The following is a 72,089-nucleotide window of genomic DNA, read 5'->3' as shown; positions in this document are numbered from 1 at the left end:
CATTGTTTATTAGTATTCACAGTGATGAAGAAGAGAGGAAGCTCTCGAATTTTGATTCGCAGGAGTAATAGATAAACTCGGACAATCTAATAAATTATAAATGCAAAGGAAACAACTAAAGTAAATAAAGAGATTTATTTTAAATATATCAAATTCAAGAATTATTGCAAACAAACCTATTAACTTATCCATTAAATACAACTAGCCTAAATTCTTTCGAAATTTCGGCAGCATCTTTCCTAAAAATGAAACTATCAACTTGTTTAAATATCCCAATAACACTAAGTATTATTCAATCAATACATACAATCCATCCATCAGGCAATCAAACAAATTTATTTTCATTCCTCCATCCAAAATAATCACATCAACATTTAATCGTCAATGTCAAACTTTAACTTACAATATAACATTAAGTAAATAAATGAATAAGCAAATAAGTGAAAATAGCTATTTGCTTAACCTCCACATATTACTAGTTAAACTATTTAATATAGACCCTTAACAATCATATAAAACCATAGCTTATGTATCCAATAATTGTTAACTAAAATCTCGTATTACAACTTAACAAAATTTGGAGTTTTTCGATACCAAAATTACATATTACACATTAACTAATCAATTTCTAGCAAGAATTAAATTTACAACTTCATTGGACCATGATATCAAACAACAATTTATTTTAAATAATGTCTTTGATTAGTCCTTGAATACACGGATACATATATACGCATAAGTGCATAATTAGCTTTCATGGTTGATTCTTTTCCATATTCTTTAATTTGTACCTGTACATACAAAACTTCAAGCTCAACCATTGCACACACACTTATATAAATATATCCCATAAATCATTTATAAATTTATACATGTCTTTCTTTCTCCATACTAATACTAGAACCGAATTTTTAATCAAACTCATAGCTTACATGCTGACAAATTTGCCCTTCGACAAAGAATTCGTATATCACGTCACTTCTCACCTCATCATTCTCAAGGATTAAGTAATGGAATAATATGGAAGCAGTCGGCAATAAAATTACGAGAATAATAACACAGCGGAAAAAATAGAAATATGACACACAGATATTTACGTGGTTCACCCTTAACTGTTTAGGACTACGTCCAGAGGACAAATACCGAATATTTCTTTCACTGTTAAAAATAGTAGGCTCACACAAGCAGAGTAAAAGAAAAGAAAAGAGAAAGTTTTAGTTTTAGAAAGGGTTCTAAAACTAGGGTAGAGAAAATAGTAAAGGTAATTTGGGGTGTTTTTGGGAAACACTTTTTGAGTACCACTATTTCTGTATTACTTTCTTTGTAAGCCTACTATTTTTAATAGTGGAAGAAATATTCGCTATTTATCCCGTGGACGTAGCCCTAAACAATTAAGGGTGAACCACGTAAATATCTGTGTGTCATATTTCTATTTTTTCCGCTGTGTTATTATTCTCGTAATTTTATTGGCAGGGCCGTAACAGTTATAACCACAAAAATTCAAATTTATATTTAAAACCCATATTCCTCTCACTCTCTTGTTTCTTTCCTTTTTTTTTCCTCAAGAATTTAATATATGATATCATTTCCTGCTTTATTAAGCAAAACTCAACGAAAATAGCTAAGGTTTTACTAAGCAAAACTCAACGAAAATAGCTAAGCTAGCTGCTGTATCAAGAGAAACTTAGATTTTTGAGTAATTTCAATGCTACTTAACACATTTCCCCATTTAAGAGCTTGGTTGCGACCTCCTATACTCATGTTAAAAGCTAGAGTTCAAGTGATTAACAAAAAAACATATGTGCTGCCATTTAAGAATTATTCTCAATTCTCATCAGACTCGATCATTAGAACATCTACTTTCGCAACAAATTATGAAAAGCAAATTCATACCACCAAAATAATCTTATTTCAAGCAAAACCATGACTTTCTCTGGTTAGAGACTGTCACCCTTAATTCATACATACTTCTAAGCTAGAACCACCTTAATCACACTAAAACACTTGTCAAACTATGTTTTAACTATAATGAGTAAGCAAATAAATTCCTTTTTTTTTTTTATCTCAATTTTTGCATACAATAGTAGCTAGGGATTTCATTGCTACATTGACTTAATTCATGAATCAAATCCTTTCGTATTATTATTTTTTTTATCAAAGAATTCATAAATTATACTGAAGAGGTTCGGAAATTGGCTTAAGCAATAGTAAATCGCGTCGAAAATCAGAATTTCCGGTTAAAACAATTGGCAACTAGATCAATTCTCTAAACCGGTTACTGTTGCTGCTAGTTCGATCGGAAGTGAAGGAGATAGTGGTCGGAGAAGCTGCAAGTGAGAAGATCAGATCACAAACGCCGGCTAAGGACAAGTGTTGCCGGAAAAACAAAAGAACAGGGCTGGTTACGCTACTGTCCCGATTGGAACAAAACCGCAGTTCCTTGCGTTTGCTGTGCCATCAGGTGAACGACGATGGAGAGGGAGAGTGCGGAGCTACGCCGTTGTTGAGACCGCCTGGCGGCGCCGGAGAGCCGAGGAGGAGACTGCGACGCGGTTCCGATCGAGGCAAGGTCGCAGTTCTTCCTACGACTGTTGCTTTCGCTAGAAACGAACGGAGAGAGGGAAGGAGAGGCCGGAGCTGCAGCGGCGAGGAGGCAACGGCGAGGAGGTGGGACGCGGAGGCACTGATCCTGGTGGTCGGAAAAACGAGAGGAGGAGAGGGGGAGGGTGAGGTCGGCGCGGAAAATGGGATGAGGGAGTTTCTTGAATTTGTTTTGGGTTAGGTTTTTAGGCTTTGGTTTGGTTTGACTCGGGTTTGGTTCGATCAAAATCATGGTTTTTGTGATTTTCATTTCTTTCGATTTTTCATTTGGTTCTCTACTGGTTTTCATTTAGTTACAGGTTTGGTTAACTATAAAAATATATTTGCATTTAATTTTTCTAAATAAATTCGCAGGATATAAAATTTATTTAATTTTCAATAATATAGTATCCTACAATGTCATTGGTTTAGAATTACTAATTAAAATTTTAAATGAAAAATTTTTGAAAACAAAATTCCGGGTTGTTTCAATATCGTTATATTTTATGTCATGTTCTAGATAATCTGCTCATACTTAATGAATATAAATAAACAAAAAGATGGTTGCGATATATGATTTTACATTTTAAAATGACCTTTAATCTTACATTTCCAATAAATATGGAAAATAATAAGAAGTCATAAGAAATATAACCGTAGGCCATAAGCTAATGTAGATGTGAACTACAGGATAACAGACAAATTTCAGGACTAAAGAAAGAAATTTTGAGCAAAAAGGGGGCTAAAGGATCTATAGTTAATGCTTTAGAAATATGTCCTTGTGGTAGTATGAAAATTGTGCATCTGTAACTATTAATAAGCTTTTAAAAGAAAAAGAAAAATTCTTTTCTAGAGGCTATTTTATTAAATTTTGAGAAAAAAACTTGATGAGGAAGTCTTTTCTATCTTGTGGCATATCAGAATTTGGACTATGGGTTTAACATTTATCGCTTCTTCTTTAATTAGAATAAGAGGCAAGGTTTTGTCCAGAATTAGAAAATCCAAAAATATAGATGACCTGATAAAGTATCATATAATAATCAATGAGATTGGATGATTGTATTAGAAAAAATAATGAATACAGTTAATATAATCCCTGAATTGAGATACATGAGAAGTAATAAGTATTATCTCAACTTGGAGATATACGAAAATAAAAAAAAAAAAATTATACTTAAATAAAAAGCAACGCAAACATCTAGATGGAAGACTTATAATTTCAAGTACTTCTAGTTTTGCTCCACCTATAAATGGACTGTTATTTTAGTAGAAATTTTATACCTAATTCTCCATTACCAAACAGCTTTTAGTCCAATTTAGAATTTGCAATCTTTTTATAAGGCAATAGTTAGTTCTTCTTCTTTTCTTATTTTTGGAGCTTCTCAAAAGAAGGTGAACCCTGGAAAATTATGTTTGGAAAATTAACTTGGAAAATTAGGCCGTATGGTAGTGGAGTTTTCCCTCTACTGTTGAGCTATTTTCCTTCCTTAATGACTTAGAAAATTACGTCTCTTGTGTGAGGTCTCCTGGAATCATATTATTCACTCTCTTATGGAGAAATGAGCTATTAAAAACTGTAGAAAGAAAAAGTCCACTGATCAACTCCGGGATTAGTCTACACATTAGTATCATTTATTTTATACATGTTATAAGCTATATTTGTAGTATCTTCATACCTAGAAGTGTGAGCCTAAGAACGAAGTGGTTGAATGGAAAATGATGCCGACAACTTTGATAGGTGAGGTAATGAAATGATTTTTGAGGAATAAGCCATATGAACTTAATGGGTCCAATAGAGATATAATCCTAGGGAATAACACTTAGCTTGCTCTCTTCGAACCTGAACTTTTTATTCTCCCACCCAAAGTCGATAGAACTCGGTCTCTATACCATATATGTCGTAAGTATAAATCTCGAGAAAAAAAAAAGACATTTTTGGCATCATAAGAGCATTCGAATGGATGCCCTTGCCTTGAGTATAGATGGCATGAAAGGTGAAAATGAGTAGATAATGAGGGCTACTAAACTTTTAATCCCTGAAAAGGAACATCAGTAGCCTCACGTTCTATAGTATATACATAAAATGTAATAACAAAACTTGTTTCCAAGCATAGTTGAAATTTCCTCATAAGCTTCTTTTCTTCATCCTTGTCTGTTTGCTAAATTTGTGATTCCTGATATGTAAGTATTTCATGATGTCAGGAATGAATCTACCTATCATATCACAAAACTAATTTAACCACCCCTAAATTTTTAGATGATTCGACTATGCAAAGCTTAGGGTTTTAGCGGATAACTTCCTAATAATTATATCAGTGGGCATCGAAATTTTTAACCTAATGGTCAAATTATAATCAATATTTACATTTTTTTTACTCCTTAGCTAGCTTATTTACTCTTGGCATGCTAAAGTTAAAGGTCATTCTTTAGAACAGAACCTCTGATTTTCTTATAAACCCTGATTCCCTTTAAAACTAAATGGAAAGACAAACTAAGGTTAAAGCAGTTAAGAAATTAGACTTTGAATTAAATGAAATTTCTATTGCTAGTACCCCATGATGGATGCCTTTCTGACAAAAAGGGGAGAAATTCAAGTAGTGATTTAAGTGCAGAAGCAATGATTGCACCTTTCTTTTGAATTTTGTCTGCATCTTCAATAAATATATTTCTATTTCTCTTTCCTTCATAAATTTTCAATTGGAGGACGAATTGTTCTGAAGAAGGGAGATTGAAATAATTCGAAAATAAAATTTCATAGGTTTTCAAATTAAAAATTTTTTAATTTCAACCAATGGAATTATACAACGAAGTTTAAAAGGAAATATTTTATTATTGTTAAACCATGTCCATAAATCAGTTGGAATCCTCAAACCGGAATAAAAATCGAATGAAAACCAGATTAAATCGCTGAGTTGGACCAAATTGGTTCAAATCGAACCGGAATTACCCAATGCACTAGAAGTTTCTTTTTTTCTTCCTTTTCTTTCTTTCTTTTCTTCTTCTTCCTTCTTCCTCTTGTTTTAGCGGCAGACCGCCTCTCTCTCTTTTCAATTTTCCCGGCCATCACTTTAGCCAGCAGGCGTCGACCTTCCTTCATCGCTGCCTTTCTTTCGTTTCCGATGGACGCAGCAGTCAAGCGAGCTGCAGTCTCTCCTTTCTGCGAACGGCTCAGCAACTCTTCTATTCATTTTCGATAGTACTAGGAGATTCTGGCGACTTGAGGCTTTGAAGTGGATCTTGATCGACTCAACTCCTCAACGCGAACACTTCCCCTCCATTAATTCCGGTGTTGGGCTCAGTCTCGCGACTCCGCCATGAAACACGGCGTTGAAGTGACCATCAGCCTTATTTGCGGCTAAAAAGCTCGTTTATTTTGCAAACTGAGGCCCGATATGGACTCCTGGTGAAAATCTAATTAGCACGGTGGCTTCATCCGTCGAAGTCGATTTTCTAGCCACCGTGAACAGTGGTCGGCGGCGGCGTTCCGTCGATCTCCGGCGAGACCCCCTGAGAGACAGAAACTTGAGAATTTGACATTGAACTTAAATTCGAAATTCGATTTTTAATTGGTATAATTTAAGATTCAGTTTATTAAATTTAATGTAAATTTCAAATTTAGAAATTATGATGTTGAATTAATTTTGATTAACGTAATTAAGAATTAAGTATGAGATATGGACTTTATTAAATTGGAGCAAATTATAATTACTACCATAAATAAGTTGAGGATTTTGATAAATATAGAATTATAGTATGAATTTTAGATCAAAATAAGTAAAGCATATAAATTAAATACCTGGTTGTAAGAAATATGATTATATAAAAAGGAAAAGAGTTAGAAATATAATTAAATTACAATAGTTCCTTAATTTAAATTGAGTTAAGGACGGTTAAGAATTATAAGTTAAATAAGGAAATAAGTTAGATATTTAGTGTTATATGAATCGTTCGGAAGATAGAAAGTAATTTGAGTAAAATGAAATTTATTGTTGGATACACATCAGTAATTTCGAAATTACAACCATATGAACTAAGATGGTGATGAATTAAATTACTTAGAAGGTTAATCAAATGAAGAATTATTTATATTTATATATATACACGAGATTTATTGTTTGGTGACTGGTTAAGGAAATAACTCATATTGGGATTAAGCAGAAATATATAAGGGTTTATTGAAATTAGATTGAAGGTCATTTTAATTTATTAATTGAGAATTGATTATGAAATTTACTATTAGATGTGGGAATCATTGATTGCTCAATGGATGAGCTGTGCGAGTAGTGGACGTTAGGTATATTAAATAATTAATACTCGAATAGGTGGAAAGTCCTATTTTAGAGGAAATGTTGTAAAAAATATCAATAAGATTTAGATTGATTATGTAATTTCTTACTTAAAGAAATTCATCTGTTTAATGTAGTTTTTCCATTATATTTGTGTTTTATCTAGATCGTTCGAGTTTGTCTACCGTTTCTGCTAGTCAAAATTCAAATGAAGGCTTGCTCCTTTTTTATCACTGTGAGTAATAATAAATGATGCATTACATGCATCTACTATTTCGCATCTTATAAATATATATACGAATGACACTCTTTTAATACTATATTATAAAAAAATAACATTATTTATGTATGATCTATCACATAAATTATAATATTATAAACATATGAGAATTATATATTTATATACATTCCAAAATTATATTCATATGTGCTTAATAATCTCTTGTGCAATTTATTATATCATGTGAGTTGATTGGATTACTTGCAATGTGATAATGTTTTGCATTTCGGAGTGGAATAGGGATAAATTGAGTCACCATGGGATTATGATGACGGTTCGGGACCGTTGGCCATCTATCAGAGAGCGGTGCCCCTGTGTGCACTTGATGAAATATGATATGAATGGTATTATAAAACCATAGGGTGACCTCCTGTTGGTAATGGAAAAGAAAGAGAGAATGAAAACACAATGTGAGGACAGGTCGAGTGTGGAATAGACCAATTGGCCATGTATGGAGATCGGCTTCCTGGTGGACACGTATGAGAGGACAGACCATGTGTAAAGACGACTTGTTGAGGGTTTTATGACGCCACTGACCAATCTCCATTTGATGTGATTATTTGAAGGTGATATTATTTATGGATGCTAATGTTGTGACATGTGCTTGACTGGACGAGTGTTCATCATAATAAATGTGGAAAGCATCCTGTGTGATCGTTTGAGTTATGCATTGTTTATTATTATTTATTGAGTCTTTGAAACTCACCCTTCTTCCATAAAATTTTCTCAGGATGTAAACATCTTACTGGTTCAGATAGGCTCTGCTTCTTATGAAATCACAAGTTTATTATGCTTCAAGAAAATTCAGCTTCCTCACGTTTTAGTGCCAGTCCAACTCATACTATTAAGTCAGAATGTCTATACGGAAACAAAATACTCCTGAGTAAATATTTACAAAGGTAATAAGTAGGTAAAATTTCTATGATAAAAATACATGATTTATTCGGTCGAAAATATTGAAAGAATAGTAATAACCAGCCAAATAGTGTGTGCAATATCTAGGCATGGCCGGTTCAATGAACCGCCGGTTTCGGTTCATTGAACCGCCGGTTCGAGATGTTTAAAATTTTGAACCGGAACCGACCCTTGAACCTCCGGTTCCGGTCCGGTTCCGGTTCCGGTTCCGGCACGGTTCAGCACGGTTCCGGCGAACCGACGGTTCAAATTACGGTTCCGATTCGGTTCCGACATTACGCAAATTTAAAAAAAAATAATAAAATTTTGATTTCGAATTCATGAATAAATAATAGTTTTAAAATGTTTAAATTTTATTAACTAAATAAATTATTATAAAATTTTAAAACAAAAACTTCTATTAACTTAGAAATATTATTACATTAAATTTACAAATTTTGCTAACTCAATAATATAGAAAATTATAATTTTTTTTTATTTTGGGCTTGAATTAAATTAAAATTGAAAAATTTTAATTTAATTACCTACGTATCCTCTTGAAAATTATAGAAAATCAAAGCTCACGTAGTTCTTTTTTTTTTATTTCATTGGAAAATAACCTCCCAATTATTACAATTAATTTTAGTCATCGGCGCCACTAGTCCCCGTTAATGAGTCGGAATCATCATCATCGCTTGAATTTTGCTGGTCTTGAGTTCTCAACGCCGTTCTAGTCCAATCGTCAACACACTCTTACATTTCCACATTATTGAGAGTCGGAATCATCATCATCGCATATTCTTTTTTACAATAATTACATCGAACCGCATTGATTTCTCTATTATCTTGAACAATTTTTGCAAAGTGCTTCTTAAACATATCTGATTTTGGTGGTTTACCATTTACCTATTGAAATATTAGGAAACATTGCTTCTTGTGGTGAAAAATCAATCAATGGATCGTTTGAATCAATTTATTCTACGTTTTGAGCAACTCGCTTTCCCTTGGAGCTTTGTGAATTGTGTGCCATAATTTTAAATGGAATTATGGAAAAAAATGAATAAATGGAATATGAAATTAATGGAATTTAGAATTGGATTTATGAAAATAAAGCAATATTAAGAAGAGGAGAGATAGGATATAATTGGTTGTGAAAAAAAATAATCAACTCATCATATTTATACATATTTTTCATTTATATAGTTTTCCAAATTGTCCCTTATAACAGAAAAAAAACAATTATATTTTTGAATAATTTAGTAAATTATAATAAATGAATAAAATTTATTTACCAAAACTAAAAAAATTAAATGTTATTGACAATGACACCTGCTAGCCGTTTGAACCTTGAAAAAAATTGTGTAAAACAAAAGGTTCAACGGCTAGTGAAGATATTTTTTCATAAATGATAATATTTTATAAAAGGTTCAATGACGATGTTTTTTTATAAATGATGATGTTTTATAAAAGGTTTAATGATGATGTTTTTTTCACTACTTTTTATAAATTAAGTATTATTACATCAAATAATTTTGTTTGTGAATCCGGTTCGAACATGATCGAAACCGCCAGTTAACCGCCGGTTCCGGGCCGGTTCAAGTTCATTTTTTAACATTCACATGAACCTTAACCGGCCCTTGAACCGCCGGTTTCGGTTCAAAATTTTAAACCGCCGGTTTCAGTCCGGTTTCGGTCCGTCTACAGTACGGTTCGGTTCCGGTTCGGTTCTGGTTAGAACCGAACCGGTGGCCATGCCTAGCAATATCACAATCTAGGTTTCATTTGGACCTTAGGCGTGTTTGGTATTCAACGGATTAGGATGACGTTAACATATTGAAAGCTATTTAAACCACACCCAATATGAACTCAGATCACAAATGCCTAAAAGTATTTGTAACTTAGTAATTAATACATAAGTCTGTCTTTTATGTAGGCTTGATCATGGATTAAGTTCAAGTTGAATTTATAATATCTTCCAAGAAAATTTAATATTCATAAGATACCTGTTTCCTAAATAATGGATCAATATTTAATTGGATTTAAGTTAAAAAATAAATATAATAATTAAAAAGATTTTACTTTAACAAAAGAAAAAAAATAATTGTATTAGATTCATATATATTCATATCCGATCAATATTTAATTGGATATAATTTTTTCAATTTATTTTTAAGATAGAAAATTCCAATTATAATATTTTCACATGTAGATATTTCACATTTTATAATAGTTGTGTCATAGGTATAAGAATTTTACAATAATGCAGAAATTGAAAATTCTGTATAGATTTTCTCAAAAAAAAAAAAAATTCTGTATAAATACATAAACTGTCTTTGCATGCTATTTGGACATGCTAACTTATTAAACAAATAATATGATTATATGTTTTTTTCTTTTTTAATTTTCTTTTTTTTAAACCTTTAGCTAAACTTTTTTTTCCCTATAATGCAATGGACTTTTCTAATATCTATTTTGATTATCATTTAAAATATTTTATTTAGGAGATAGATTAAAAAAGAATATATTTTTTATTAATAGTATTTTCCTCTTTATGTTTGATTAGATATATTTTTTTAAAAAATAAAATTTTGAATAGAATATATATAATATTTTATTTAGGAGAGATAAAAAAAAAAGAAGAAAAAAATATTCTATTTACTAGTATTTTTTTTATATATTTGTAAGATTTGATTGATATATTTTTTGAAAATTAAATTTTTAAATATAATTTACATAATTAAATTTAAGGAGGTAAACAGTTGAAAATTTTAATTTTAAAACTATATATAATATGTTATTGAGTTTTTTTTTTTTTTTAATGAAACAAGAGGGAATTATACCCAAAGGGAAAGCTAGCTAGCTAGCACGAGGCCATGCAACCCTTGCAGAATTAGCAACAAGCAAAGCCCCAACTGAAAAACAAGGGAAGTGGAGAACCTGTAACCTTCTAGGACCGTGAATGGCCTCATTGGCCAACACATCTGCCACAAAGTTTGCTTCCCTAAAAATTTTTTCCAAATGCACATCCCATTGTCGATCTAGGAAGCAACACACCCATTAACCGCATTTTTAAATCGATGAGCAGAAGTGCCTCAATGAGAAAGAATATCCACCACCATTGTCGATCTAGGTACGCTGCTCTGCTGTTATTGTAACGTCCCATTTTTCTATTGAATCGAGTCGTTGCTTAGAGTCGATTCGGGCTGATCCAAAATCCGGTTCGAGCCATTGGAGTCTAGAGTGGGCTAGAATGGGATGTAACTGAAAGAAAGAAAAGAAGTGGACCTATTTGAAGGAAACAAAAAAATTAAAGTATAAGGATTATGACTTGCTTGCACTAAAATATAAAGCCTAGGTATTAAGTTCTACCATTTTGACACTTGAGGTACCATTTGGTAATTTTCACATAAAAATCATTGATCTTCTAGAGCCTACCCGTGAGTTCCATTTCATTTTCATTTCTTCATCCTTATCTTCATCTTCTTCCTCTACTTTCCTCTTCCACTTTCCTTTCTCCATCACTTTTAATGGTAGTGAAGATTTTCATGGGATTCAAGCATTATATTCAACTTCTATTCCATCCAAGTAAGTAAACCTTCTTGAATTTCATACTTGAATCATTTGGTGATATTTTTAGATGATTCATAAGAATTCTTATTCGTAGATGAAGTAAGCTCAAAGGGACAAGGAGGCTAAGAAGAAGATTCCAAGCTTGTTAAGTGAAGGTGTGCTATCTCTTTTAGTTTAATTCATTTCCTTACATGATAATTTGTGTGATGTGTTGAAAATGAGATGATATGTTGCTTAATGTTGAGTGAGAAGACTGGAAATGGTGAAAAAGCATGAGATGAAATGAATAAATGAAGTAGATATTGAGCTTATGCTGAAACAGGTTTTGCTGGATAAGTAACCAGTAACTTCACCATGATTTTGACCCTATTTAATGATGGAATTAGGAAGTGTCATAGAAGAGTTATTTGTTCCTCTATGTGTTAGCTTTCCATGGGTTTTTGAATCACCCAAATCGGAGTTGTAAATTGAGAGATATGACCAAAATAGTACAGACTGTGCAGACTGGAAAACACGATGCGCGCTCGCGAATTTCATGTCGAGCTCGCAAATTTGGCCTGTGAACTCTCTGACTCTCATTTTGCACTTCTCGCGCTCGCGACTTTCATTGCGCGCTCGCGAATTTCACCTGTAAACTCACTGACCCTCATATGTGCTTCTCGCACTCGCGACTTTTCAAGGCGCGCTCGCGAATTGTGTTTTTATACTCTTTTGGACCTCTTTTTCTATGCAATTGAATTCCTTTGCTCAACTTGTATGCCTCCAATCATTTAAAACAAAAAGACAACATGAGAACATGCATCAAACCAATATGCAAGCATGCAAATGATGTGAAATGAGGTAAACACTATGGTGTATGAAGTTATGAATTCCATGCAATTGTATTTCTTTGCTCAACTTGTATTCAATCATTGTAAAACAAAAAGACAACATGAACACATGTATAAACACAAAATGCAAGCATGCAAATGGTGTGAAACTAACATGACACAAGTTGCCCGCTCGGCGAGGCTATCAGCATACAGGTAAGCAGTAAGGTTTATGAAATTATGAAGCAGTTAATTTTATGACACAAGCATGTGAAAATAACATGACACAAGCATGCAAATTATGACACAGTTACTATGCTTTTGTTTTATCTATTGACATACCATTAAAATGCTCCATTGAGGTTAGGTAGAAACCATGTAGATAAGGCTATGTCGCGACATAGAATAGCAGATCTGCGCCCCATACAGTTTGGTACTCCGGCTACAGGCCGTTGAGTGGATATGATTATATATCGGCCATAGCAGCCAAGCATACAGTTTCATCCAGTTTCATACGGTTTTTCTTATCACTTCGGTTTCACTATAACCTTATGGAGCCATACAGATATCTTGATTTAACATGAATCATACAGTATAATAAACAGCAAAAAAGATCATCAAAGTAAAATGAAAGTATCATGATATGTGTGCTTACATTCCATATGTGAGTACATATTTATTTCTACATATATATGTGCTTATATGTTTCTTTATTCGTTGCGATATGCACTGAGTTTTAATAAAAGTTGCAGAATTCATACAGCATAAAGAACATCAGGTAAGATCACGAAAGTATAATGCTATATATGCTTACAAGTTTATTTATTTAATTCTTAAGGAGCCATACAGTTATGAGATGTTATTAATCATAACTTATATGATGTGACTAAAAGTGCATAAGTCATACAACAGAATGAACAGCAAGTAAGACAATGAAAATATAATGTTATGTATTCTTAAATGTTTATTGATTTCATTCATACAGCATAATGAATAGCAGGTAAGATCATGATAGTATCATGATATGTGTGACCAAAGGTTCATGTAAAGGAGTTATGAGATAATTAGAACTCAATTATTATGTTAGAATTAGAAGTTTATTCTTCACTATAAAGATACATTTATGTTGAAATTCAATGATTCTAAGATTTTCAATGCTTTTATGAAATTTGTATTTTAAGTAAGGTGACATCACACTTTGTTAAGTATGTGAATTATGAGCACCACTGAGTTTTATACTCAGCGCGTCGATTTTTATCACGCGTAGGTTGAAGATTGTGGTTGCTACTTGAAGACTTGAAGAGTACTATCAAAGCAGAGGTGACTAATTTGGGAGTAGTAGATTGAGAGTTATATTATTAAGATTTATGGCATGTATAATTATTACATTTGTCAGAGCTTATGTGATTGGAAATATAATTGAAGCATGTAATTATTTTGGTGTAAGTATTTAGAGGAAATGATTGAATATGAAATATTTTATTCTAGTTGGTATGATTAGGTCATGAAGCCTTGATATATATAATGAATGCAATTAATTGCTGGATATTAAATGCTATTGAGGATTTATACAATTATGAAAAGATATAGAAAGTGTTATTGTGTTATGATGATTATTTGGAGATGTTGGAAGTTTAGAGTTTTAATTGGGAGTGTTTTATATTCCTATTTAGCATACAGTATGATATCTGCATGACAGGACACAAGTTCAACCAGATTGTAGCGTCTCGGCTCGGTTCATTCGGTTAACGGGTGGACCGAGAAGGGATGTTACAGTTACTCTTTGCTGAACAGTATTCATGCTCTACTGGTACTCTTTGCTGAACAGCATTCCACCATGTGTATGCCTCGTCTATCAACAATGACGTGCACAAATCAAACGGTTCTCTTGTGTACACGGTAATTGCTCTAGGACTCTCAAAGTACCATCTAACCAATACTCAGCTGTCTCTAGACTGTCATCCTTGCTAGCTCTGAATTCTTTCGCACCGTATTTTCTAATCTTTTCTAGTGGCAGCTTTCTTTCGCTGTCTACTACCACTACTGCCTGAGGTACCACCCCTGCAATCTGTCTAAAGGTATCCGCAAGGGAATAATACTTTGCTTGCTCTATTCAAACCTGAACTTTTTATTCTCCCACCCAGATTCGATAGAACTCGGTCTCTATACCATATATGTCGTAAGTATAAATCTCGAGAAAAAAAGACATTTTTAGCATTGTAAGAGCATTCGAATGGATGCCCCTGTCTTGAATACAAATGGCATGAAAGGTGAAAATGAGTCAGATAATGAAGGCTGCTAAATTTTTTTAATCCCTGAAAAGGAAAATCAATAGCCTCAAGTTCTATAGGATATACATAAAATGTAATAACTAAACTTGTTTCCAAGCATAGTTGAAATTTTCTCATAAGCTTCTTTTCTTCCTCCTTGTCTGTTTGCTAAATTTGTGATTCCTGATTTGTAAGTATTTCATGATGTAAGGAGTGAATCTACCTATCATATCACAAAACTAATTTAACCACCCCTAAATTTTTAGATAATTTGACTATGCAAAGCTTAGGGTTTTAGCGGATAACTTCCTAATAATTATATCAGTGGGCATCAAAATTTTGAACCTAATGGTCGAAGTATAATGAATATTTACGTTCTGTTACTCCTTAGCTAGCTTATTTAGTTTTGGCATGCTAAAGTTAAAGGTCATTCTTTAGAACAGAACCTTTGATTTTCTTATAAACCCTGATTCCCTTTAAAACTAAATGGGAAAGACCAACTGAGGTTGAAGCAGTTAAGAAATTAGACTTTGAATTAAATGAAATTTCTATTGCTAATACCCCATGATGGATGCCTTTTTGACACAAAAGGGGAGAAATCGAAGTAGTGATTTAAGTGCAGAAGCAATGATTGCACCTTTCTTTTGAATTTTATCTACATCTTCAATAAATATATTTCTATTCTCTTTCCTTCATAAATTTTCAATTCAAGGACGAATTGTTCTAAAGAGGGGAGATTGAAATAACCCGAAAATAAAATTTCATAGGTTTTCCATTTAAAAAATTTAATTTTTAATTTCAACCAATGGAATTATACAATGAAGTTTAAAAGGAAATATTTTATTATTGTTAAACCAGATCCATAAATCAGTTCGAATCCTCAAATCGGAATATAAATCGAATGAAAACAGACTAAATCGCTGAATTGGACCAAATTGGTTCAAATCGAACCGGAATTACCCAACATGCACTAGAAGTTTCTTTTTTTCTTCCTTTTCTTTCTTTCTTTTCTTCTTCTTCTTCCTTCTTTCGCTCGTTTTAGCGGCAGACCGCCTCTCTCTCTCTCTCTCTCTTCAATTTTCCCAGCCATCACTTTGGCCAGCAGGCTTCGACCTACCTTCATTGTCGCCTTTCTTTCATTTTTGGTGGACGCAGTAGTCAAGCGAGCTGCAGTCTCTCCTCTCTGTGAATGACGCAGTAGCGCTTCCATTCATTTTCGATAGTACTCGGTGATTCCGGCGACTTGAGGCTTTGAAGTGAGTCTCGATCGACTCAGCTTCTCAACGCGAACACTTCCCCTCCATTAATTCCGGTGTTGGGCTCAGTCTCGCGAATCCGCCATGAAACACGGCGTTGAAGTGACCATCAGCATTATTTGCAGCTAAAGAGCTCGTTTATTTTGCAAACTGAAGCTGGATATGGACTCCTGGTGAAAATCCGATTAGCACGGTGGCTTCATCCGTCGAAGTTGATGTTCCAGCCACCGTGAATGGTGGTCGGCGGCGGCATACCGGCGACCGTTCAGTGATCTCCAGCGAGACCCCGGGGAGGCAGAAACTTGAGAATTTCACGCTAAACTTAAATCTGAAATCCGATTTTTAATTGATATAATTTAAGATTCAATTTATTAAATTTAATGTAAATTTCAAATTTAGAAATTATTATTATTGCATTGAATGAATTTTGATTAAAGTAAGTAAGAATGAAGTATGAGATATGGACTTCATTAACTTGGAGCAAATTGTAATTACTACCATGTAAATAAGTTGAGGATTTTGATACATATAGAATTATAGTATGAATTTTAGATAAAATAAGTAAAGCATATAAATTAAATACCTGGTCGTAAGAAATAGACATGGCTAAATTATAGTTCCCAGAACTGGAACTGATGGTTCAAAATCAGTCTGAACCAGAACCGAAATTAGTGGGAACCGGAACCGGAACCGGTGGCCTACGGTTCGGTTCCGGTTCCACCATTTTTGAAACCGCGAACCGTCGGTTCCAAGAACGGCCAGAACTGGATGGAACCGTCGGTTTTTTCAGCCAGTTCTCAGAATATTTGAATTATTATTTTAACGGCTAGAATTGGCGGTTCCAGCAGGCAGTAGCTTTTTTTTTCAAATTTTTTTTGTGAAATCCCCAAATTATCCCTCCTAACAACTATAAACGGCTACATAACAGCTAGTTTTAAGGGTATTTATGGAAAAATAATTTTTTAGATTTATTATAAATATCTCATTCCATTTACAATCTCCTCACACAAAATTATCTCTACTCTATATTGTTATTCTCTATTCTACAATCTCTCTAATTTTCATTCACAAATTATTATCCAAAATATTGCAAGATAATTTCTTCAAAGTCCAATCTCCAATTATATGTTTAAATTATTGTGAATTAATTTCTTCAAATTCCAATCTCTAATTATTCTGTCTAATTTTTTTTATTCGATTTTCCAAATAACATATTATTTTCATATAATGGCAAGTAGAGGAAACTCAAGTTCCGCTAAGGGCAAGGGAAAGATTGGAGAAACACAATATTCATCTATCCCTACAAACGACATCTTTGATTTCACTCCCAACCAATATAATCATGAGGGATATCCAAATGAAAATTTGAAAATTCCAACTCAAGAATCTGAATTTAATGATGAGCAATTACAACAAGAGGAAGAGGAAGAGCGAGAGCAAGGTACACACCTTCGAAGAGCAAGACAAAGTTCCGACATATTTGCCATTCATTTCACGAAGAAATTCAAAGGTGACAAAATTTTCGATATAATTTGTAATTATTGTGGAAAATCTTATAAATTCAAACAATCGAGCGGTTATGGATCTTTTGGAAGTATTTGGAGGCAAAACATCCAACAAAAATAGGAGTTGATCGGCCTCAAACACAAATTTTCGGGTATGCATCTTCTAACATTTCTTTATTTCAATATTTTGAAAAACAACAAAAAGAAGAATTAGCTAAAATGATTTCTATGGAACATTTATCTTTTAGTTTTGGTGAAAAAGTAGGTTTTAATCAATATTGTCAAAAAGCTTTAAATCCTAAGAGTGCCAAGAAATACTGTAAAACGAACTATTATTATTTTATATAAAAAAAGAAAAAAAGAGTTAGAACTTTTATTTTCTGAAATGAAAATTTGTGTTTCAATTTGTTGTGATATTTGGAATGATCATTGGCAAATGCATTCTTATATGGGCATTACATGTCATTGGGTTGATGATGATTGGAAAATTCAAAAAAGAATTATTTCATTTCGTGCTTCTGATGATAAACATACTGTAAATAATATTTATAGAATAACTGTTTCAATTTTAGAAGAATATAAATTGACAAAAAAATTTTTTCAATTTCATTTGATAATACTTCTGCTAACCAAATATTGGTGGAAAATTTTTTCATATAAAATGTGCTTGCCATGTTTTAAATTTATGTGTACAAGATGATTTAAAAGTTCTTGAATCTTATATTTCTCCAATTAGAAAAGTTATTTCATATTTATGGGGACATCCCCAAGTGATGAAAAGTTGGGTTAAATTTTGTAAGGAAAATAATAAAAGACCAAAATATTTTCCAAGGGATGTTTCAACTCGTTGGAATTCAACATATGAATTATTAAACGAGTCTTTTTCATATAAAGAATTATTGTGCAATTTTGTTACTAACAATATTGAAGAAATTAATTTATATCCACAAAATTGGGATATTTGTGCAAAAATTTTAGATATTTAAAAATTTTTTAATGATGCTACCTATAAATTTAGTGGGGTTTATTATCCCACATCTTATTTATTTTTGCCTATATGCATTAATATTGTTAGTGCACTTCAAGAATTTGAAAATGATTTTATATTACAAAATTGAGTTTTATCAATGAAAAAAATGGTTATCTTATTTTAAAAATATACCACCCCTTTATCTCGTTGCTTGTGTATTTGATCCTAGATGTAAAATTGAAGTTTTATCTGAATATTTGACTCTTTATTATGAATTATTAAATCTTAATATAGAAGATAGTGTTAATATAAATGTAATATTGCATGAAGTTAGACAAAATATTGTAGAATTATAAAGTGAATTTGTTCAATTTTCTAGTTTATTTACTTCTTCTAATTCTTCTCAATTCAATAATCAATCATTTCCAACTGAAAGGGTAAGTGTTGGTGTTGTTAAACGTATTTTACTACAAAGACAAAAAAGAACCAGGGAATCCGGTTCTTTTTCTGAATTTGATAATTATCTTACCATTTCTTTCGAGTTTAGTGATAATTATGCAGATAATAAATTTCCAATTTTAGATTGGTGGAGTCGTCACATCAATACATTTACAATACTTTCTCTAATTGCAAAATAAGTTTTAGCAGCTCCAGTCTCCATTGTTATGATTGAACAAGTTTTTAGTCAATGAGAAAACATATTTGATGAAACACGATCTCATATGACACCTGATTCACTAGAAGCACAATCATGCTTGGATGATTGGAGCAAGGCCGAAATAAGAGCACAAGAAAATCTTAAAGAAAATGAAGATTTATATGATCTTTACGATGGGTCCTCAATGGAAACATCTTATTTTACCGGTGGTGAAAATAGCGACTAAGGTAAAAGGGGTGAAATTGGCACAAGGTAAGTAAGAACTACGTGGACTTTGATTCCTCTAAACCCCAAGAGGATACGCAACTTTTTTAAACAAAAAATAAATTTAGTTGAAGAATTTTTTTTTTCAAAAAATAAATTAAGTTTCAAGTCTTTTTAAAAAAATTAAATTTAATTCAAGCATTTTTTTAATTTTTTAAGTGTATTTTTTTAGAAATTTTAAATTTTAAATTTTAAAATTTAAAAACCGGTCTTCAAAAATTTAAAATTTAAAATTATGCGATTCGCCTGAAAATGGGCCGGAACCGTCGGTTTTGGAATTGTTAAGGAACTAGAACCGAAACCGTTCGGTTTCAAACCAGAACTGGAATTTAAAATTTTCGGTTCAATTCCAGAACCGGAACCAGCGGTTCCGGAACCGTGGCCAAGCCTGGTAAGAAAATATGATTATATAAAAAGGAAAAGAGTTAGAAATATAATTAAATTATATTGGTTCCTTAATTTAAATTGAGCTAAGGACTGTTAAGGATTATAAGTCAAATAAGGAAATAAGTTGGATATTTAGTTTTATATGAATCGTTCCGAAGACAGAAAGTAATTTGAGTAAAATGAAATTTATTTTTGGATAGGTACCAGTAATTTTGAAATTAGAACCATATGAACTAAGATGGTGATGAATTAGGTTACTTAGAAGGTTAATCAAATGAAGAATTATTTATATTTGTATATATAAGAGACTTATTGTTTGGTGATTGGTTAAGGAAGTAAATCATATTGGGTTTAAGCAAAAATATATAAGGGTTTATTGGAATTAAATTGAAGGTCTTTTTAATTTATTAATTGAGAATTGATTATGAAATTTACTATTGGATGTGGGAATCATTGATTGCTCAATGGATGAGCTATGCGAGCAGTAGACGATAGGTATATTAAATGATTAATACTCGAATAGGTGGAAAGTCCTATTTTAGGGGAAATGCTGTCAAAAATATCGATAAAATTTAGATTAATTATATAATTTCTTATTTAAGGAAATTCATCTGTTTGATATAGTCTTTCCATTTTGTGTTTTATCTAGATCGTTCAAGTTTATTTACTGCTCCTGCTAGTCAAAATTCAAATGAAGGCTTGCTCCTTTTTTATCACTGTGAGTAATAATAAATGATGCATTACATGCATCCACCATTTCGCATCTTATAAATATATATGCGAATGATACTCAACATTCACTCTTTTAATACTATATTATAAAAAAATAACATTATTTATATTATGATCTATCATATAAATTATAATATTATAAACAAATGAGAATTATATATTCATATACATTCCATAAGTTATTCATATGTGCTTAATGATCACCTATGCAATTTATTATATTATGTGAGTTGATTGGATTACTTGTAATGTGATAATGTTATGCCTTTCCGAGTGGAATTGGGATAAAGTGGGTCACCGTGGGACTATGATTACGGTCCGGGACCGTTGGCCATATATGGGAGAGCGGTACCCCCTGTGTGCACCTGATGAAATATGATATGAATGAATGGTAAAACCATAAGGTGGCCTCCTATTGATAATGGAAAAGAAAGAGAGAAAGGAAAAATAATATGAGGACTGGTTAAGTAAGGACTAGACCAGTTGGCCATGTATGGGGATCGGCTCCCTGGTGCACACGTATGAGAGGACAACCCATGTGTAAGGACGGCTTGTTGAGGGTTTTGTGACGCCACTGGCAAATCTCCATTTTATGTGATTATTTGAAAATGATATTATTTATGGATGTTGATGTTGTGACATGTGCTTGACTATACGAGTGTTCATCATAATAAATGTGGAAAGCATCCTGTGTGATCGTTTGAATTATGCATTGTTTATTATTATTCAATGAGTCTTTGAACTCACCCTTCTTCCATAAATTTTTGTCAGGATGTAAACATCTTGCTGGTTCAGATAGGCTCTGCTTCTTTCTCCGCAGAGTTACAATAGTAATTTTGAGTTTTTGACAATATTTAAAACTACAATATTGTATATAAAAATGTATCCATCTTTATACTGAGCTTCGCAGTTAGGGAGTCATGTGGTACGATTTATCATGTAAAAAGTTATTAGTGCGTTGTTCAATAAACCTGTGAACTTTCTAGTTGACTATCTAAAAGTATGAATGGACCAGTTTGCCCATATTATGGATGACGTTAATGGTATAAAAGAAAAGTTATAGGCCCGAGCTATGAATTATTTGAAATGTGGAAGCTGAGCTAGAGATATATATTGACAGTATGACTTAATAACGTCATATTATGAGCTTATTGTTCCTAAAACTTGTTTAAAGGATTAGATTCATGTGAGATGGGCTTACTATCAGCCTTGGGAGCGTTAAACTTACTTGAGCCCTAGTGCCAGTCTTGTCAACAATTTTGGATCGTGACACATAGTTAGTTGTTCAAGTTTATTATAGCTTCAAGAAATTTCAGCTTCCTTACGTTTTAGTGCCAGTCCAACTCATACTATTAAGTCAGAACGTCTATACGGAAACAAAATACTCCTAAGTAAATATTTACAAAGGTAATAAGTAGGTAAAATTTCTATGATAAATATACATGATTTATTCGGTCGAAAATATTGGAAGAATAGTAATAACAAGCCAAATAGTGTGTGCAACATCACAATCTAGGTTTCATTTGGACCTTAGGCGTGTTTGGGATTCAACATATTAGGATGACGTTAACATATTGAAAGCTATTTAAACCACACCCAATATGAACTCAGATCACAAATGCCTCTAAAAGTATTTGTAACTTAGTAATTAATATATAAGTCTGTCTTTTATGTAGGCTTGATCATGGATTAAGTTCAAGTTGAATTTATAATATCTTCCAAGAAAATTTAATATTCATAAGATACCTGTTTCCTAAATAATGGATCATGGGGGTTGGATTTAAGTTAAAAAATAAATATAATAATTAAAAAGATTTTACTTTAACAAAAGAAAAAAAAATGGATTAGATTCATATATATTCATATCCGATCAATATTTAATTGGATATAAATTTTTCGATTTATTTTTAAGATAGAAAATTCCAATTATAATATTTTCACATGTAGATATTTCACATTTTATAATAGTTGTGTCATAGTTATAAGAATTTTACAATAATGCAGAAATTGAAAATTCTATATAGATTTCTCAAAAAAAAAAAAAAAAAAAAAATTCTGTATAAATACATAAACTGTCTTTGCATGCTATTTGGACTTTTGAAGCAAATAATATGATTATATGTTTTTTTCTTTTTTAATTTTCTTTTTTGAAACCTTTAGCTAAACTTTTTTTTTTCCCTATAATGCAATGGACTTTTCTAATATCATATATTTATATTTCATATCACTAAATCAATATGAGGTACTTTTATTGATTGCATATAAAAGTGGATAATTAATGAAAACATGATTTTAATATAAATATAGGATACTTAAAAATATTTTAAGCACTATAAATAATATTTTAAGATAATTATTTTTATAAAAATTTATAAACAATCCTAATACATATTAAAAAAATTAATTCTAATATAAAACTAAGTTTTAAAGTTATATTTTTAAAGCAATTGATTATGTCTTTTATGAATTTTACAGTAAAATTTAAAAAGCACCAATAATAAATTTTGATTAAAAATTAATTCAATTATCAATCATTATATTTTGAACTTGTATTGGGATATACAATTATTATTGATGTGTTTGATTAATCCTATTTTGGCTCATCAGACCTCCCAATGAATAAAAAAATTATTTTTTAAATAAATACGATAATTAAGCATTTCAAAATTTTCATTTTTATCTTTACTAAATTTATTTTTTAATAAATATATATGATAATGAGGCATTTGAAAATTTTTTAATATTTTATTTATTAAATATTTAATTCTATATATTTTGATTATCATTTAAAATATTTTATTTAGGAGATAGATTAAAAAAGAATATATTTTTTATTAATATTATTTTCTTCTTTATGTTTGATTAGATATATTTTTTTAAAAAATAAAATTTTGAATAGAATATATATAATATTTTATTTAGGAGAGATAAAAAAAAGAAGAAAAAATATTATATTTACTAATATTTTTTTCTTTATATTTGTAAGATTTGATTGATATATTTTTTTGAAAATTAAATTTTTAAATATAATTTACATAATTAAATTTAAGGTGGTAAACAGTTGAAAATTTTAATTTTAAAAATATATATAATAATTTATTGAGTTTTTTTTTTTTTAATGAAACGGGAGGGAATTATACCCAAAGGGAAAGCTAGCTAGCTAGCACGAGGCCATGCAACCCTTGCAGAATTAGCAACAAGCAAAGCCCCAACTGAAAAACAAGGGAAGTGGAGAACCTGTAACCTTCTAGGACCGTGAATGGCCTCATTGGCCAACACATCTGCCACAAAGTTTGCTTCCCTAAAATTTTTTTCCAAATGCACATCCCATTGTCGATCTAGGAAGCAACACACCCATCAACCGCATTTTTAAATCGGTGAGCAGAAATGCCTCGATGAGAAAGAATATCCACCATCGCATGTGAGTCAATCTGCACATGTAACTTCCGCCAACCAGTATCCCAAGCCACAAAAAGAGCATAGAACACAACCCACAGTTCAAGGAAGCTCGAAAACCCATTAGCCACTTGCCATGATTATCATGCACAATAGCACAGTTAGGAGGCCCAGGAGACCACTCAACCAGCTGAAAACCCAGGCACAACGACCTCAAAGAACTGCGCTCATAAAAATCGAAAGCTATGTACCTCCCTGACCTTCGAACACAATAGATGAAGAGAGAGGGAAGATAACCCCAAACTACCAGTAAAAATTCGTTCATTTCGAATTTTTCGAAACCACTAAAGAGCAAAAGAAAAAACCACATCCAGGAGTAACCCAAAAGGCTACCATGAGAAGATAACAAATTCATTCTAAGCCAATCAACTAAACTTAGAGAGAAAAAATCATTGCACCAAGCATTCACATTAAGCTCATTCCAAAACTGCTGTGAATGAGGACAATCCCGGAAAATATGTTAAATACTCTCAACAGAACTAGGAGAGATATCGCACCAAATACTCTCAACAGAAAATATGTAAAACCCCTCTTGCCACGGTCCGCCTTACACATGACCTTCCCATGAATCAGAAGCCACAAAAAGAAACAAATCCAATGCGGAACCTGAAGACACCAAACCAACTTCCAAAGAACTGAATTATCAGTAGCCAAAGTCCCATATAGAAGCTGATAAGCTGACCTGATAGTATAAGAACCAGTAGCAGACGGGCCCCAGGCAATGGAGTCCCAATTATTCACATCTGTGTTGAGAAAACGGGGACCCAAGGAATCCAAAATCAAGTTAGGAAGCTTCCCTTCCAACTGACCCCAGTCCCAGCCACCCGAACACTACAAGAAAATTGCCGAATAGCAACAAATTTTTAGCAACGGATTATTTTTTCTATTTGTAAGAATTTCTGTTGTCTTGATATTTTAAATATATTCAATATTTTATTAAATTTCTTTTTTTGATTTAAAATTAATTTTATTAGAAATATGACAGGATTAGAATATTCATAAATGTGGAAATATTGAAAATATTTGGAGCTAGATAGATAAACAGGTAAATAGTAATGGATTTAGAGACAGATTTTGTGTGCCAATGATAAGCTTAGAAACGGATTTTAGCAACGGATTTGATACAGATTCAGCAACGGAAATAAATTCTAATTTGTATTTTCATGAGATGTAAGAAGCGGAAATTAAAAACAGAAATAAATCAATAGAAAGGAAACATAGAAACGGATTTAGAAACGGTTTTAGAGATGGAATGGAAACGGCTCGGGAACAAAATTCGTTCCCAAGGAGGTCAAAACTTGGAAAGGGATGTACTGGATACCAGTCCGTTGCGAAATTAGAAATGGTTATTTGTATCCGTTGCTAAACTGCCTTAGAAACGACTCGAGTTGTCTCGATTAAAATCCGTTTCTAATCCGTTCCTAAATCAGTTTAGCAACGGATTTTAGTTATGTAGAAACGGAAATCTATTGCTATTCGGTGATTTTCTTGTAGTGGAAGGTAGCTAGTAAGAAAAAATAGGCCTGGCCAACTCTACCCGACCAATGGAACAGTAGCGTAAGAGGAAAGATGAGTAGCACACAACCAAGAGTACTTCCAAAAGCTAGTCGCATGACCATTCCTGACATCATGCACAACCCCTTGCTTAACAACCTCCATGCTAGCACAAATAACCTTCCATATATGAGATGATTGAGGCCTAGGAGAGCCAACCCTTCATATATTTGTTAACAACACACTTCGCTCATAAGGAACTTGGATCCATGACCAAATGCCATGCTAATTTACTAACCAAAGCTCGATTCATCAGAGACAACCGATGAATCCTCAACCCTCCACTCTCCTTAGGAGCTTGAATAACATCCCAGTTAACTAGATGAATGTGATTCGTATGCCTTCTGTCTGACCAAATGAAATTACAATAGATGCATTCTATCTTAGAGCATAAGAAATGGCAAACTCGACGGTTTGCATGGAATAAAGCGGCAAAGCCATTAAAATCGATTGCACCAACATAACACGACCTGCAATGGATAGGGTTTTAGCTTTCCAACCAACAAGCCTCTCACGCATCCATTCCAGAACATGAGAATATGTAAATTGACTAAGCTTATGATAAACAGTTGTCACACCCAAATAAAAACTCATAACCATGGTCAAAGGGATACTTGACGTTGAAGAGAGAGAAGCTGCGAACCCAGGATCAGTATTGGAGGGGACAAAAAGACAGGACTTGGTGTAATTAATCTGCTGACCAGAGGCCTGACAAAACCGCGTCAAAGTACTTAAAATCAATTGCATCTATCTCTTTAAAGTCTCAACAAATAAATCCAAATCATCCAAAAAAAAAAGATGGGAGATGGCAGGACCTCGTCGTGATAGGGAAATAGGTTTCCAAACCCCATCACCCACAGCTTCCCCAATCATATAGACTAAGACCTTAATATAAAGAGCAAATAAGTAAGGGGAGATAGAATCCCCTTGCCTCATCCCCCTTGAAGGCTGAAAAGAATTAAGTTTTTCCCCATGCCAGAGAAGCGCCATCGAGGAAGACTGAACACAACACATAACATTAGAAACCCATAACTCCAGTAAGCCAATATCCATTAACACCCATCGAATAAAATCCCAACTGAGATGATCATAGGCCTTCTTAAGACCGATTTTAATAGCCATAGTACCCATCAAAACTTTAGCCAACTTCATGGTGTGAATAGTCTTCTAGAAGATAACAATATTATCTGTGATCTATCTATGAGGCACAAAGCTACATTGCTTAAGGCCAAGCAAAAATTGCAGAACTAGTTTAAGCTTATTCACCATAGCTTTTATAATAAGTTTTTAAAGCACGTTATAGAGACTAATAGGTCTCAACTAGGTGAAACTCTCCAGATTAGGGACCTTAGTGTTGGCTTAAGAGTCAATTTCTAATCTCGGATTTTGATGATTAATACAAAATAAATAAATTTAAATTATGCTATTTGTGCTAATTTTATTTTATGCAGAATTACTATGGAAAGAAATCGTACAAGGCAAGTCCTACATTGAGTGTGAAGTTATTCGAAGATCCTAGTAGCTAGGTATTTAGGATACTTTGTAGGATAAAGAGAAAATCCATATATGAGCACATAAATTATTTTTCTCTCAGTCAAAAATATTTTCGGAAATTAGATTTTCTCAAAATAAATTCTTTTATTTGTTTTCGAAAAATATTTCTTAAATCGAAATGATTTAATTTCCTAAAACTAAAGAGATTTCTTCTCTAATGTTTTTGGTAATAAAATCATACACTTTTCGAAAATATATTTTGAAAGATCTAAAGTACTTAAATTTATTTTCTTACCTTATAAAACGAAGGAGAATCTTTTTCGTTTTTAGTAAGAGCATCCTTCCGTAAAAATATTTTCCAAATAATGCTGCCGAAAATCTTTTGTTTAAAGGAAAGCAAAATCGTGTTTTATTCTCTTACCAAAAAGGATAAAATAAATTTTTGATAGCAAAGATTTTCATATCTTCTAAATAAGGAAAGAAGATATTCTGATTTCAAAATAAAATAATCTCTTTCCAAAGGCGACAGCTTCTTAGCTCTCTATATAAAGGAGCTTTCACGTCTTGAACATTGATGAAGTAAGAGTTTTCGTTTTAAGAGCATTCTCACATTGATCAAATCTTTATCTCTCAAAACTTACTCTCTACCCCCCATTTTTCTTTTCATCTCTACACTTAACGTTTTTATCTTTAAAGTGAAAAGAATTTTTACAATTACTTTTGAAAAATGGTTCCGTGTTCTAATCGATCTTCTAATCTGATAAACTGTTTTTCCTGTGCTTATATGTGCATTTCTTTCTGTCTATTTAGATTCTGTAATCTATAGTAGACAGGCTCTTTATTTGTTAAACTTTTGTGTGTAATAGCTTAGGTTAGAAGCTATTGTGATAGAGGTTATCAAGCGACCTTCTTCATGTGTGAGATTTTAATGTCTTGAATTGAGTTTCTGTACTCTGCCAAAAACAGAAAGGGTTGAGGTTAACTAGAACCTTTGGAAAATCTAGTGGGACAAAAGGGTCGATCTAGGTGTTGATCTATTGTCTTGTACTGTTGGTTTGTCTCTTACCCTTTAAAAGAGATAACATAGTTGAGGATTTCAAGATGCGTCTTGGGGAATGGATGTAGGCGAGTTAGTGCCGAACCACTATAAATCTCTGTGTTGATCTTTTTATTTCTGAAGTTTGCTTGATACTGTCTTTATAACACCTCGGTTTAATTTTTAGAAACGCTAAAATTGTTAATGATTCAGATGTTCTAAAACGGTAATAAGTCTTATCTTTTCTGAACATTAGAACTCTGGAATTCTAATAAGTGAGTATACCATGTTCTAACTGTTGTTCTATTCACAGTATATCTCACTGCTTGGGTTTCTAATTAATTTTTTAAACTTTATGAGGAAGTTCTAATCACGATAGCTTTCCATCATAAAGTTGTTCTGATTCTTGATTAAGGCTCTGTGAAAAAGTTCTGAAGTCAATAACTGTCTTCCACATAGCTTTATATGATTTTCTAAACTTTATGAGGAAGTTCTAATTTCAATAGCTTTCCTTCATAAAGATGCTCTAATATTGAATAAGTCAGTGTGAAGCTGTTCTAATCTATAGCTGCACTTTGCACAGACTTTCTATCTTTTATAAATAGAACATTGTGAGGTGTTTCTAATCCTTATTCTATTCTCACAAAGTTCTTTGATTTTCCGCTGCACTTAGAATTCTATATTTTGTTTAGAATTTCTAAAATTTGTATCTGAGTTTAGAATACCCAATTCATCCCCCTCTTGGGTTGTGCCATACATATACGAGACCCACACTTAGGAATAATCACCAAAAGAGTATTATTAACCTCAAGCGGTATAGGGCCAACCCCTAGAACCCCAAGAACAAAATCACAAACATCATCCCCTCTACATGCTAAAGTTTCCGATAAAAACCAGCTTAAAACCCATCACTTTCGGGAGCTTTATATGGAGACATCCTAGAGAGAGCCTGAAAGAGCTCCTCCTTTGTGAAAGGCTTTGAAAGCATGCTAAGCATCTCCTGCGTTAAAGGAGGAAAAAAACTCGATTTTAGACCTGAATGGTCCTGCTGCCCATCCGAGGTATACAATGAGCAAAAAAAATTAGTGGGCATCAATTTGATGAGCCCCTCATCTAGAATAACATTGCCATTGGCATCCTTCAATGAAACCATATTAGAAATCTATTTCCGAGCAAGCACAAAAGCATGATACAAGCTGGTATTATGGTCACCAGAAATAATCCATTCCTACAAAAATATTACCAAAGGAAGTGCGATTCCAAGCCTGCAAATCTGCGGCCATAGATTTTAAAGAAGAGTGAATAGGAGAAGATTGTGGGTCCCGTATATGTATGGCACAACCCAAGAGAGGGGGTGAATTGGGTTTTCTAAAAATAAAAATTTTAGCTTTAAAAACAAAATACAGAATTCTAAGTGCAGCGGAAAATAGAACTTGTGAGAATAAATTATGGATTAGAACTTCCTCATAATGTTAAAAAAAAATTGTGCGAAGTGCAGCTATTAGTTAGAACTGCTTCACAATGTCTTATTCAATATTAGAACTGCTTTATGACGGAAAGCTATTATAATTAGTACTTCCTCATAAAGTTTAGAAAATCATAAAAGACTAACTGAGAGACAGTTATTGAAATCTGAACTGCTTCACAAAGCTTCAATCAAGTTTAGAAAACTGATTAGAAACCCAAATAGTGAAATATAATGAAAATAGAAACTGATCAAAATTCCAGAGTTCTAATGTTCAGAGAAGATAAGACTTATGTCAGCTTTAGAACATCAAAACCATTAACAACTTTAGCATTTCTAGAGTATAAACAGAAGTGTGAGTAAAATCGTATCAAGCAAAACTTTAGAAATTAAAAAGATCAACACAGTGATTTATAGTGGTTCGACACTAACTCGCCTACATCCACTCCCCAAGACTCATCTTGAGATCCTCAACTATGTTATCTCTTTTCAAAGGTAAGAGACAAACCAACAATACAAGGCAATAGATTAACACCTAGATCTACCTTTTATCCCACTAGATTTTCCAAAGGTTCTAGTTAACCTCAACCCTTTCTGTTTTTGGCAGAGTACAGAAACTCAATTCAAGACATTAGAATCTCTCTCACGGAGAAGGTCGCTTGATAACCTCTTTCACAATAGCTTCTTACCTAAGCCATTACACAAATGTTTATCAAATAAAAACCTGTCTACTAAAGATTACAGAATCTAAATAGACAGACAGAAATACAAATATAAGCACAGGAAAAATAGTTTTTCAGATTAGAAAATCGTTTAGAAAATAGAACTGTTTTTCAAAAGAAGTTGTTATAAAATTTCTTTTCTCTTTTAAAGATAAAACAAAATGTATCAAGATGAAAAGAAATAAGAGGGTAGAGAGTAAGTTTTGAGAGATAAAAGATATGATCAATAGATGAATACTCTTAAAACAAAAACTCTTTCTTCCACGCTTTTCAAAGACTAAAAACATCTTTTTATAGAGAGGTCTGTCACTCTCGTTTTTAGAAAGTGGATATTTCTTTTTCAAATCAAAATATTTGCTTTCCTTATTTAGAAGATACGGAAATCTTAGTTACCAAAAAATTATTTTATCCTTTTGGTAAGAAAATAGGGGACGATCTTTCTTTCCTTTAAATATAAAGATTTTCGAAAGCAATTATTTGAAAAAAAAATATTTTTCGAAAAGATTCTACTTACTAAAACGAAAAAAATAAGATCTTCTTTCATTTTAGGTAAGAAGATAAATTAAAATTCTTAGATCCTCAAAGAGGATTTTGTTTTCGAAACTGAAGTGCATAAGATTTATTATTACCAAAATCGTTAGAGAGGTATTTTGAACATTTCGATTTCTTTTAAAGGAATTTCGAAAACAACTTTTTGACGAAAAGATTTATTTTGAAGAATCTATTTTTCGAAAAATAATTTTGATGAGAGAAAAAGTTTTTTATTTTGCTTATAATTGAAGTTCCTCTCTATCCTACAATGAATCCTAACATCTAACCACTAGGGTCTTCGGATGTCTTCATACACTTTGGATTTGTAGGACTTACCTTGTTCGTTTATTACTTTCCATATGTGTTCTGTATAAAAATATTATTAGCACAAATAATATAGATTAAATTTATTTGTTTTGTTTTAATCATCAAAATTCCAAGATTAGAATTTGACCCTTGGGCCAACAATCTCACCCTTTTTGATGATGACAAAACCAATAAATTTAGCAAATATATAACATGTGCTCCCCCTAAATTTTATGCATAAAAGAATATAAGTTCTAAGTATGCCAAATGATCTTAAAGCGAATTTAGAACATATATTATGCTCCCCCTGAATAGATGCAATAAAACTATTTATGAAATTTAGAGCTAGGGAAACATTTTAGAAACTGATTTAGAACTACCAAAGATAGACAAGATATTCTAATTTCTAATAATCAGAGCATATGGTCAGAGCAAAAGAATAGAATAGAAACTGATATTAGGTATAGAACAGAAGATCTTAAGTCTAATATGTAGAGCAGACGTTAGAATAAGGATCTAAGTTCTAAAACACTCAATTCACCATGTAAAATATAACTCGCCAAAATAGAACATATAGATAGATAACATAGATTAGAAAATAGTAAGCACTAAGATATAAGTACTTCGGTTACCACACATCAGCAGAGTACATACTTAATCACCAAAATGTCACCAAAATAACCTATGTTCTCCCCCTTTTGTCATCATACAAAAGGGTTAGAAGAGATCAGAGCATAATAAAAAAAATATATAAATAGAATTCAAATGATATAACCTAAAAAAAATATTGTTCACAAAATAAAAATCAGAGAGGCTTGGGATCAGTTCTAAGTCTCTTAGAACTTCTAAAAGTCTGAGTAGGAGAGGTTTCAGAAGAGCTTTCTGGTCGTTTAGAAGAAGGGTGCAATGGAGGCTTTCTTCCATGAGTCTTATGTTTACCTGTAGTGTGTTTGACTTTCTTTGGTTTCTCCGAGGTAGGAGTGTAGGGTATTCCCTTAACTTTTAGAGTAGCTAGCTTCCTTTTATTAACATCTTTCATTCTTTCCAAGGACTCAATGAGAGACTGATTATGGTCAATCACAATCTTGCAATGTTTTATTGCCTCATCAAGCTCCTTATTATGTTCTTCTATAAGCTCTTTTTCCATTCTTCCTAGCATAGCTTCTCTACTCCTTTGAGCTAATAAAAACTCAGATTCCTTTTCAGTTTTGACCTCAGTTGACTTGTCTTCATCACTTAATTCCAGTTTTTCTGTCTCAGCATCACTGATTTCTTCTATTTTCTTTCCTTTTTCAACCTTTTCAGACTCCTTTTTCTCTTCTATTTCTTCCCCTTTTTCTGATTCTGCTTCCTTCTCAGCTATTTCCTCTTTTTCTGTCTCTTCCTTCTTTTCGTCTCCTAATTTCTTTTCTTCTTCTTTCATTTTCTCTTTCTTTTCTTCTTTCTCTGTTTCTCTTAATTTAGCTTTTCCTTTCTCTTCTTTCTTCTTCTTTTTCTCAGCCTCTTCTTTCCCTTTCTTTTCTTTCTCAGCTTCTTCTTTTTCTTTCTTTTCTTTCTCAACTTCTTCTTTTTCTTTCCCTTCTTTCCCTTCTTTTTCTTTTTCTTCTTCTCCTTCTTCATCTTTCATTTTTAACGACCCAGTGTCTAGCTTTGAAACATTATAGCCTTCACTTTCCTTTAATCAACATCCAGAAATTCAAACATTGGTGTAAGTACCATTCCATAGGGTAGTTTCTTAGGGTTATTCTGCATTTTGTCAAATATGGTATGACACAGGTTCAAAGGTTTCTTCTCAACTATGTGCCACCTAATGCACAATTCAACCTGATTCACATATGTAAGTGAAGCACTTTTGGGATAAATATAATGCACAGTCAGTTTGTATAGCCATTTCATGCTGTCCGTCAAATTTGAGCATTCAATAGTGCCTTGTTTGTCTGCAGAACCCCCTTTGACAATTTTCTTCACAAACTCTTTCTTTTTGTACTCACTAACCCTAGAAATATCCTTAATCTTCGTTACCCTAGACCCAGTATTTGGTAAATTAAAAATTTTGCTCAAGTCAGCATAAGAAAATGCTTTGAATTCACCCTTAAGCTTTACAGAAATCAACTCTGTTCCACTAACCTTAAGAGAACCGTAAAACTCTTTGACTAAACTCTCATAACATAGGCTGTTTAATGATAGAAAATCCATCAAAACTTGAAACTCAAAGAGTTCCTTGAAATTAAACTCATCACTACCAAAAAATTTCCAGTCAATGACATATGAACGCATGAGAGGATATGGTGAAAGGACAGATTTACCTTTGTCGCGAGCCCTAGCTACTTGTTTCTTAGAAGTAGCAGTTTCCACTTTTTCTTCCTTTGGTTCCTCATCTGGCTTTTTCTGTTTTGACTCCTTTTGCTCATATTTCTTTGATAGTCTTTTTAGGAATTGGAGTTCTTGTTCAGTTAAAGAGTCGGACGAGGAGGAGAAACTTGATTCGGCCATTGTTGAGGTTTTCGATGCAAAAGAACAAACTTAGGGTTTTGTTAGCAAGAGAGCAAGAGAGAAATATAGAGCAGTTAATAGAGAGACAAGAACGTTTAAGTAGCGAAATAGATTTTAGGAAAAAAATAAAAAGAAAATAAAAGACAGTTTTTAGAGAAATTCAAATCGACAAATAAATAAAAATAAAACCGCCAAAACTAAGGATGCAAAACATAATAAAACAAACACAATAAATTGACTGTTTTTGAATTTGGTCTAAAGCAAGATTCTGATAATGACATTAGAAAGTCACATCAGAGCAATACGCATTTCTTTTTAGACAGAAATATTTTTCACACATATACAGAATAAAGTATTAGAACATAGAGGTCTTTTACTTTTGAATACAGAAAACAGTTTAGAACATACTTACATAGTTCTAAAGTTAAGAGTTCAGAACTAACATACCGAGTTGTCTTCTAATTAAGCAGAATTGGCTTTCATTCAAAGGTTTAGTAAAGATATCTGCCAATTGTTTTTCTGTAGGAATGAACTCAATCACTATGTCACCTTTTTGTACATGATCATGTATGAAGTGATGTCTGAGTTCTATGTGCTTGGTTCTAGAATGCTGAACTGGATTTTTAGATAAATTGATGGCACTTATGTTGTCACACTTAATTGGCACTTTTTCTAATTTCAGTCCATAGTCTGCCAACTGTTGTTTGATCTATAGAACTTGTGCAACACAGCTTCTAGCAGCAACATATTCAGCTTCTGCAGTAGAGAGAGCAACGGATGTCTGTTTCTTGCAAAACCATGATACAAGGGCGCTGCCTAGAAATTGGCAAGTTCCAAACGTGCGTTTTCTATCTATTCTACTTCCTGCAAAATCAGAATCACTATACCCAACAAGATCAAATGTATCGCCTTTAGAGTACCATAGACCCAGATTAGAAGTTCCACAAAGATATCTTAAAATTCTTTTATAGCAATTAAATGAGATTCTTTGGGACACGATTGAAATCTAGCACATAGACAAACACTAAAGTGTATGTCTGGTCTACTTGCCGTTAGATATAGTAAAAAACCAATCATACTTCTAAACAATTTAATATCCACATCCTTACCTTTTTCATCTTTTTCTAATTTTGAGGATGGACTCATTGGTGTACCACATACCTTGGCATTTTCCATTTTGAATTGTTTCAACAATTCTCTAGTATATTTTTCCTGACTTATGAAAATTTCATTTTCACATTGTTTGATTTGAAGTCCAAGGAAGAAGTTTAATTCTCCCATCATACTCATTTCGAACTCACCCTGCATAATCTTAGAAAATTCCTTACAAAGAAGATTATTAATAGATCCAAAGATTATGTCATCAACATAAATTTGTACAACTAGAATGTCATGTGCTTTATTTTTGATACATAGTGTTGTATCAACTTTTCCCTTGAAAAACCATTTTCTAATAGAAACTTACTTAATCTTTCATACCAAGCTTTAGGAGCTTGCTTCAAACCATAAAGAGCTTTAGTGAGTTTGTAAACATGATTAGGTTTATCAAAAATTTCAAAACCAGGAGGTTGTTCTACATACACTTCTTCATTTAGAAAAGCACTCTTCACATCTATTTGATACAACATGAAGTTTTTAAAACGTGCAAATGCACAAAGCATTCTAATGGCCTCAAGTCTAGCAACCAGGGCAAAGGTCTCATCAAAATCGATGCCTTCCTCTTGGTTGTACCCTTGAGCCACTAATCTTGCTTTATTTCTCACAACGTTACCTTGTTCATCAAGCTTATTTCTAAACACCCATTTTGTTCCAATAACAGAATAGTTTTTATGTCTAGAAACAAGTTTCCAAACTTGGTTTATCTCAAATTGATTTAGCTCTTCTTGCGTAGCAAGAATCCAACTTTCATCATTTTGAGCATCTTCTAAATTTTTAGGTTGTAATTGAGAAACGAAAGCAACATTACCAAAATATCTTTTATATTGAGCTCTAGTCATCATCCTTTCTAAGGGATTATCCATAATGTCTTCTTGGGGATGACACTTATGAAATCGCCATTCTTTAGGTAATTGAGAATTTTCATTTTCTGTTTCTGGCATTTGACTTTCAACTATATTCTGATCTTCATGTTCAACTTCTGGTTCAGCCTGATTATCAGTGTTCTGCTCACTTTCTGGCTGTTCTAGTTGTTTTGATTGTTCATTCTGCTTTTCATGATTAGAATCAAAACCCTTTAGAATATAACAGGCAGTCTTAACTGCTTCTGCCCAGAAATACTTCGGTAGTTTAGAATCACTTAGCATGGTTCTGGCCATTTCTTGAAGTGTTCAATTCTTGCGTTCCACTACTCTATTTTGTTGAGGTGTTCTAGGTGCTGAGAAGTTATGGAAGATTCCTGACTTGTTTCAAAAAGCATCAAATTTCTGATTTTCAAATTCTCCTCCATGATCGCTTCTAATTGCCAAGATGCTGTATCCTTTCTCATTTTGTATTCTCTTTTGCTTTGTCTCCAAAGCTTACTGTACCTCCCTTTTTCTTTTCTAATATGGTGAACTTCTTTCTATCACCAGTCATATGCCTAGAGCAAGCACTGTCCATGTACCACATTTCTGTTTTCAGCTCACTCCTTAGGCACACCTGAAAAGATCAAGCAGATTTAGCTACCCAACTCATATTGGGTCCTGGAGGGTTAGTGGTAACAAGTGCATTTAGCTTACTATAATTTTTCTTTCTGTTGAAACTTTGATATTCTAAAGTCACAACATTAGAAACTGCATTTTTCTTATTAGAAACACGATTCAGTTTAGAAATGCTATCATAGCTAGAACTTGTCTTTTCTTTAGAACAGGATTCTGAAATTGATTTTAGAATTCTAACCTCAGTTTTCAAAGATTCACTTTCAGAATTCAGATTTTTACATTTTTCTTCAAGATGTGTCAGATTTTCAGAAAATCTATTATTATAATTTTTAAGATCTTTGATCTCTATGATAAGATCTTTGCATATAACTTTTTGATAAAAAGCATCTTTTAAATGATTACTTTCAGATTTTAATTTTCTGAAATCTTTCTTTAGAACTTTATGCTTTCTAACAAGCTTTTCAAACTCATTGCAAAGATTATTGTAAGTATCTGGAAGATCATTTTCTGATTCAGGTTCATAAATACTTACAGTGCTTTCTTCATGCTTCTAGACTGTTGCATCTATTTCATCTTTCTGTGGTGAAGTTAGAGTGCTGATTTCTTTGGAGTCAGTATCGATAGTAACCATTAAACAAATATTAGCTATTTCTTCTTGATCATTGTGGCTTTCAAAATTAGAATTATCTGAATCACTCCAAGCAACTACGAATGCCTGCTTCGGCTTCTCTTTCATTGACTTCTTTTTCAATTTAGGACAATTGGGTTTGATATGTCCGGGTTTGTTGCATTCATAACAAACCACCTCAGAAGGTTCTTTCTTAGGTAAGTTACTATTTTTAGGTGGAAAGTTCTTTTTGATAAACTTTTTCTATGGCCTTCCACTCTTTCTATAGAACTTCTTGAATCTTTTAGCAACAAGTGCTAAATGATCACTATCAAGATCGGAAGAACTTTCTTCACTAGAAACTACTTTCAAAGCTAGTCCTTTCTTTTTTTTTTTTATCTTCTACAGTCAAAGAAGATTTCATTTCTTCCGAAACAAGAGCTCCTATAAGATAATCATAAGTGATGGGAGTCTCTTCGTAATTCATGACAGTTCCTATAGAATCCCATTTTTTAGGTAGAATTCTAAGGATTTTTGTAACAAGCTCATCTTCTGAAATTTCCTTACCGAGAGTTCTCAAAGGATTAACTATATTAGTGAATCTAGAATTTAACTCTGCAATAGTTTCTCCTTCTTTCATACTAAACATTTCATATTCTCTCCAAAGGATATTTATTCTGGATTCCTTTACTCTATCTGTACCGTCATAGGTAACTCTAAGTTTTTCGCAAACTTCTGTAGCAGATTTACATCCAGACACTTTGTTGTATTCTATTGCGTCTAAAGCACAATGAAGAATATTAATAGCTTTTGCATTTATAGCAATATCATTCCAATTAGTATTTGTATATTCTTCTTCTATTTTTCTAATACTCTCATTTTCTACAATTTTCATGGGAATACGAGGACCAGTAATAACATTCCTCCAATAGTTTATATCTATTGATTTCATGAAATTTTCCATTCTAATTTTCCAATAAGAGTAATTAGAACCATTGAACAAAGGAGGTCTAGAAACAGATTGACCTTCTAACGAAGTAAGAGCAAGTGAGGTTGCCATGGGATCTTATCTCTTAAGCGGTTAAGCTTCGGTAAATCAAGAGCCAAGGCTCTAATACCAGATTGTGGGTCCCGTATATGTATGGCACAACCTAAGAGGGAGGTGAATTGGGTTTTCTAAAAATAAAAATTTTAGCTTTAAGAACAAAATACATAATTCTAAGTGCAGCGGAAAAATAAAGAACTTGTGAGAATAAATTATGGATTAGAACTTCCTCACAATGTTAAAAAAAAATTATGCGAAGTGCAGCTATTAGTTAGAACTGTTTCACAATGTCTTATTCAATATTAGAACTGGTTTATGACGGAAAGCTATTGTAATTAGAACTTCCTCATAAAGTTTAGAAAATCATAAAAGACTAAATGAGAGACAGTTATTGAAATCTGAACTGCATCACAAAGCTTCAATCAAGTTTAGAAAACTAATTAGAAACCCAAATAGCGAAATATACTGAAAATAGAAGAACCGTTTAGAACTTGATATATTTACTGATTAGAATTCTAGAGTTCTAATGTTCAGAGAAGATAAGACTTATTTCAGTTTTAGAACATCAAAACCATTAACAACTTTAGCATTTTTAGAATATAAACAGAAGTGTGAGTAAAATAGCATCAAGCAAAACTTTAGAAATTAAAAAGATCAACACAGTGATTTATAGTGGTTCGACACTAACTCGCCTACATCCACTCCCCAAGACTCATCTTGAGATCCTCAACTATGTTATCTCTTTTCAAGGGTAAGAGACAAACCAACAATACAAGGCAATAGATCAGCACCTAGATCTACCTTTTATCCCACTAGATTTTCCAAAGATTCTAGTTAACCTCAACCCTTTCTGTTTTTGGCAGAGTACAGAAACTCAATTCAAGACATTAGAATCTCTCTCACGGAAAAGGTCGCTTGATAACCTCTTTCACAATAGCTTCTCACCTAAGCGATTACATAAATGTTTATCAAATAAAAACCTGTCTACTAAAGATTACAGAATCTAAATAGATAGATAGAAATGCAAATATAAGCACAGGAAAAACAGTTTTTCAGATTAGAAAATCGTTTAGAAAACAGAACTCTTTTTCAAAAGAAGTTGTTATAAAATTTCTTTCTCTTTTAAAGATAAAACAAAATGTATCAAGATGAAAAGAAATAAGGAGGTAGAGAGTAAGTTTTGAGAGGTAAAAGATATGATTAATAAATGAATACTCTTAAAACGAAAAGTCTTTCTTCCACGCTTTTCAAAGACTGAAAACGTCTTTTTATAGAGTGGTCTGTGACTCTCATTTTTTAAAAGTGGATATTTCTTTTTCAAATCAGAATATTTGCTTTCCTTATTTAGAAGATACGGAAATCTTAGTTACCAAAAAATCGTTTTATCCTTTTGGAAAGAAAATAGGGGACGATCTTTCTTTCCTTTAAACATAAAAACTTTCGAAAGCAATTATTTGAAAAAAAAAATGTTCGAAAAGATTCTATGCACTAAAACGAAAAAATAAGATCTTCCTTCGTTTTAGCTAAGAAGATAAATTAAAATTCTTAGATCTTCAAAGAGGATTTTATTTCCGAAACTGAAGTGCATAAGATTTATTATTACCAAAATCGTTAGAGAGGTATTTTGAACATTTCGATTTCTTTTAAAGGAATTTCGAAAATAACTTTTTGACGAAAAGATTTATTTTGAAGAATCTATTTTTCAAAAAACAATTTTGATGAGAGAAAAAGTTTGTTATTGTGCTTATAATTGAATTTCCTCTCTATCCTACAATGAATCCTAAAATCTAACCACTAGGGTCTTCGAATGTCTTCATACACTTCGGATTTGTAGGACTTGCCTTATTCATTTATTACTTTCCATATGTGTTCTGCATAAAAATATTATTAGCACAAATAATATAGATTCAATTTATTTGTTTTTTTTAATCATCAAAATTCCTATATTAGAATTTGACCCTTAATCCAACAAAGATTTATCCCATTCTGCCGCACAAAGTCTGGAGAAGAGCTATGGGTGGTCCAAGTCGCCTGGAATCGAGAAGGAGAAGGACAAGAAGGTTGATTCCATGTCAAGAATAGGACCAAAGGGATATGATCCCGATGAAGTTGTGGAGGATGAATAACTGTAGCATTAGGGAATCTAGTCCACCATAGAATCGAGCACAGTGCTCTATCAAGACAAGCACTCTTAGAAATAGAAACAGAGTTACCACGTGTCCATGTGAACAGAACACCAGAAAAGCCCAAATCGAGTAAAGCCTACCCAAAAATCTAGTCATAGAAGTCACGATAGCTAGCCTGCAAGTTAGACGCATACCCATATTGCTCTTCACTGGAAGTAATTGCATTGAAATCACCAAGAAGAAGGCATTCCTCAAAATTATCAATCTGACTCAAGATTAAATCCCGCTAAAGAAATTTTTGAAGAGCCATAAAGGGACTGCCATAAGCAAAAACTATATTCCACAACGTACTAGCCCCAGATGCAACTCTACAAACCATGAATTGAGCATGAGTATGAATGACAACAATTGTAAAACCCCTATCAGACCAAAGAAGCCAAATACCTCCACTGAAACCAAACGCTCAACCCGAACAGAAAAATCAAAACTGAGAGAAGAGTTTTGAAAAAGTTTTATTCTTAAAAATAATTTTTTATTTTCTTTTTCCTTACTGAATAATTTGTAATTACTATCATTTTAGTTTTGTAAGATATTTATATCTCTCTTACAATAAATAAATGGCCTATTGAATATTAGATAATTTTAATTTTCTTCTTATTTTTTTTCTTTTATATCCTAAATCTGTTTGACTTAAAACAAAATAGTGTTTAGGAAATTCAAAAAAAAAAAAAAAGGAACTATATATTCCTATTTGGGTTACTTTTTGGGGTTTCAAAAATTTTTATGTATATGCATATACTCTTTTATTTCATGTATTCAATAAGTAATACTGTTATTGTAGTCAAAATGATTTCCATTATTAATTCAAATCACATTCTGCTTTCTTTTCTTTTACCTAGCAGTAAAAAAAATTTATTACTCCCTCCGTCCAAAAAAGATAATCCATCTTTTAATAAACTATATATGTTTTCTTATTGATTTTATTATAATTTTAAGATTTAAAATCGTCTTTAATAAAATGATCTTATTTGAATATTATCTTGGCTTTAATATGAAAATGAAAAGAAAGAAAGTGAATGAACGTAAACTTTAAACCTTTAACTGAATATTATCTTTTTGAGTATAAATGATTTTCCTTAACAGAATGAACCTTTTAACCCTATAAAAAATGTCTGCTGAACTTTTTTAATAATGGACGTTTTCTTTTTTTTTTTTTAAAAAAATAAATGTACATTATAATTCTTAATGTATTTCACTTTTAATATCTTTTTCTGTTTTTAATAATGTATTTTTAAATATTAATAAAAATAATATATATTTTTTCTTATCTCTCTCCTAAATAAAATATCGTGTATATTTTATTTGAAAATTTATTTTTAAAAAAATATGTCCAATCAAATCATACAAATATAAAGAAAAAAATTAATAAAAAATACATATCTTTTATTTCTCGTCGAAATAAATATTTTAAATTATAATTAAAATATAATCAAATATTTAAAAAATAAAATATAAAAATTTTCAAATTTCTTAATATAAAAAATATAATCAAATATTTAGCAAATTTTAAATTTTATGAAGGACACTATCGAAAATCTTATTATTCTTCTCTTCTATTTTCACATTTATATATAATATAAATAGAGTTTGTGGTTGTTCTTTTTTTATATGATTCCATCGTTCAACTATTACAATATATTTTCAAATATTACAAATTCTTGCGTCTATCAATTGTTTTCAACTTATGTCACTTTTAACAGAAAAACATTAAAATCATTAAAATTCAAAAAAGAAAGGAAAAGAAAAAAAAAAGAAATTTATAATTTCTTCAGTTCGGTAAGTTAATACTCCACTAATAAAGAATTTGAATTTAATGTTGACGCTATTTTCTGCTCTCTAATTCTAAAGCTCATGTCAGCCCTCCACAAAAGCCCGTAGCTTATCTTCTCTCTTCCGCTAGACATCAACGGGGGACACTAAATCAGACCAAATCCCTTCTCGCCATTATCAAATTTCTCTCAAAAACTCTATACAAGATTGGGTCTTTCGCTTTATTTTCATAATATTATCCAAGATGCTCTCAACTACCAGCAGATGCCTTTCTAATTTTCGGCTTCATCGGCTAATGGGTTTTTTTGATTCCGTTTCTTATAGTACTTCTACCAATACACAAGCGAGAGGTAAAAGCAAATCTTATTCATTCGATAACATTGATGATGCTTTGGCTTCTTTCCAGTTGATGCTTCATAGTAATCCCTCACCATCTATTGTCGAATTTAATAAATCATTATCTGCACTTGTTCGAATGAAACGTTATGAGACTGTAATTTCTCTTTACAAACAGATGGAATTGTTTGGAATTTCACTCGATATTTATTGCATAAATATTTTGACTAATTGCTTTTGCCATCTGGACCGCGTGGATTTTGGGTTCTCTCTTTTGGGGAAAATCTTGAAACTTGGTTTTCAGCCTACCATTATAACGCTTAATACCTTGATTAACGGGCTTTGTAGTGAGGATAGATTTGATGAAGCTGTGGAATTATTTGATGAGATGGTTGCAAAAGGCTATCAACCTGATGTCTATACCTATAACGTGATTGTCAACGCTCTGTGTAAAATTAGGAAAACCAATGTGGCCTTTGGTATTCTGAAAAGAATGGTCGAGGAAGGTTGTGAGCCTGATGTGGTGTCATATAATGCTATCATTGACAGCCTTTGTAAGGATAGATTGGTTACTGAGGCATTGGAGCTCTTCTTGAAAATGAAGAGTGAAGGTATCTCTCCGAGCATTGTGACTTACAACTCTTTAATCAATGGTCTGTGTACGTCAAGCCGATTGAAGGAAGCTTTTTTGCTGCTTAACAAAATGTTGAAAGCCAACATCATGCCAGATCTAATTACATTCACTATATTGGTTGATGGTCTTTGTAAGGAAGGAAGGGCTGCAAAGGCTCATGGTATAGTCAAATGGATGATTCAAAGAGGAATAAAGCCTGATCTTGTGACTTACAACTCTTTAATCTATGGTCTGTGCAATTCAGGCCGATGGAAAGAATCTTTTATGCAGCTCAATGAAATGTCAGAAGCAAATATCACTCCAGATTTAATTACCTTAAATATATTGGTCGATGGGCTTTGTAAGGAAGGAAGGGTTGCAAAGGCTTGTGGTATTGTCAAATTGATGATTCAGAGAGGAATGAAGCCTGATGTTGTGACTTATACCTCTTTAATCTATGGTCTGTGCAATTCAGGCCGATGGGACGAATCTTCTATGCAGCTCAATGAAATGTTGGAAGCGAACATCGCACCAAATATAATTACCTTCAACATATTGGTCGATGGACTTTGTAAGGAAGGAAGGGTTGCAAAGGCTCATGGTATAGTCAAATGGATGATTCAGAGAGGAATGAAGCCTGATGTTGTGACTTACAGCTCTTTAATCTATGGTCTGTGCAATTCAGGCCGATGGGAAGAAGCTTCTATGCAGCTCAATGAAATGTTGGAAGTGAACATCACACCAAATTTAATTACCTTCAACATATTGGTCGATGGGCTTTGTAAGGAAGGAAGGGTTGCAAAGGCTCATGGTATAGTCAAATGCATGATTCAAAGAGGAATAAAGCCTAATGTTGTGACTTACAACTCTTTGATAAATGGATATTGTCTACTCAACAAAATGGATCAAGCTAGGGAAATTTTTGGCATGATGCTAAGCAAGGGTTGTACACCTGATGTTGTTACCTACAGTATCATGATTGACTGTTACTGTAGGAGAAAAAGGATAGATGAGGCAATGAGGCTTCTTGATGAAATGCCACGCAAAGGATTGATTCCTGACCATGTCACTTATAATTCTCTTATACATGGCTTGTCTAACACAAAGAGCCCTCAGGCTGCATATAAGTTTTTCAAGGACTTGTGTGCTAGTGGCCATTCTCCAGATGTGGTAACCTACAATATTTTGATAGATGGCTTCTGTAAGCATCAGAGTCTAGATGTGGCGTTGTCCCTATTTCATGAAATGCAGAAAAACTCATTGAAGCCTGATATTATTGTCTATAATATCCTAATTGATGGTATGTTCAAAGCTGGAAAAATTAAAGATGCGAAGGAACTGGTTTCTAGACTTTCCATAGAAGGCTTGCGCCCTGACGTTTACACATACAGTACAATGATCAATGGACTTTGTAAAGAAGGATTACTAGATGAAGCATTCAAGCTGTTCAGGAAAATGGAAGGGGATGGTTGCTTCCCAGATAGTTGCTCTTATAACGTGATTATCCAAGGATATCTCCGGCACAACGATTCATCCATGGCAACACAACTTATTGATGAAATGGTTGGCAAGGGTTTTTCTGCAGATGCCACCACCACAGAGTTGGTAATAAATTTAGTTATGAACAAGCCTGATGACCCGCTTGTACAAAAGCTGCTAAACTACTCTAAACGTTCTCAAGATGTAAACTTGAAGTGAGATTTCAGAATAGAACAATTATTATACTGTCGCAAGAGGTTCTGTTTTCTGCAATTCAATTTGTATGTATTATTATCTATTTGCATTTGCCCCATTTGATATGCATATAATACAATTCTACATCCACTGTGGAATATTTACTCTCTGTTTTTTGCTAACCAAATAGTATTTTAATCTATGTTTTCCGTTGATTATATCTTCTAACAGAACACAAATCGTCCTTTCACCACAGGATATATTTCGACATCACATATCCATCAAAATGGGACATTTTAGTTTCCTTGAGATTGTTTCCTTTCTGTCTCTATCCATTTTCGCTTCTTTCCTTCCAATTGTTATCTCACTAAGCATCAAGGAGTTTTCCTTTCAGCACAGTGAAAAGTTTATCTAAAGGAACATATACAGAGAAAACTCATAGAACGATTAAGCAGATAACATTGTACATATCTAAGCAGTTAATGCTAATGCTAAATCAAGCAACTTTGAGACTCTGTGAACTTGAAGCTTATAATCTCTGGTAATTCAGCTTCTCCGACTGCAACCAATTAAAAGTAATTAATTGGAAAAAATTTTTTAGACAATATAACAAAGGATAAGGCTTTTAACAGCAATACCTTGATAAGCATATCTGTTGGAAGCCAAGCTGGTGCAGTTGGAATCCCAACCCAAGCGACCTGTCAAAACCATATCTAACTATTCAACTCTGAAAGAACAGGTGAATAGCAAACTGATAGTAATCTAACAAACCATCAAGAAAATAATAAAGTTTCTCTTTTTTTATTGACTCCCTCATCTAATAATTTGATAGAAGAATATTGTTTTATGGAGGCAAAGGTTAAGGACAAAATAAATTATTTAATCAAACTATAGGGACAATGTAGTTAATTTTTTTTAAAATCTCGGAGACTAATAAGTAATTTTCCTTCTCATTAAGCCATTTTAAATCTTATTTCATATAAATAAAATTAAAATGTAGAATTCAGTTAAAATGAATTTTTGTACTCAATATGATAATTTTGAAATATGAGAATTCAATATAATATCATAAAATTTTTGAAATTATTTATACCGAAACATAATTTAGAATTCTAAAAGTTGAGGAAAAAAATGTTTTCTATTATAAACTAAAATAAAATTAATTCTAAATCGAATCAAATGAAATGGAATATGCAATATGATTTTTGATTTTTTTAAATATTAATTCTTAGTATAAGCGAATAATATTTTTTTAAATTAGTTTTAATATGATATGACAATATTAGAAGCCAAGTATATTTACTAAAATCATTATAGATGATAAAATGAAAAAATATTATTAATTATAAAATTAGACTTTATTTGTTTTAAAATGATAAGGTTAGACTTAATTATTCGATTTCTTTTTTTTTAAAAAAAAAAGCATAAAAGCATTTGAATAGAAACAATCAACTATTGATGAATTGGATTTTAGCATTGCATTCATTTTTATACGATTAAAAGAGGAATAACATAATAATAAACACACATACACTTATATTAAGTAATTGTAATATATTATTATTTATTTATATTACAATTAAATACATATTTTTACATAAATTAAATACATATTTTTTGGATAAGTTAAAATAAATAAATAAGATAGAATAGATTAGATGAACTAATAAATATTTACTAAAATTTATTAGATGAAATTTTAAAACATTTATTAAATGAACTAATAAATCCTAAGTTAAAAAAAAAAAACTAATAAACCCTAAAACATTTATTAGATTTCATTTTTAGAGCCCTATAGCATCTGTATTGTTATTCAAAACTTTAAAAGTTGATATATATTATATTATAGTGTATTATATTATAATGTTTTTTTTGTAGATATTTCATATTTTTTTCATTTAAAAATTTATTTTAAAATTAAAAATAATAGTATATTTTTGAAACAATTAATATCATAAATAATCAATGATTGAAAATTTAATTAGTATAATATATTAAAATAATATAATAATATACTTTTTAATCGATTTATAAAAAGTATTAAAAAAAAAACTCTAATTTATCAATTATTAAAAATTCAAACTATTATCAATTATCCAATAACTAAGGATATTTTAGAATTTCTAAACTTTTATTAAGGTTATTATAAGTGATCCCTTATTCTTCAGATTCTCGTATTTATATATAGTATAGATTTGTGCAGGCTCAATCCATAAATTGATCCATGTACTTTACGTAAAAAATCGTGTAGTACCTCTAACATTGACTTTGACCTATTGAACACTTCAATTTAAAAAATTGTTTCAATTAAATACTTCAATTTGCAAAAAATCATTATATTGAATACTAACACTTATTAGATAGTTGAAAAATATGAAAATTATTGTTCCATACATTTTATTTATTTCAAAAAAAACTCAACCAACCAAGTTACTACACTATCCGGCTTTCCCCAATATACCCCATCCTATCCTGGAAAGTTGAGTAAAAACCTAAACTCACACCCAATAGATAATCCAAGAGAAAAGAAATTACAGACAAACAAAAAATATAAAACAAAAAAACTAGAAGTATATCAGATGCAATTTTTATAACTATGCAAAAAAAAATATTGTAGCTGTTATCCTTTTTCTTACTAAGGAATCTGCAAATGAGTTTCTTCCCCTCTTTATATGATAAACTGAACTTGAGATAATACATTAGCTAAGGCATTAAATCTATATATTGAGGTTTTCTGTCTGTAACAATTTGGAACTAGCAAAAATTTGGAACTAGCAAAAATTTTGAGGTTTTGTAGAGACAGAGTCATGGAGTGCTTCTTTTGGACCGTTGGAATGGTGTTTGAGCCACAATTTAGCAGATGTCGTAAAGGATTAACAACAGTGACTTCATTCATTACCACCATTGATGATGTGTATGATATTTACGGCACTTTGGATGAATTGCAGCTATTTACAGAAGCTATTGAGACGTTTGTCTACCTACCATTTCTAATATATCATATATTGTTAGATGACTTAATGTATAAATTTGAACTTGTACTTTAGGCGATTATCTTTGTCGTCCCTTTTGAACTTTGCGGGAACCCATCATGACTGTGCATTTTTACATTTCAATAATAACTATATCCCTCGTTAAAATGAGATGTGATAGTATAGGTTTATGATTAAATCCTATAAAGATATTTTATTTTGGCGAGTGGTATAATTATTGCTGAAAGTGTAGGGTTATGATTAAATTCACATTTCAATAACTTATTGCTTGGCTTTCTATTTTATGATCGAAAAAAAGGAGGCACATCGGCTTGGATTAGTCTTTGGATTAGCCAAATTTATTCCAAATTCATCTTTATTAAAATTAAATCTTTTTCCTGATAAAAAGAACAGCATTAATTAAATTATACTAATCAGATACAAATATTGAATTATTTCTTTAGATGGGATGTCAATGCTATGAAAGATCTTCCATATTATATGAAGTTAAGTTTCCTTGCTCTATATAATACAGTCAATGACATGGCTTACGATGCTCTCAAGGACAATGGAGAAATTATTATTCCTCACCTGGCCAAAGCAGTAAGTGATACGGATCAAGGAAGCAAGGTGAAGGATCCTCTAGCTCTACCCGTGGGGCCAATCACAAGAGCTCGTGCAACCAAGCTACGAACAGCCTTGAATGCATTTGCTCAAGAACAAATCACACTGGAGCTTCAAGATCATAATTATGCAAGATGTGAGATTGAACTTGAAGAAGCACCAAAGCTTGTTATGATGCTTGAGGCGTGCAATGAGGCTGCCATTTGATGCATTTTACATGATTCTATACTTAGGCAAATTTAGGAGGTTGTTATCTTATTATGAGCTTAAGTATGGGTTGTGTAGGGCCTTCGGCCCATTTGCCCTATTTTGTTTAAATTCTTTTAGTGGACTTAATTAATTAAGTGTAAGGTTGGTTGGGCTTATTTTCTAGAGTAGGGCCAGCCTAAGTTAGTTAATGTTTAAGTCAGGATTGTTTTAAGTAGTTAGCTTGGACTTGTATTTAATTAAGCCCATTTGGGCCACATTAGGGTTAGCTTAGGTTACTTATATTGTTGTAAGAGTTGCACAACAGCCACGATTGAATTGAAAAAAAAAAAAAAACAAAACGTTTTCTTCTTGTTCTTTCAAGAATAGATTGTGTTCTTCATAGAACCAAAATATCCTTAGTAGTTAAGCTTGTGAGTTCTACAAGATTAATTGCACCAAGAATTTCAGAATTGTTTTCAAGAGTACTTGAAGGTAAGTTTCTGATTCTTGTTCTAAATTCCTTGCTTTCTCTCTTCAAGAGTACTTGGGGGTTAAAGGGATTGTCGGGTACTTCCGAGATTGCATGCTTTCCGCTAGATGTTCCTTGTTGATTTGCAAGAGTACTTGTTAATTGGCTAGGGTCGTATTATCTGGTATCAGAGCACTGTGGTTGTGGATTTCAATCTATCCTAGGGTTAGGGACTTAAAAAAAAAAAAAAAAAATTCTTTAAATATTGTTCGATCTAGACATTATCTCTTTAGATCTTGTTGGGTCTAGACAATTTCTCATTAGATCTTCTTGGATCTAGAATTTTCTTGTTAAATCTTCTTGAATCTAGTTTTCTCTTTGTATCTTCTTATTGTTTGCATCATTTTCTAGTTACCCTTTTGACTAATTCAAGATCTATCTTTGAATATTCTTGTTGTTTGCTTATTTCTTGATAAAAAAAAAAAAATCTGGATCTGAATTGGTTGTTAAAGACATTACCTACCTAAAAAAAAAAAAAAAAAAAAAAAAAATTTGAATTGGGAGACACAAAAGTCATTGTTGGACTAAGTCATTACCTACCTAAATTGAATTGGGAGACACAAACCATCCACTTATACCTTGTTTAGCCCTTACCCTACCTAAATTGGGTCACATTTGTAGGTTAAGTGAGGATATAAATCAAAAACGTGTGCTACAGTAACTTGCTACAGTAACTCAGAAGCAAACTTGCTACAGTACCTTAAAACGTTTGCTACAGTAACTTGCTACAGGAACTCAGAAGCAAACTTGCTACAGTACCTTAAAAAAAAAAATTTTTTTTTGGGTTTTCTTTGTTTGCTTGCTTTGATTGGGTAGAATTAATTAGGTCCATATTTGGTTTGCTTTGTAGTGAACTAAATTCATACACTATATCCCTAAATCGTCTTTTAAATTCTAGTTTCAATTTCTTGTTTGTGTGCTATCTTTGCTTCATTTAACATTGCTAAAGTGTTATTTGCTTGTTCCTACACTTTAGTTTATTGATTTCTAGCAATACACCTTTCTTATTCTTGTATTGCCATTCAAACATTGTGATTTCTTGATAGAGTTTGTGCATTACTTAATTATATTCTTTGTTTTCCTAACTTTCTCTTGACTTTTGTAGCAACTTTGGGATTCTGAAGTGCAATTATTCAAGTGGAAAGAGTGGTAAAAGGCTGGAGTGAAACCCACATATTGTGAAAAAAGCCAAATAAAGAGAGAAACACGTGAGGGAGTGATAAACTAACCATTTCCTTTAGTTTTGTGTTTGTATTCTATTTCAGGATGTCTGATTCATCTAGAGATAAGAATGACAGCCCTCTCAAAGTTGAAGATCCAAAACTACAAGCCTTTCTAGATGCCTTCTCTGGAGAGATGGGACGAATCACTAGGCTTATGGAGAGTTTTAATGATAGACTGGAACTTCAGGAACAAAGGACAGAAAGACATGACCCTAATGCCACAAGGAGGGGTGCAACCACTTCCAAAGAGCACTCTAGACAACCTTGGCATGAAGAGTATGAAGAAGAGGATGATGAATGGCATAGAGAGCCTATGTGGGCAAGAGGAGGTAGAAATAATAGAGGAAGAGGAAGAGGGATTGGTAGAGGCCGTGTTTACAGAAATGAAACTTACTATGGAGAGGATGACGAAGAGGTTGACACACCATTAGATGGTAACTTGGGTAACATCAAACTCAAGGTGCCACCTTTCAAAGGCCGAAACAATGCAGACGAATACTTGGAATGGGAGAGGAAGGTCGAGATGATCTTTGAATGCAACAGGTATACTGAAGAAAAAAAGGTGAAAATTGCAGCCTTAGAGTTCCAAGACTATGCTCTATTTTGGTGGGATCAACTTAATCAGAGTCGAAGAAAAGTGGGAAGACGACCTATCCACAATTGGGAAGACATGAAGGAGGTAATGAGAAAACGTTTTCTTCCTGAGCATTATTTCAGGGAGTTGCATCAGAAGCTTCATAGACTCGTCCAAGGAGCCAAATCAGTAGAAGACTATCATAAGGATATGGAGATGTGCATGGCTAGAGCACACATTGAGGAAAATGAGGAGGTGACCATGGCTAGATTCCTAGGTGGCCTTAATAAAGACATAGCTGATGCATTAGAGATGTACAAGTATGATTCCATGGAGGAGATGCTGAATATGGCTATGAAGTTAGAGAAGCAGAGAAAAGGGAAGAGCACCACATCATATAGGGCTGCCAACAACAACAGCAATTCTTGGGGTGCTAGATGGCCTAAAAGGGAGGAGAAAAAGGAGTTTCAAAGCTCTACACAAAAGGGGACAGATTCAGTGCCTAAGGCATTCACGCCTAATGTGCCAACTTATTCAAAGGGTTCAAGTTCCAATACTCCTAGTAGAGACATCAAATGTTTCAAGTGTCTTGGGAAGGGCCATATATCTTCTCAATGCCCTAATAAGAGAGTAATAGTGATTAGGGATGGATACACCTATTCTGAATCTGAGGATGAAGAAAACCCAATGCCACCACTTGAAGACTGCCATGATGATGATGAGGTTGATGATGAAGTTTTACAACCTGAGATGGGACAATTACTAGTTACTAGGCGAGTTCTCAACTTGCAAGTTCAAGAGGAGAGCTTAGTACAAAGAGAGAATATTTTCCATACTAGGTGCTTGGTACTTGACAAGGTATGTCTTTTGATTATTGATAGTGGAAGTTGCACTAATGTAGCTAGTTTGAGCATGGTGCAGAAATTGGGTTTGACATGTGTGCAGCACCCAAGGCCATATAAGCTTCAATGGCTAAATGATATGGGTTCTGTAAGAGTAAACAAGCAGGTGAAGGTGCCATTTTCCATTGGAAGGTACAAGGATGAGGTCACTTGTGATGTAGTACCTATGCTAGCTGGGCATATTCTTCTAGGCCGCCCATGGCAATTTGACAGGCGAGTCCAGCATGACGGGTACACCAACCGGTTCTCCCTAGCCTATTTGGGTAAAAATGTGGTTCTAGCTCCTTTAACACCACAAGAGGTCTATTTGGACCAAAAGAGGATATTAGAAAGTGAGGGGCAGAATTGTATTCAGGGGGAGGGAGAAAATAAAGAAAAAGAAAAAAGGGATAAAGAGGCCAAGAGTGAAAAGAAAAAATTGAATGGCCCATTGGTGAGTGAAACACCAAGAGAGGGAAGAAAGAAACAAAACATGTATGTAAGAGAGAGAGAGATCCGTAGCAGTGTTGGTGAGGGTAGACCAATCTTAATGATTCGGTTTAAGGAAACTTTGCTTAATTTGACTGACATTGACATGTCTTCTTTGCCTCCTAGTTTTGTTTCTTTGTTGCAGGAGTTTTCTGATGTGTTTCCTGATGAAATGCCTAGCGGACTACCACCCCTAAGAGGCATTGAGCATCGGATTGACTTCGTGCCCGGAGCCACAATTCCTAATAGGCCAGCGTATAGGAGCAACCCCATGGAGACTAAGGAGTTGCAGCGCCAAGTTGATGACCTGTTGTCTAAGGGATTTGTGAGGGAGAGTATGAGCCCATGTGCAGTGCCTGTATTACTTGTGCCTAAGAAGGACGGTTCTTGGAGGATGTGTGTTGACTGCCGAGCTGTCAACAAAATCACAGTTAAGTATCGCCATCCAATTCCTAGGCTAGATGATATGTTAGATGAACTGCATGGTAGTAAATACTTTTCGAAAATTGATTTAATGAGTGGATATCATCAAATTAGAATGAAGTTAGGTGATGAATGGAAAACTGCCTTTAAGACTAAATATGGTTTATATGAGTGGATGGTTATGCCATTTGGACTAACAAATGCACCTAGTACTTTCATGAGATTAATGAACCATATCTTACGTGCTTTTCTAGGCAAATTTGTTGTGGTTTATTTTGATGATATACTGATTTATAGCCAATCTATTGATGAGCATATTGAGCATGTTAGGTTAGTATTGATAACTTTGAGAGCTGAAAAGTTATATGCTAAACTACAGAAATGCACTTTTTGCATAGATAGGCTTGTTTTTCTTGGTTTTGTTGTGAGTGCACAGGGGATTGAAGTCGATGAGGAGAAGGTTAAAGCAATTCGAGAATGGCCAACTCCTAAATCTATATCTGAGGTGAGGAGTTTCCATGGCTTGGCAAGCTTCTACCGGAGGTTTGTGAAGGACTTCTCTACTATAGCAGCCCCACTCACAGAGGTGGTAAAGAAGGAAGTTGGGTTCAAATGGGGGGAAGCGCAACAAAGGGCATTTGATACTTTAAAATCCATTCTTTGTTCTGCTCCTATTTTAGTTTTACCTGACTTTGATAAAACATTTGAGATTGAGTGTGACGCTTCTGGTGTAGGTATTGGTGCAGTGTTGATGCAGGAGAGAAAGCCTATTGCCTATTTCAGCGAGAAACTCAATGGAGCGCAACTCAATTATTCAACCTATGACAAGGAGCTATATGCTCTAGTGAGAGCATTGGAGGTATGGCAACATTACCTTCTACCCAAAGAATTTGTCATACACACTGACCATGAGTCTTTAAAGCACCTCAAGGGACAAGGTAAGTTGAACAAGAGACATGGTAAGTGGGTTGAATTCATTGAACAGTTTCCTTTTGTGATTAAATACAAGCAAGGGAAAGAAAATATTGTGGCTGATGCACTTTCTAGGAGGTATGCTTTAATTACTACTCTTAATGCTAAGTTGTTAGGATTTGAGCATATAAAATCCTTGTATGTTGATGATGATGACTTCGGTCTTATTTGGAGTGCATGTGAACATGGGGCATTTAATAAGTTCTTTAGGCATGAGGGGTTTTTATTTAAGGGAAATAAACTTTGTATACCCAAATGTTCTATGCGTGAATTGCTTGTATTAGAATCGCATTGTGGAGGACTTATGGGGCATTTTGGTGTTCTTAAAACATATGATATACTTGCTGAACATTTCTTTTGGCCACATATGCGTAGGGATGTAGAGAAACTGTGTGGTGTGTGCATAGCATGTAAGCAAGCTAAGTCTAAATCTATGCCTCATGGCCTTTATATGCCTTTACCTGTACCTACTTTGCCTTGGACTGATGTTTCTATGGATTTTGTACTTGGATTGCCCAGAACAAAGCGTGGTAGGGATAGTATTTTTGTTGTTGTGGACAGGTTTAGTAAGATGGCACATTTCATTGCATGCCATAAGAGTGATGATGCTGTCCATATTGCTGAGTTGTTTTTCAGGGAGGTTGTGAGATTGCATGGGGTGCCACGCACCATAGTCTCAGACCGTGATGCCAAATTCCTTTCTCACTTTTGGCGTGTTTTATGGGGTAAGCTTGGTACAAAGTTGCTGTACTCTACTACTTGTCATCCCCAAACGGATGGACAGACTGAGGTAGTTAACAGAACTCTAGGTACTTTACTTAGAGCGGTGGTTGGTAAGAATCTGAAAACCTGGGAGGATTGTTTACCTTTCATTGAATTTGCTTATAATAGGTCTATACATTCTTCTAGTGGTTATAGTCCATTTGAGCTTGTGTATGGTTTTAATCCTTTAACTGTACTTGATTTATCTCCTTTGCCTTTAAGTGAAATTGCTAACTTAGATGGTGAAAAGAAGGCTGAATTGATCCGGGAGATACATGCTAAAGCTCGGGCTCATATAGACATGAAGAACAAAAGCTATGCTGACCGTGCCAACAAGGGAAGGAGGCGTGTGATATTTCAACCTGGAGATTGGGTTTGGGTGCACATGAGGAAGGAAAGATTTCCAAACCAAAGGAAAGGAAAGCTTGCGGCCCGAGGTGATGGGCCTTTTCAAGTGTTGGAGAGGATCAATGACAATGCGTACAAGATTGATCTACCAGGTGAGTATGGCGTGTCTGCTACCTTTAATGTTTCTGACCTTTCTCCATTTGATTATGATTCAGATTTGAGGACAAATCTTTTTGAGGAGGGAGGGAATGATACGGATCAAGGAAGCAAGGTGAAGGATCCTCTAGCTCTACCCGTGGGGCCAATCACAAGAGCTCGTGCAACCAAGCTACGAACAGCCTTGAATGCATTTGCTCAAGAACAAATCACACTGGAGCTTCAAGATCATAATTATGCAAGATGTGAGATTGAACTTGAAGAAGCACCAAAGCTTGTTATGATGCTTGAGGCGTGCAATGAGGCTGCCATTTGATGCATTTTACATGATTCTATACTTAGGCAAATTTAGGAGGTTGTTATCTTATTATGAGCTTAAGTATGGGTTGTGTAGGGCCTTCGGCCCATTTGCCCTATTTTGTTTAAATTCTTTTAGTGGACTTAATTAATTAAGTGTAAGGTTGGTTGGGCTTATTTTCTAGAGTAGGGCCAGCCTAAGTTAGTTAATGTTTAAGTCAGGATTGTTTTAAGTAGTTAGCTTGGACTTGTATTTAATTAAGCCCATTTGGGCCACATTAGGGTTAGCTTAGGTTACTTATATTGTTGTAAGAGTTGCACAACAGCCACGATTGAATTGAAAAAAAAAAAAAACAAAACGTTTTCTTCTTGTTCTTTCAAGAATAGATTGTGTTCTTCATAGAACCAAAATATCCTTAGTAGTTAAGCTTGTGAGTTCTACAAGATTAATTGCACCAAGAATTTCAGAATTGTTTTCAAGAGTACTTGAAGGTAAGTTTCTGATTCTTGTTCTAAATTCCTTGCTTTCTCTCTTCAAGAGTACTTGGGGGTTAAAGGGATTGTCGGGTACTTCCGAGATTGCATGCTTTCCGCTAGATGTTCCTTGTTGATTTGCAAGAGTACTTGTTAATTGGCTAGGGTCGTATTAGTAAGTTCAATTTTGTTTTTAATTAATTATGAATTAAAGTTAATTACGTAGCTAATATTAATTATTATATTGTTTATGAACTCCTTCAGTGGGGTGATTTATGCAAAGCATTTTTGCAAGAAGCAAAGTGGGCCCACAACAAATCTACACCGTCATTTGAAGAATATATTGAAAATGGATGGCGATCTGTATCAGGAACCGTTTTACTTATGCATGCTTACTTTTTGATGGATCAAAACAACTCAAAGGAAGCACTTCATCGGTATGCATGGATATGTATTTAGAATTTTAAGTTAATGGAGTCAAATATATATAGTTCTTGATTTTTTTTTTTTTTTTTTGAGAATTATATAGTTTATGAAAATCAATTTTCAATCTTTTCTATACTATAATTAATATTTCCAGGCTAATCTTTAATTTTTTTGTAGAATTAATCATTGATATAATTCTAAAATTGTTTAATAAAAGCATTCTTGAATCGAAAATTTTACGAGTTTAATAACACATAATTGAAAAATATAGACTTAAAAATAATTTCTTGTATAATATAATTATATATTTATAAAAAAATAATTTGTGATACGTTTATGAAGTAATATAGATAATATGTAAAAAAAATATTAGAATTTAATGGGGTCAAATTAATTTTTTAATGGAATCATCTATAATATAAAATTTTAATATTTTCTTGTTCAACTCTATAATATAAAAATTATTTCCTATCAAAAAAAGATTTTTTAATAAAACCTACGATAAATAAATTGAAATGAGAGGAGGTTAGCTCTAGACTGCATATTGATTAATTCAGTTATCAATAAACTTGATTTTAAAAAAATCAGTCCAACAACTTAATTTAGAATTTTAAAAGTTGAGAAAAAAAAATGTTTTCTATTATAAACTATAATAAAGTTAATTCTAAATCGATTCAAATTAAGTGGAAAATGTGATATGATTTTTGATTTTTTTTCAAATATTATCCACCCTACCCCAATGGGGAAAGTAGCCCAATTTCTATATATATATATATTCTTATTATTTAATTTTTAATATCCATCTTGCGAAATGAAAAGACATGTTGATATACACAGCTAATGTTAAGACATGATTTTTTGCGTAACAACTTTAAATTAAAATTTATCTCTATTTAAATAATATTCATATTATAAGCGAATAATGTTTTTTAAATTAGTTTTAATATGATAGGACAATATTAGAAGCCAAGTATATTTACTAAAATCATTATAGATGATAAAATGAAAAAATATTATTAATTATAAGATTAGACTTTATTTTTTTAAAAATGATAAGGTTAGACTTAATTAGCGTCGATTTCTTAAAAAAAAAAAACATAAAAGCATTTGAATAGAAACAATCAACTATTGATGAATTGGATTTTAGCGTTCCATTCATTTTTACACGATTAAAAGAGGAATAACATAATAATAAACACACATATACTTATATTAAGTAAGTGTAATACATAATTATTTATTTATAATTTTAAAATACATAAATTAAATACATATTTTTTGAATAAGTTAAAATAAATAAATAAGATAGAATAGATTAGATGAACTAATAAATATTTATTAAAATTTATTAGATGAAATTTTAAAATATTTATTAAATGAACTAATAAATCCTAAGTTAAAAAACTAATAAATCCTAAAATATTTATTAGATTTCATTTTTAGATACCTATAGCATCTGTATTGTTATTCAAAACTTTAAAAAGTTGATATATATTATATTATATTATATTATATTATTTTTATAGATATTTTATATTTTTTTCATTTTAAAATTTATTTTAAAATTAAAAATGATAATTGATTTTTTGAAACAATTAATATCATAAAATATCAATGATTGAAAATTTAATTAGAATAATATATTAAAAAAATATAATAATATACTTTTTTAACCAATTAATAAAAAGTATTAAAGAAACTCTAATTTATCGATTATTAAAAATTCAAACAGTTATCAATTATCCAATGATAAGGATATTCTAGAATTTCTAAATTTTTACTAAAGTTATTAGAGGTAATCCCATTATTCTCCATATTCTCAGATTTATTTGTAGTATAGATTTTATCTATGTACTTTACGTAAAAAAATCATTGGCACCTCAACTTTTACTTTGACCTATTGAACACTTCAATTTTAAAAATTGTATTAACTAAATACTTCAATTTACAAAAATTATTCTATTGAATACTCAAACACTTATTAGATAGTTGAAAAATATAAAAATTATTATTCCAAAGATTATACTAACTACATATTAAGTGAATATCTTGCACATAAATACTAAAAATACCAAAAAATATTGTTATTAGTATAGATAGGAATGCAATATTAGCAAAATTCGTAACTTCAGGGACATACAGGTCACTCGTAAAATTCAGGATCCACAAGATTTTTTCGTAAAGTATAGGAGTACGTTTATGCATTTGGCTGATTTGCGTATGACTCAATGAGCTTTAATATGACTGAAATATGTGAGCTTATCTATGTGCCGGCAAGTGTCAATTGACTTCTCGATCTCGAATCGTGTTAAAGTCAAAAAGAAAGTTTTAACAGTTGAATTTCTATAATCTTATGTAGGCTGGAAATGGTATGAAAAAAATAAAGTATAAAAGAATTGGATAAAATGGTAAAAAGTATTAAAATTGAGGATTGTTTTTGTTTATTTCATCTACTCTTTAAAGATTTCATCATTCAATTGAAATGAGAATCAATCTACTACGAGGATGTTTTACTTTTATTGCATTCTTTTGATAAAAACTACAATAAATAAATTGCATTCCTTTACTCGTTTTGTTTAAATTTCTATTGTGTTCTGTTTCTTCCAAGAGTTGTGTTTGAATTTTCATGGCTTTTACTGTTTGGTTGCTGGGAAACATAATTTGATTTGTTTTCTGCTTTGATAAGTTCATATGATTTGCAGATGATTAGAAGATGATTTAAGGAATTTTCCACGAACAATTTTCAACCACTTCTTGCATGTTGTTCTTATTATTGCCATTTAAATTTCTTACCCGGCTTTGTTTTTTTTTTTTCTCTCTCTTGGCTTGGCAGTTTGGCAGGTGCAGGTGATAATATTCTTATTATGCAAGAAGACGCGTATGGGTAGGAGAAGTTGAAGTGAGCACCATGTTTTTTTTGTTTACTTAGCAAAGTGGGTATTAGAATCAGAAACTTGAAACGTGGGTCAATCGATATATATATATATTTCTGGCCTGTTTTGTTTCAGTTTAAAGCATTCTACTGCTTCATAGAATAGTGGGTTTTAACATTTTTGAAAAAACAATTGAGTCATAACTTAACTTCTAAACTCTATTGTATTTCAAAATGGAGAGAACAAAATAAGCAAGAATGTGCATTTATTTAATGATCATGTTCTTTAAACTTTAGTATATTTTGTTGTTTGGGTCTGTCTGGCTAACAACTCCATTTCTTTGACAAAAATTGAATAGATAAGCTTCTATTGTAGATCGTTGAAGCTACTGGATGAACAAAGCATCAGCGAGGTTGTGATCTAGATCAGTTTTTATTGTTGTTTTCCTCTTAAATACTTTGTTGCTAGAAGAATAAAGATGGATATTTCTCTTTTAATAATTTACATGCTCAATATTAATGTAATCATGTCGAATTATATTGTTGTGTTTGGTAGTCCAAGGTGAAGCTCTTATTTGGACTGCCTGTAATAAGTTAAACTGCCCTTAATAGGTTTTAATATTATTATACTTTTCTTAATGGACTACGATATTATTGTAATTATTGTCATATTACAGATTGTATAATAATCCTTGTTCATAATATCTAATGTCAAAACAATTGCATGTCTGTATTTAATTTAGTTAAATTCTCTCCAATGCTTAAAATAAATAATCTACTTTAAATAGTACTAAAAAATTAATGTTTTTGTTTATGATAGTTTGTTTTTATTATCTAATCTGATTTTCTCATATTTGGATCTATGTTTATATGATATAATATTCTTATACATTTATGTTTTGATTCCTTTTTCATTTTTTGAACTTATGGTACAACATCTATGATAAATTAGTGAAAATATGAAATGCAGAAAAAGATAGAATTACATGATTATTGATTTTAAAAGTAAAGTGGTTTCTAATTGTTTTTATTTCTTTCAGGTTCAGTAGAAATTGCAGTTTAAATTTTTTTTGATTTGATCAACTGAAATGTCTTTTCTTTTTTTTTTTTTTTTCTTATAGTCCATCTCCTTTCCTTGTCTTTTTCTGGTTTGGATGAAGAGAAAGTATAAATTTTACTGGATAATTAATCGGAGTTTTTTTTTTTTCTTTTTGCATTTATTTATATTTTAAGGCTAGGAGGGATTAGTTTGGAATGATTTTGTCTTTGGTGGATGTGAATGTTTGATCTATAACATTAATTTTTGTGCTTTTGTAATTTGCATGATGTTTTATTTTATTTGAATTGAAAAATTGTGTTTGTATTGCTTTTATGGGCTCCTTTTCACCAAAAAAAAATAAATAAATAAATAAAAAATGCGCTTTTGCGACCGATATTTGCGACCGACCTACATCGGTCGCAATATTGCAATTTTGGTGCCAAGTAAAACGACGTCACAAAGTTAAAAATTGAGATCGATTTTAATGAAATTTGCGACCGATAAATTTTAGGGCTTTAAACGCCAGACGCCCTCCTTCTTCTTTCTTCTTCTTTCTTTCTTCTCTTCCTCCTCTCTTCTCCTCCGTTCGCAGCGCCGTCCCAGTGTCTCGCTGTGCTGCTCCAGGCTGCCTGACGCCGCCCTGGTCACTTCTACCCGAAGTTCGCGCACTTTGGTCACTTCGCAAAACGCTCTCAGGTATGTTTTGCGTTTTTTTTTTTCATTTTTGCTTTTTTTTTTTGCGATTTATTATTATTGTTATTGTTATTATTATTATATACAAGAACATAAAAAGATTAATAATTTTAGCAATGAATTAAATAGAAAAAAAAATAAAAATTAGAAAATAATATTAAAGATATATAAATATTAAATTATTAACTTGATAAGTATAAATTATATTTATACATGTTGTTAATTGGTTTAACTAATAGGAACACAAATTGGTAATTATATTATATCCCCTACTTATAAAAATTCAGGAATAATTAAAAAAAATTAAAAGAGTAAATGATAGTTAATTTTTTTAGTTTAAATCATTAATTTTAAACCTAATTTAAATTATTTCGTCAATTTAAAATATCATTATATTTTAAGTATGTTATAAGTAAAAAATTAATAAAAACATTACAAGTAGAATAACGAGTAAAAATATGTATAACACATATTAAAAAAAAAAAAAACTAGTCCAAGTATAAGTTATAACAATTTAAATGTAATAACTACTCTCGAATCATTAATCATTCATATGAAATATAAAAATATTTATGTACCAACAATTTGGTTTTATGTCTTTAGAATCAAATTATATTTTTTACATTATTTATAAAATATTTAACTTAATTAACAAAATATTCATTATAGAATAACTATTTTTAAAATTAGAATTATATTAAAGTTGCCACAAACAATAACGACAACAAATTGCCATTGATAGATAATTAAAAACAATTCAAAAAGAAGAAAAAATGACATTGCCACATGATACATGATACAGAATAGCAATAATAGAAGCCAATTGTTATGATACATGTAAATAAAATTACTCTTTTTTGCAATTATGAAATAATGCATTTTATTTGTTATTATTATTGTTATTATTCTTAAATATTTTTTTTAAATGAATGATGTGTTTGGGTTGGAGGCCTAGTAGTGGCCATTTTGCCTTTGGAGAATGTTGGTATGATATAGAAGTGTTTATTGAAGTGTCTTTGTATTTGAGATTTGATTGTGTTGTGCCGAAGTGCTGTAGAATTTTTTTCCAAAAAATTTAATATAACCTTAGTATTGAATAAATGAACTTAGTGAGTTTACATTTATATATAGGTACCCTTGTTATAGAAATAACCTTAGTAAGTTAGAAGTGTAAATTGAACATTACATTTGGCATGTTTTAAGGATGGTTTAGACTAATGCAATTACATATAATTTGCCATTTATAAACACAATGTTAATTAGGTAGAAAAAATGCGAAATAATTGAGATTGATTGTACTGGAGGTACGAGGTCAATGGGATATTAAGACAAGAGTTCTTACAAGGATTGGAGGCGTTTATACAGTTTGCAGTTGGTAATCGCAGTTGTATGAATGGTAATAAGTTGAGGTGTCCATGTAATCACAAGAAGTGTCGAAATAGAGCCGTCTTAGACATCGATACAATTAAACTTCATTTATGCAAAAATGGGTTCGTGGAAAATTATTACGAATGGATACATCATGGTGAATCTCGAGTTTTCAGTGGGTCAGGCCACTCTATTCCGATAAGTTTAGAAGGTCAGCCTTATCAATTTCAGTATGGTAATCAATGCAATGATATGGTAATCGATGCGAGTAGAGTAGAATGTCATTGGGATAATATGGAGGAATCGCCACACGTAGCAGCATAATAATTGTTTGACATGCTAAGTGCAGCTAACAGTGAACTATGGCCTGGATGCAAGAATCATTTAGTTCTATCTGTTGTGGCACGATTACTAAACACGAAAGCGGAGCACCATTTTTTAGAAAGGTGTTACGATGATTTTGTGCAGTTAGCAAAAGAAATGTTGCCTGAAGGCCATTCAATAGTTGATAACTTTTACCGGATAAAAAATTAGTTCGGGGATTGGGACTACCCGTTGAAAAGATTAATTATTGTTGTAATAATTGTATGATATATTGGGGCCTTGACTTGGAATTCAGAGATTGCAAGTTTTGTAATCTTCCAAGATATCAACGGCGGGCTCAAGCCAATACTGGAACTGTTTCAATAAATCAACAACACCAAACTTACCATAGAAAATACAACAAGCCAAACAGTGAGTATCTCAGAAAAACTAAACAACCAAAATTATACCAAATGGTCCAGACTGATGTATTTGGCAATTAGTGGGAGAGGTAGGCTCAGACACATTACAGCCCCTCCACCACTAATCACTGATCCAGAATATCCCAAATGGGCACAGTCAGATTCCAATGTAATCACATCGATCATAGAGAATATAGAATCTGACTTGGTGAACCAGTATCTTGATTACCCAACCGCAAGAGATCTGTGGAAGGGAATAGAGGCAATGTATAGTAGTGGTCAGGATGGTCTACAGATCTTCGATCTGACTGTGAAAGCCAATAGCCTGAAGCAAGGTTCAGATCCAATCGAGAATTTTTACAGCAAGCTCCTGGCTTGGAAAAGAGCTATGGGTGGTCAAAGTGGCTTGGAATCGAGAAGGAGAAGGATGAGAAGGTTGATTCCATGTCAAGAATAGCACCAAAGGGATATGATCCCAATGAAGATGTGAAGGATGAATAACTGTGGCATTAGGGAATCTAGTCCGCCAAAGAATCGAGCACAGTGCTCTATCAAGACAAGCACTCTTAGAAATAGAAACAGAGTTACCACGTGTCCATTTGAACAGAACACAAGAAAAGCCCAAATCGAGCAAAGCCTACCCAAAAATCTAGTCACACAAGTCACGACAGCTAGCCTGCAAGTTAGACGAATACCCATATTGCTCCTGACCAGAAGTAATTGCATTGAAATCACCAAGAAGAAGCCATTCCTCAAAATTATCAATCTGACTCAAGATTAAATCCTGCTAAAGAAATTTTTTAAGAGCCATAGTGATACGGATCAAGGAAGCAAGGTGAAGGATCCTCTAGCGCTACCTGCCGGGCCAATCATGAGAGCTCGTGCAACCAAGTTACAAGCAGCCTTGAATGCATTTGTTCAAGAACAAATCACATTGGAGCTTCAAGATCATAGCTATGCAAGATGTGAGATTGAACTTGAAGAAGCACCAAAGTTTATTATGGTGTTTGAAGCGTGTAAAGAGGCTGCCCATTGATGCATTATACATGTTTTATACTTAAGCAAATTTAGAAGGATGCTCTTTCATTGTAAGCTTAAGTATGGAGCATGTAGGGCCTGTGGCCCATTTATCCTATTTTGTTTAAGTTATTTAGAGTGGATTTAATAAGGCTTGTTGGGCTTATATTCCAAAGTTGGGGCAGCCCAAGATTAGCTAAATATTTAAGTTGGGCTTGTTTTAATTAATTAGCTTGGGCTTTATATTTAATTGAGCCCATATGGTCCATAATGGTTAGAATATTTTTAGCCTTGATTTAATGCATGATTGTAGGCTTGACTTTAGCCTTGATTGTAGCCTTGATTTAAGGCATGATTCTAGGCTTGATTTGAGCCTTGATTTAAGGCATGATTATAGGCTTCACTTTAACCTTGATTTTAGCCTTGATTGTAGGCTTGATTTTAGGCTTGATTCTAGTTCCTTGTCTTCCATTTACTAGTATAAATAGGTGCTTCCATTGTAAACAAGAGACACACAACAACAATAATATATATGAGTTTTCTTCTTTGAATGAAAGCAACCATTTTCCATTCATTAGTAATTGAGCTTGTGAGTTCTACAAGATTAATTGCATCAAGAATCCCAGATTTGTTTTCAAGAGTACTTGAAGGTAAGTTTCTGTTTTCTTGTTCTAACTTCCTTTCTTTCTCTTTTCAAGAGTACTTGGGGATTTAGGGATTGACGGGTACTTCCGTGATTGCATGTTCTTTGCTAGATTCTCCTTGTTAATTGCAAGAGTACTTGTTTAACGAGAGACTGCCATAAACAAAAACTATATTCCATGGCGTACTAGGCCCAGGTGCAACTCTACAAACCATGAATTGAGCATGAGTATGAATGACAACAGTTGTAAAACCCCTATCAGACCAAAGAAGCCAAAGACCTCCACTGAAACCAAACGCTTCAACCCGTATCGAAAAATCAAAACCGAGAGAAGAGTTTTGAAAAAGTTTTATTCTTAATAATAATTTTTTTATTTTCTTTTTCGTTACTGAATAATTTGTAACTACTATCATTTTAATTTTGTAAGAGATTTATATGTCCCTTGCAATAAATAAATGGCTATTGATGATTAGACTATTTTAATTTTCTTCATATTTTTTTCTTTTATATCTTAAATCTGTTTAACTTAAAAGAAAATAGTATTTAGGAAATTTTTAAAAAAATAGAACTATATATTTCTATTTGGATTACTTTTTGGAGTTTCAAGAATTTATATGTATATGCATATACTCCTTTATTTGATGTATTCGATAAGTAATACTGTCATCGTAGCAAAAATGATTTCTATTATTAATTAGATCACATTCTCCTTTCTTTTCTTTTACCTAGCAGTAAAAGAAATTTATTACTCCCTCCGCCTAAAAAAGATAATCCATCTTTTGAATAAACTATGTTTTCTTATCGATTTTATTACAAATTTAAGATTTAAAATCGTCTTTAATAAAATAATTTTATTTGAATATTATCTTGGCTTTAATATGAAAATGAAAAGAAAGAAAGAAAGTGAATGAACGTAAACTTTTATTTTTTTTGGTTATCACGATTATTTCAATATCTTTTTGAGTATAAAATGATTCTTATTTTGAAGTTTATAATTACCACTCTATATAAGCGATTTTCCTCAACTGAATGAACCTTTTAACCTATAAAAAATGTCTGCTGAACTTTTTTAATAAATGTACATTATAATTTTTAACGTATTTCACTTTTAATATCTTTTAAATTCACTTCCTTCCATCTGTTTTTAATAATGTATTTTTAAATATTAATAAAAATAATATACTTTTTTTCTTCTCTCTCTCCTCAATAAAATACTGTGTATATTTTATTTGAAAATTTATTTTTAAAAAATATGTCCAATCAAATCATACAAATATAAAAAAATTAATAAAAAAATACATATTTTTTATTTCTCATTGAAATAAATATTTTAAATTATAATGAAAATATAATCAAATATTTTAAAAAATAAAATATAAAAATTTTCAAATTTCTCAGTATAAAAAAATATAATAAAATATTTAGTAAATTCAAAATTTCATTAAGAGCAATATCGAAAATCTCATTATTTTTCTCTCCTATTTTCACATCTATATATAATATAAATAGAATTTGTTGTTGTACTTTTTTATATGATTCCATCATTCAACTATTGCAATATATTTTCAAATATTACAAATTCTCGCGTCTATCAGTTGTTTTCAACTTATGTCACTTTTAACAGAAAAACATTAAAATCATTAAAATTCAAAAAAGAAAGGAAAAGAAAAAAAAAAGAAATTTATAATTTCTTCAGTTCGGTAAGTTAATACTCCACTAATAAAGAATTTGAATTTAATGTTGGCGCTATTTTCTGCTCTCTAATTCTCAAGCTCATATCAGACCTCCACAAAAGCCCGTTGCTTATCTTCTCTCTTCCGCTAGACGTCAACGGGGCACATTAAATCAGACCAAATCCCTTCTCGCCATTATCAAATTTCTCCCAAAAACTCTATACAAGATTGGGTCTTTCGCTTTATTTTCATAATATTATCCAAGATGCTCTCAACTACCAGCAGATGCCTTACTAATTTTCGGCTTCATCGGCTAATGGGTATTTTTGATTCCGTTTCTTATAGTACTTCTACCAATACACAAGCGGGAGGTAAAAGCAAATCTTATTCATTCGATAACATTGATGATGCTTTGGCTTCTTTCCAGTCGATGCTTCATAGTAATCCCTCACCGCCTGTTATGGAATTTAATAAATTATTATCTGCACTTGTTCGATTGAAACATTATGCGACTGTCATTTCTCTTTACAAACAGATGGAATTGTCTGGAATTTCTCTCAATCTACATTCTATAAATATTTTGACTAATTGCTTTTGCCATCTGGACCGCGTGGATTTTGGGTTCTCTCTTTTGGGGAAAATCTTCAAACTTGGTTTTCAGCCTACCATTATAACGCTTAATACCTTGATTAACGGGCTTTGTAGTGAGGATGCATTTGATGAAGCTGTGGAATTATTTGATGAGATGGTTGCAAAAGGCTATCAACCTGATGTCTATACCTATAACGTGATTGTGAATGGTCTGTGTAAAATTGCGAAAACCAATGTGGCCTTTGGTATTCTGAAAAGAATGGTCGAGGAAGATTGTGAGCCTGATGTGGTGTCATATAATGCTATCATTGACAGCCTTTGTAAGGATAGATTGGTTACTGAGGCATTAGAGCTCTTCTTGAAAATCAAGAGTGAAGGCATTTCTCCTTGCATTGTGACTTACAGCTCTTTAATCAATGGTCTGTGTATGTCAAGCCGATTGAAGGAAGCTTTTTTGCTACTTAACAAAATGTTGAAAGCCAACATCAGGCCAGATCTAATTACATTCAATATATTGGTTGATGGTCTTTGTAAGTGTGGAAGGGTTTCAAAGGCTTGTGGTATTGTCAAATTGATGATTCAAAGAGGAATAAAGCCTGATGTTGTGACTTACAGCTCTTTAATCTATGGTCTGTGCAATTCAGGCCGATGGGAAGAAGCTTCTGTGCAGCTCAATGAAATGTTGGAAGCGAACATCGCACCAGATTTAATTACCTTCAACATATTGGTTGATGGACTTTGTAAGGAAGGAAGGGTTGCAAAGGCTCATGGTATAGTCAAATGGATGATTCAGAGAGGAATGAAGCCTGATGTTGTGACTTATAGCTCTTTAATATATGGTCTGTGCAATTCAGGCAGATGGGAAGAAGCTTCTATGCAGCTCGATGAAATGTTGGAAGCGAACATCGCACCAAATTTAATTACCTTGAATATATTGGTCGATGGGCTTTGTAAGGAAGGAAGGGTTGCAAAGGCTCATGGTATAGTCAAATGCACGATTCAAAGAGGAATAAAGCCTAATGTTGTGACTTACAACTCTTTGATGAATGGATATTGTCTACTCAACAAAATGGATCAAGCTAGGAAAATTTTTGACATGATGCTAAGCAAGGGTTGTACACCTGATGTTGTTACCTACAATATCATGATTGACTGTTACTGTAGGAGAAAAAGGATAGATGAGGCAATGAGGCTTCTTGATGAAATGCCTCACAAAGGATTGATTCTTAACCATGTCACTTATAATTCTCTTATACATGGCTTGTGTAAAGCAAAGAGCCCTCAAGCTGCATATAAGTTTTTGAAGGACCTGTGTGCTAGTGGCCATTCTCCAGATGCGGTAACCTACAATATTTTGATAGATGGCTTCTGTAAGCATCAGTGTCTAGATGTGGCGTTGTCCCTATTTCATGAAATGCAGAAAAACTCATTGAAGCCTGATATTATTGTCTATAATATCCTAATTGATGGTATGTTCAAAGCTGGAAAAGTTAAAGATGCGAAGGAACTGGTTTCTAGACTTTCCATAGAAGGGTTGCGGCCTGATGTTTACACATACAATACAATGATCAATGGACTTTGTAAAGAAGGATTACTAGATGAAGCATTCAAGCTGTTCAGAAGAATGGAAGGGGATGGTTGCTTACCAGATAGTTGCTCTTATAACGTGATTATCCAAGGATATCTCCGGCACAACGATTCATCCATAGCAACACAATTTATTGATGAAATGGTTGGCAAGGGTTTTTCTGCAGATGCCACCACCACAGAGTTGGTAATAAATTTAGTTATGAACAAGCCTGATGACCCGCTTGTACAAAAGCTGCTAAGCTACTCTAAATGTTCTCAAGATGTTAACTTGAAGTGAGATTTCAGAATAGAACAATTGTTATACTGTCGCAAGAGGTTCTGTTTTCTGCAATTCAATTTGTATATATTATTATCTATTTACATTTGCCTCATTTGATATGCATATAATACAATTCTACATCCACTGTATAATATTTACTCTCTGTTTTTTTGTTAACCAAATAGTATTTTAATCTATGTTTTCCGTTGATTATATCTTCATCACCACAGGATATATTTCGACACACATATCCATTAAAATGGGACATTTTAGTTTCCTTGAGATTGTTTCCTTTCTGTCTCTATCCATTTTCGCTTCTTTCCTTCCAGTTGTTATCTCACTAAGCATCAAGGAGTTTTCCTTTGAGCACAGTGAAAAGTTTATCTAAAGGAACATATACAGAGAAAACTCATAGAACGATTAAGCAGATAACATTGTACATATCTAAGCAGTTAATGCTAATGCTAAATCAAGCAACTTTGAGACTCTGTGAACTTGAAGCTTATAATCTCTGGTAATTCAGCTTCTCTGACTGCAACCAATTAAAAGTAATTAATTGGAAAAAATGTTTTAGACAATATAACAAAGGATAAGGCTTTTAACAGCAATACCTTGATAAGCATATCTGTTGGAAGCCAAGCTGGTGCAGTTGGAATCCCAACCCAAGCGACCTGTCAAAACCATATCTAACTATTCAACTCTGAAACCAGAATATGAGTTTCGAACACATAAAATAACTTAAAAGTGCATGCTCTCCAGAATATGAACACACAAAATAACTTACAAGTGCATGCTCTCCACTCTCAGATATTCGTAAATCCAACACCTAAAAAATGAAAATATTGTCAAGAAATGCTAATTATTTACTACGGAACAGGAAAAAGAAAATAGGAAAGCTATCTCTTTAACACGCTTGTGTCTTGATTTCTCATGACCGTGGACACTCTCCATTAGAAAGCAAATGTTCTAAAAGAACAGGTGAATAGCAAACTGATAGTAATCTAACAAACCATCAAGAAAATAATAAAGTTTCTCTTTTTTTAACAACAGTGACTCCCTCATCTAATAATTTGATGGAAGAATATTGTTTTATGGAGGCAAAGGTTAAGGACAAAATAAATTATTTAATCAAACTATAGGGACAAAGTAATTAATTTTTTTTTTTAAATCTCGGAGACTAATATGTAATTTTCCTTCTTATTAAGCCATTTTAACTCTTATTTCATATAAATAAAATTAAAATGTAGAATTCAGTTAAAATGAATTTTTCTATTCAATATGATAATTTTGAAATATGAGAATTCAGTTGAATATCATAATATTTTTGAAATTATTTATACCGAAACAAAATTTGGTAAGTTGCAATGAGCTAGTATAAGTCAAATTGCTTTGATACAACTGAGTTTCAACAATCACTTACTTATAAATCTACTAGTGTTTTTTATTACGTGCCTTTGCAAGTTGATATTATTCGGTATTATTCATTGTTTATATTTAATAATTTATTCTTATATACTATTAAATATAATTATAATTTTTCTCTTATATTCTCTCGATAATTTATATAATATTAAGACATGATTTTATGTATAACAATTTTAAATTAAAATTTATCTCTATTAAAATCAATTATACTAAATAATTGTTCTCCTTATATTTGTCAATTTAAGAGACTTAAGGTCTCTTCGGCAATACTAGTGGTTCTAGTAACTTTTAGATATTTTAATATTTGTTCGCTATTTTACCAGCTGTTAGCTGGTAGATATTAGCGGGTAGCTTAGCTGTTTAAATAGTGGTTGTAAGTGAAAGTTTTCAATAAAAACAGACATTGAAATATTCATCTAGAATTTTCAATTATATTCATTATAAAAAAAATAATTTCACTGTACCTAAATTTTCAAAATCTAAGGGAGGAAAAATTGAAAGTTCACTATTTTATAAATAAAATGGGAAATTGTTTATATTTTAGGGGATCAACATTTGTTATTTTTAATATTTGTTTGAGTATAAATACAAATATATAAATAACGTTTTTTTTTACCATCAAATATAAATAGGCCAAACATAAAAAAAAATTTAGTAAAAGAGTGAAATGCAAAACATTAGGTTACATAACGTTTTAGAAAACACTCCATAAATTTCTAAAAGCTACTTTGTATATCAAGTTAGCAAATTCAATAATTTAGAGAAATACTGTTTTGACTAGTTTAAGGCACTAAACGCTACTCTAAAAGCTACTCCTAAACACGCCTTTACATTTGACTGTCATTTAAAATAAATTATTTTCTATTATATATTACTAGTGTTAAAACCTGCACGATCCGCGGAAAAATATTAAATGATGAAATAATCTTTAATAGATCATTTAAAAATAACAAAATTGTATATTAAAATGATCATGAAATGCATACAAAATTGTATCTTATTAAGATATGCTGAAAAATTTACAATGCTAAGATTTGTCTTCTTAAGTATCAGGTGAAACCTTTCACCTAGGCATGCAAAAGTAAAAGTCATACATGGTATGACCTGCATAAAAATGCAAATACACTAGCGATAATAATTTTGAGAATTTAATAAACTATATTGAAATAAGAAATTATGTATTTTTTATTTTATGTTTATGATTTATCATAAATGATTATTTATTTATTTGAAATATTAATATATTATACTTATTTAGTGTAATGTGTCTTATGTGTATGGAAGTTCTACTTTTTAACATTATTGTATCACGTACTTTCAATGTATCTTGTGTCCCGTGTTCGTACAATCTATCTTCTGACATATGAGACTACTCCGTACAACAAACTAATCAACCAAGATTTTTTTCTATTATCAATAAAAAATAAAGTGTTTTTAATTTATTTTTTGTCTTTTTTTATTAATGAATGATCAAAAATACTTTTCTTACAATTAAAAAACATATTTTGGTAGTCTTGGTAAATTATTCGTCTTTGTCACACTTTAAAATTATTTTCTATCAAAGAGAGATTTTTTAATAAAAACTATGATGAATACATTGAAATGGGAGGAAGTTAGCTCTAGGTTGTATATTGATCAGTTCAGTTACCAATAACTCAATTTTAAAAAAATCAGTCCAACAACATAATTTAGAATTCTAAAAGTCGAGGAAAAAAATATTTTCTATTATGAACTAAAATAAAATTAATTCTAAATCGAATCAAATTAAATGGAATAAGCAATATGATTTTTGATTTTTTTTAAATATTATCCACCCTACCCCAACGGTAAAGTGACCCAATTTTTAAATATATATGTATATAGCTAATGTGTAAGACATGATTTTTTAATATCCAATGGAATGAAAAGACATGCTGATATATTTAGCTAATGTTTAAGACATGATTTTTTGTGTAACAACTTTAAATTAAAATTTATTTCTATTTAAATAATATTCATATTATAAGCGAATAATATTTTTCTTAAATTAATTTTAATATGATAGGGCAAAATTAAAAGCCAAGTATATTTACTAAAATAACTGTAGATGACAAAATGAAAAATTATTATTAATTATAGTATTAGGCTTTATTTTTTTGAAAATGATAAGGTTATACTTAATTAGCGTTGATTTTTTTTTTTTAAAAAAAAAGCATAAAAGCATTTGCATCGAAACAATCAACTATTGATGAATTGGATTTTAGCATTCCATTCATTTTTACACAATTAAAAGAGGAATAACATAATAATAAACACACATACACTTATATTAAGTAATTGTAATATATTATTATTTATTTATAATTTCAAAATACATAAATTAAATACATATTTTTTGGATAAGTTAAAATAAATAAATAAGATAGAATAGATTAGATGAACTAATAAATATTTATTAAAATTTATTAGATGAAATTTTAAAACATTT

The 72,089-nt window shown here is 31.9% G+C and overlaps 3 protein-coding genes across 5 annotated transcripts; all 3 read left to right on the top strand.

Annotated features, from left to right (window-relative positions):
- Positions 1 to 41,817: 41,817 nt before the first annotated feature.
- LOC119369088 (uncharacterized) lies at positions 41,818 to 44,575 on the top strand. The gene has a single exon (XM_089719840.1). The coding sequence runs from the start codon at positions 42,010 to 42,012 to the stop codon at positions 44,410 to 44,412; it is 2,403 nt and encodes an 800-aa protein (XP_089575966.1). The 5' UTR covers positions 41,818 to 42,009; the 3' UTR covers positions 44,413 to 44,575.
- Positions 44,576 to 44,876: 301 nt separating this feature from the next.
- On the top strand, positions 44,877 to 55,760 carry LOC149497705 (putative terpene synthase 12). Its single transcript, XM_089719260.1, has 4 exons — positions 44,877 to 44,929; positions 47,147 to 47,359; positions 47,825 to 47,963; positions 55,566 to 55,760. Exons 1-4 carry the CDS (start codon positions 44,877 to 44,879, stop codon positions 55,758 to 55,760), a joined length of 600 nt encoding a protein of 199 aa, XP_089575386.1.
- An 8,208-nt stretch (positions 55,761 to 63,968) lies between these two features.
- On the top strand, positions 63,969 to 68,360 carry LOC105629600 (uncharacterized). 3 transcript variants are annotated; one of them, XR_016320159.1, is made up of 2 exons: positions 63,969 to 64,091; positions 64,197 to 64,561. XR_016320159.1 is itself a non-coding variant. In XM_089719593.1 (2 exons), the coding sequence occupies exon 2, from the start codon at positions 66,503 to 66,505 to the stop codon at positions 68,213 to 68,215; it is 1,713 nt and encodes a 570-aa protein (XP_089575719.1). In that variant the 5' UTR covers positions 63,978 to 64,091; positions 66,463 to 66,502; the 3' UTR covers positions 68,216 to 68,360. The 3 variants fall into 3 exon arrangements, 2 of the variants coding, with proteins under 2 accessions (XP_089575719.1, XP_089575718.1); XM_089719593.1 differs by lacking the exon at positions 64,197 to 64,561 and adding an exon at positions 66,463 to 68,360 and having other exon boundaries at positions 63,978 to 64,091; XM_089719592.1 differs by lacking the exons at positions 63,969 to 64,091; positions 64,197 to 64,561 and adding an exon at positions 65,691 to 68,360.
- The last annotated feature ends 3,729 nt before the right edge of the window (positions 68,361 to 72,089 follow it).

The sequence above is a fragment of the Jatropha curcas genome, chromosome 3 (assembly GCF_041381405.1).
Source record: "Jatropha curcas cultivar XTBG-Jc1 chromosome 3, XTBG_Jcur_1.0, whole genome shotgun sequence".
NCBI lineage: Eukaryota > Viridiplantae > Streptophyta > Magnoliopsida > Malpighiales > Euphorbiaceae > Jatropha > Jatropha curcas.
The sequence above is the reverse complement of the archived record's forward strand: the minus strand, read 5'-3'. Positions and strand labels throughout refer to the sequence as shown.

Coding starts and splice junctions, on each gene's coding strand:
- LOC119369088 (XM_089719840.1), top strand. CDS start 42,010: ATGCTCTCAACTACCAGCAGATGCCTTTCTAATTTTCGGCTTCATCGG.
- LOC149497705 (XM_089719260.1), top strand. CDS start 44,877: ATGCTAAATCAAGCAACTTTGAGACTCTGTGAACTTGAAGCTTATAAT. Junction 44,930..47,146: donor CTTGAAGCTTATAATCTCTG/GTAATTCAGCTT, acceptor ATTTGGAACTAG/CAAAAATTTGGAACTAGCAA. Junction 47,360..47,824: donor TTTACAGAAGCTATTGAGAC/GTTTGTCTACCT, acceptor TTATTTCTTTAG/ATGGGATGTCAATGCTATGA.
- LOC105629600 (XM_089719592.1), top strand. CDS start 66,023: ATGCTCTCAACTACCAGCAGATGCCTTACTAATTTTCGGCTTCATCGG.